Source organism: Papaver somniferum, chromosome 11 (assembly GCF_003573695.1).
Source record: "Papaver somniferum cultivar HN1 chromosome 11, ASM357369v1, whole genome shotgun sequence".
NCBI classification, from domain to species: domain Eukaryota; kingdom Viridiplantae; phylum Streptophyta; class Magnoliopsida; order Ranunculales; family Papaveraceae; genus Papaver; species Papaver somniferum.
In genome coordinates, this window is record NC_039368.1 from 9,326,250 (window position 1) to 9,398,338 (window position 72,089).

The window sequence follows — 72,089 nt, forward strand, 5'->3', positions numbered from 1 at the left end:
CCGGGTCAATCGAAACGTATGAACAACTTACATCTGCCTTTTTGAACAAGTTTTTCCCTAGGCACAAAACATCGTCTATTAGGACGCAAATCTGCACGTTTTCTCAACAGGAGGGAGAAACTTTGTATAGGTATTTGGAAAGGTTCAATGATTTATTAGCCCAATGTCCTCATCATGGTTTAGAGAAGGTTAGGTTAGTTCAGATCCTTTATGAGGGTTTAGATTATCCCACCACAACCACAGTAGAATCTATGTGTACTGGTGGATTTGAGAACCAAACAGTTGATGACGCGATGACATATTTGCATGAAGTCGCCGAAAAGACCCAACAATGGGAAAGTAGTAGGGGACCCCAGAAAACAATTCTTCTCGGCAGAGGAAACGTTAATAGGGTAGAAGGAGGCTATGAATCAGATGCCAAAATTGCTGCTATAGCGAAAAGGTTAGAAGCTTTAGAAGTGGGTAACACTAGTGGTAGATTGGAGCCTTTTTGGGAAGGCCAGAATAATGAAGAGCAAGCCAATGCTCTATATAATAACACTAGGTTTGATAATCGTCAGAAGTTTGACCCATATTCAGAAACCTATAATCCTGGTTGGAGAACCATCCGAACTTTTCATGGTCTAAGGGCCAGAGTCAGGGTCAGTCTAATAATTCTAATGCTCCCCCAGGTTTTGGCTACACTAGGAATACATCAGGCCCAGAAAATAAAAGACTAGCTTAGAGGAATCTATTAAGATGTTAGCAAAAACTCAGGAAATGTTAGCACAGAGCCATGTTAGTTTTCAACAGGAAACCAAGCAGAATTTTCAAACTAATGCTCAGAGCCTTGCTAAGTTAGAACTTCAAGTCGGCCAAATAGCTAAGACCTTAAGTGAGAGAGATAATGGTAGGTTCCCTAGTCAGACTAATCCCAATCCTAGAGGAGTTCATGAAGTAGGTACAAAACCATCGAATCAATTGAATGCTATTAGAACCCTTAGGAGTGGTAGAATAGTAGACAATCAGGTAACCATGCCCGATAGTGAACATACTGTAGTTCACCCCTCAGGACCACTAGCTAAGGAAACTGATAAAATTTCTGATGATGCCAACTCAGTTCCTGAGAGGTCTGATTCTGTGCCTAGAGCCCCATTTCCTCAGCTATTAGTACCAACAAAGAAGGAATCGAACTTTAATGACATATTGGAGGTTTTTAAGCAAGTTACCATAAACCTTCCTTTATTAGATGCAATTAGGCAAATTCCTGCTTATGCCAAGTTCCTTAAGGATATGTGTACGCGAAAGCGAAAACTTAGCGTCCATAAGAAAGCCTTTTTAGCTAGTCACGTAAGTTCAATTATTCAAAACACTACAACTCCCAAAGTACAAAGACCCAGGTTCCCCTACCATTGCTTGTACAATAGGTAAACCCGGGTAGAAAAAGCTTTACTTGACTTAGGAGCCAGTGTGAACCTACTTCCGTACCATGTGTACTTACAGCTAGGACTTGGTGAAATGAAACCTACTCAGATAACACTGCAGTTAGCTGATAGGTCTGTTAAAATTCCTCGAGGTGTTATTGAGGATGTCCTTATTGAGGTCGACAAGTTTATCTATCCAGTGGATTTCGTGGTCCTAGATACAACCTGTCCCTGACCCAGAGAACCAGATACCTGTGATTTTAGGTCGCCCGTTTTTAGCTACGTCGAATGCGATCATTAACTGTCGAAATGGTGTGATGAATTTATCTTTTGGTAATATGACTATAGAGATGAACATTTTTAATGTCAGTAAGCTACCTTATGAGCTAGATGACACATGTGTTGAAGAGGTGAACATGATAGAAGCCTTAGTTCAGAAGTCATTACCAAACATTTTATTTGAAGACCCATTAGAAAGTTGTCTATCCCATTTTGGTTTAGATTTTGATGACGATAGCACTATTGAACAAGTGAATGCTCTATTAGATTCTACCCCTGTGTTAGACACTGATAGATGGAAAGCTAGGTTCGAACCGTTACCAGTTTCTGAGACTACCCTAATTCCTTCTTTAGAAGAGCCCCCAAAGTTGGACCTTAAACCACTACCCGATACTCTAAAGTATGTGTTTTTAGGCCCATCTGAGACTTTACCTGTGATTGTAGCTTCCGATTTGGATAGTGATCAGGAAAGTAGGCTAGTAAAAGTACTTCAAGACAATAAGGAAGCTTTAGGGTGGACTATAGCAGACATTAAGGGTATAAGTCCTACTGTGTGTATGCATCAGATTCATTTAGAGGAAGACTCCAAACCTTCTAGGGAGATGCAACGTCGACTGAACCCTAACATGAAAGAGGTAGTTCGAAAAGAGGTGCTTAAGTTGTTAGATGCGGGTATTATTTACCCAATTTCAGACAGTAAGTGGGTCAGCCCTGTTCAGGTTGTCCCCAAGAAATCAGGTATCACTGTAGTCCAGAATGATAATAATGAATTAATCCCAACCCGAGTGACCACGGGATGGCGTGTGTGTATTGACTATAGGAAATTGAACAAGGTCACAAGGAAGGATCACTTTCCCTTCCTTTTATCGACCAAATGCTAGAGCGATTAGCTGGACATAGTCACTATTTTCTTAGATGGCTACTCCGGTTATAATCAGATCGTTATTGCCCCAGAAGACCAAGAGAAAACCACTTTTACCTGTCCCTTTGGTACCTTTGCGTATAGACGCATGCCTTTCGGGTTATGTAATGCCCCTGCGACTTTTCAGCGTATGATGAGCATATTTTCTGATATGGTAGAACGGTTTTTAGAGGTCTTTATGGATGATTTTTCAGTGTTTGGTTCATCTTTTGATGAGTGCTTGCATCATTTGACATTAGTGTTGACTAGGTGTAAGGAAAAGAATTTAGTGCTTAATTGGGAAAAATGCCATTTCATGGTTGAATCAGGAATTGTCTTAGGGCACATCGTTTCTTCAAAGGGTATAGAGGTAGACAAAGCCAAAATTGACCTTATTAAGACTCTACAGGTCCCAAAAACCGTAAAAGATATTAGGTCATTCTTAGGGCATGCAGGTTTTTACCGTCGATTCATTAAGGATTTTAGCTTGATTTCTAGACCTCTTTGCAATTTGCTTGCAAAAGATGTTAAGTTTGTCTTTGATGATGCTTGCTTAAAGGCTTTTGATAAGCTTAAAACTTTACTCACTACTGCCCCGATAGTCCAGGCACCTAACTGGAACCTACCCTTTGAAATTATGTGTGATGCTTCAGATTATGCTATAGGCGTTGTGCTAGGTCAGCGAGAAAAAATTACTCCATGTGATTTACTATGCTAGCAAAACTCTGAATGATGCCCAAATGAACTATACAACTACCGAGAATTGCTAGCCATCGTGTTTGCCTTGGATAAGTTTAGATCCTATTTATTAGGTTCTAAGATCGTAATCTATACTGATCATGCTGCTTTGAAATACCTTTTGTCTAAGAAGGATACCAAACCTAGATTGATTAGATGGATCCTTTTGTTACAAGAATTTTGTCCAGACATTAGAGACAAAAAGGGTGCAGAGAATGTGGTAGCAGACCACTTGTCTAGGCTAGTTGTTAGTTCCCCTAATAATTCCCTTCCTATAAGGGATAGTTTTCCTGATGAACAATTGTTCTCTGTTTCCCAATCACCTTGGTATGCAAATATAGTGAATTATCTTGTTACTGGTCGAATGCCTCAACATTGGGGTAAGCAAGATCGTTCTAGGTTTTTAGCCGAGGTTAAGCATTTCTTTTGGGACGATCCTTATCTGTTTAAGTATTGTCCGGACCAGATTATTAGGAGATGTGTATCTGAGAGTGACCAGTCTAGTATTATCTCCTTTTGTCATGAACATGCATGTGGGGGTCATTTTAGTGCTAAGAAGACTGCTGCTAAGATTTTGCAGTGTGGATTTTACTGGCCTTCGTTGTTTAAAGATTCCCATAGTCATTGTGTTTCTTGTGAGCGTTGCCAGAAGTTAGGAACCATTTCCCGTAGAAATATGATGCCTTTGAACCCTATTTTAGTGATTGAGGTCTTTGATGTGTGGGGCATTGATTTTATGGGTCCATTTCCTATTTCGTTTGGTTATCTTTACATACTTGTCGTGTAGACTATGTGTCTAAGTGGGTTGAGGCGGTTCCGTGTAAAACGAATGACCACAGGGTCGTAGTCCAGTTTTTGAAAGAGAATATACTTACACGTTTTGGTACGCCGCGAGCTATAATTAGTGATGGAGGTTCACACTTTTGTAATAGACCGTTTGCTCTTTTAATGAAACAATACGGTATTACCCATAAAGTAGCAACCCCATATCACCCTCAGACTAGTGGTCAGGTAGAGGTTTCCAATAGGGAAATTAAACGTATTCTAGAGAAAACAGTTAATCCAAATAGGAAAGACTGGTCGTCGAGGCTTACTGATGCCTTATGGGCTTACCGTACTGCGTTTAAGACACCCATTGGAATGTCACCTTATCGTTTAGTATTTGGCAAGGCATGTCACCTGCCTGTTGAGTTAGAGCATCGAGCCTATTGGGCTATTAAGAACTTAAACTTTTCACTTGACAAGGCAGGAGCTCAAAGAAAGCTCCAGCTCAATGAGTTGGACGAGATTCGTAGAGATGCATACGATAGTGCTAAGGAGTATAAGAACAAAATGAAACTTGTGCATGATAGGAATATTTTACGAAAGTCATTTTCTCCAGGTCAAAAGTTCTTCTATATGACACTCGTTGCATCTATTCCCCGGGAAGTTGCGCTCTCGATGGACCGGTCCTTTTGTGGTCCGTACTGTTTTTCCTCATGGCTGTTGAGATTGAGACACCAGATGGTAGTAGTTCTTCGAAGGTTAACGGTCAGCGATTGAAGCCCTTTTAGAGCCTTTTCCTACAGGTGATGTTGAGGAGGTCCCTCTGGAGGACCCTGTTTACCTTGATTGACCATCGAGGCGATTTTGTATGTTGTATATTATTTTTGTAGGTTTTTGGTTACACTTCACCCAGGTACTATCTTTCCGACTTCTCTCTTTACTATTTCCTCATGTTACTTATATTTTTGGTACTGTTCTTTAATTAGAAACATTGAGGACAATGTTAGATTTAAGTTTGGGGGTGGGTAGAACTTTTTGTTACCTTTTCGTTGCAATAAATAAACTCCAGAGCCTAGAAATTTATCCTATTAAGGATGGCACTACCCAATCTAAGTGGATGGAAGCATTTTGGTTGTAGGAGTTGAGGACCAATCTGATTAGATGGAAACATCTAAAGAGTCTATTCATAAAAGCACAGAGCTCAGGTGTTAGAAATAACATGGTAGTTTCGCCATATCTCATTGAGTCCTTTTCACTTCTTTTTTATTTTTTTTTTTTAAATATGTTTCTCTAAGTGATTAGGTGGGGCTCACGATTCAAGTTGTTACCATTGCTAGGGTGAAATAGAGTGATTGAGATAGCCATAAAAAAAAAAAAAAAAAAGAAAAAAAAGAGAAGAATTGAGACCAACCAACTGGAATAAATTCAATAAAGTCGACCACTGGAACCCTTGTATATGCCAGTTGTGTTGACCTAGAGTTAGGATTATCACCACTGGTACCCTTGTATATGCCAGTGTGTTGATATTAGTCAGACCGTATCTCAGTCCATTAGGATAGGTTCATTATGGCAGTGGCCTTCAGACAGATATGAGAAACACCGTTCACCTTAGTCAACATCAAAACCATCTATGTTTTTCTATATTCATCTTCTTAATCTATCCATGTGATTTGTTTGATTCTGAGTTTGGATGTGACTATCTGAGTAGAGCTCTGTCACTTTATATGAATTTTAGTATGCTTGAGTGCGAACTCGTGTACATCAATTGGAATTTCACATCAGAGTAATTCCTCCTGTAGTCAATAAGTAGGGCATACCTCTGGTAAGCCCTCCAAGGTTCTGTGTGGATAGCTAGGGTCTGGAGTATAAAGGTTTTGTGGGTATATCTCTGGTAAGCCCTCCGGAGACAACACTCCGCCACTAGAGTAGGGTTTAAAGGCTTATTGCATACGCTAAATGCAATCGACGATGCCTGCGACAGTGAGTTAGGATTTTATTTATTTTATTTTTGCTCGAGGACTAGCAAATAATAGGTTTGGGGGTATTTGATAGACACATTTTTGTGTCCGATTGTCTCGATTCTATATATTGTTAGGGCTCATTTTTGTACTTATTATGGTGTTTTATTTATTTGTAGGTATTTTTGGCCAATAAACATTTTTGGAAAAAATTGGCTCGAAAAGTTGTCGGAAAGCACCCGGAGGACACTTGCTATTCGGACCCCCGGTTGGATAAGGGGACCCCAGGACACCCCTTAAGGACTGCTAAAGGCACCCCTACTCTGGATAGGGGCGCCCCCTTTCTTCACAAATTCAAATTTCAAATTTGGCGGGAAAACAAACCAGCATGCATGTAGATTAGGGTTCGCATTCTTGGAAGATTTAAGGAGATTCAATCTCGGATTTTTGTTGGGCTGGACTTCCTAGAGCATAACAGGGTCGGTATATGTGATTGGATCGAATGAATTGGGTTAGATCGACAGAAGGAAACAGAGGTGTTGTGGTCACGGGTTGCTGTTGGAGTATTTTTCGACAATTCAGGGAGATTAAAGGCTAGAAAAGCTTCCCCAACATTCGTAGTTATCTAATAAAGAGTTTGGAAGTATTGGGAGAGGTCAAATACGCGTGAAGAGAGTTTGGCAGAAAGAAAACTCCGAAACTTGCTGTGGAGATAAACCAAGATTTTGGGGGAGATTTAATCGAGCTGTGGCCTATAAAAGGAGAGGATAAGTCATATAAGGTACGAAACCTTAGGAGAAGTTTAGAGGAGAATAGAGCTCCAGAGATCGAGTTGCAGGAAAATAAATATATGTTGCTTGCTGAAGAGGAAAACACGAAGAACATTGACGCACAAGCAACTGTCGCAAAAACTATCGTTGTTTCACAACAGTACCTATGTGTCGTTCATCACAGTGGTTGCATTAGGTCTTTAGCTACTATTTCTCCCTGTAACATTGCAACACCAACAAACTGTTGCGAATCGTCTGTATTATCACTTTTCATCTTTTTAATCATCTTTTGAGCCATAAACAATTATTTTGAGATCATGATTAATATGAGGAGCTAAACCCCATTGCTGAGGCGATAGAGGAAGCTATTTTTCCAACAAAAAGCGGTACAATCTATTTTATTTAATTTATTGCAATTATTATTATGATTATTTGCCTTGAACTATTATTGAATATGATTTTTATTTGAGTGATTGTGATCTATTTTGATGGAGTATGCTTAGTTTATAGACTCTTGATGCTTCATACTTGGTATTTACAATTATTACTTTTGAAAATCTATTAGTTGCAATATTTTAGAATCAAATTAAACGAGAAAATTGCATGAATATAAATATTGGACCAAATCACTTTGAACTTGGAAAATAGTGGAATCTTAGCCTCATGTTCTTTTAATATTGATACCAACTTTGTCAGTGTTTATTATAATTATTAGTGATTTTTATTTAGTTTTGAATTTAAGTCTAAAGTTATCCTTCACAAGTTCGAGAATGAATCACTTTTTACCACTATCTGCAATATTTTCCTGGCATTCTCTTAATGTCTTCCCTTTCGATTTTTATCCTCATATATCACCATCTCGTGCTTACCTCGCAACAATGCCACTGTTACGTGCTAAGCAGGGGACTTAATGTTGATGGTGGTTTTTAGTTCAGGGTTAAAATTGTAAAACATCGCATTTAATGTGTCGTCACTCTGCAAAGAAACAGAGCCATGTAAAGTGATGAGTGTTAAACCTCTCCACTGGTGTATTTATTGAGCAACACATATGTTCACATGAAATTTATCCAGACTGGTGCATGTAGCAACAATCCCAGACTAAGCAATTGATCCTCCATGGATTAGTAGGTGCAAAGTCCGACCCAAAATCAGAAAGAAAGGAATAAAGGAGCCGCGGAGTAGGAGCAACAATGAGAGGAAGCATGGCCATGCCTGCCGGCGCCACTTGTCCACGCCCCATGCTACCCAACCATCCCTTACTCATTTGTCGACCAATCAGGCCGCCTTAAACCTGCCACACTCCCATGAGTTGTGGCTGGGCCCATAATTTCCGGCCCTATTCCCCATCGACCAATCAGGTAGCATTAAACCTACCACGCGCACCAAAAGGGTAACCACGCCCATGCTTGTCCGGCTCCCTACTTTCATTGACCAATCACGTTGCTCTAAACCTGCCACAGCATTAAAAGAGGTGGAAATTGTGTCAAGAGGTTGCCATACTAAGTTGGCTTCCCAAAACCATGCCAACATGCTAACGGCATGCCAAACATGCCCAAAACAAACATGCCAGGTGCACATGCCAAACATGCCAAACGCGCATGCCAGGCGCACATGCCAAACACGCATGTCGGGCGCACATGCCAAAAGCATACCAAACGCACACGCCAAACCGGCATGCCAAGTGCACATGCCAAGTGCACCACTTACCGCGACAACATGCCAAAACTTGCCAACCCACTCTCCGAGCGTGACCAGCTTCACAATGGATTTCAATTTGGCTAGCCTAAACCCTAGGCACGTCCATGATCTAATGGTGGTGGATGAAACCCTAATTTCTAATTATGGCCCAAAACTATGCCATCTCCGGCCCGCAACATGCCGCAAGTCGCATGGGCTTAGTAAATCCTAAAAAAAGGCGCCACACCATGGCCACTCGTGGAAATATTTGAACCTTTGACCGTTTTTACATGGTGGCCTGCCTATGGCTCCTCCGACATGACTCTGGCATCACAGAGTCATCATTTGTATAAAATTCCATACCGCTTCCACCTACCGCATGCTACATGCCATATATGCTAAATGGGGTTTCGACATGCCAAACCCTAATTTAGGAAAAATTACCGCGCCAACCGAGCCAAAAAATGTTCCACGGAACATGGGGATCAATGTGGCCATTAAAACTGATGTTGCCACACCACGTTTGAGTCTAACACCAACGTGCCAAAATTTCATTGGCCATGGCTACGCCAGTCACTCCACCACGCCGCTGGCATGCACGAACTATGCTGGTCATGTCGCAATGCCACTGGCGTGCGCTAAAGGCGCCACTGTACCATTATCAGGCGCCAACAGAAGGTAGCCATAATCAACGGTTACCTTCCTCATCATATGCAATCTCAGCCATCCAAGTCCGCCACCGAGCTGGCAGACTGATGGTAAGTTTTAGGAGACCAGCCGCCTAAATCTAGTGGCCATGGCTACGCCAGGCGCCACTTGCACCACCGTGCCACTGGCATGCACGAGCCATGCCATCCATGCCACATTGCCACTGGCGTACACCAAAACGCCACTGCTCCATTATCATGCGCCAACACAAGGTTGCCATAATCAACGGCTACCCTTCCTCATGAGATGCGATCTCAGCCATCGAGTTCGCCACCGAACTGACAGACTTGTGGCAAGTTTTAGGCGACCAGCCAAGACGAGCCTAATAGCATCACATGCTGTTTTCTTGCGGTAAGCCTCTTGATTTTAACTTGCCACACGTAGTAAATTTCTACATTTTTTCCACGAAAACACTCGAGACATCAAACATGTCACAAACTGGGGGATGCTCATCAGGGTATTGGTCTGGCGGTTTACAGTGTGCGGCGTGCAATACGCCCGTTACAAGAAAGTGTCATAAAGTGGGGCGGTTAGTAATGGCAAGAAGTAATGGTGTAAACAGATCCACCTACTTCATTATGGAAGCATAATTCCTGACGTTACACTTTACTCTTCCAACACTCAATCGTTTTCACTTCCTACGAGACCAGGTTACGTTTTTATTACGACTTGTATAAATAGTTTTCACCTATTTATCACCAAAAAACAAGTTTCGGTTGGAGAACAATATAGTATCCAGAAATCACCTGGTAGTTTTCCATTCTGCTAGCCAGTTCTACTTTCTGATACAAGTCATAAATAAGCACACTTTCAGGATCAACGATTCTGGTCTCAATACTTTCTTCGCTTCCCTCCCTAAGACCAACCCTTCTCCTTTACTTTGTGACCGAAGCAAGCCTGGAACGGCCATTTCTTGGTTTAGTCCAGGATTGTACAGATTGATCTCTCGAATCAAAAGTACTCACGTGCAGTGCATTGTTTAGGGTATAGACTCGTTTCTCATCCACACATACAAAATTACCAAAACCGGCAGAAGCAGTTTTCACCCACAAACACTATGATGCATGGTTTAATGAATTTGTATGTTATTTATGTTAAGAAAATATTTTTATACGCCTTTGGTAACCACTCTTGGTGTAAATCCGTGCGAAAAAAATTGATCCTACCTTCAAGGGCAAAGATTGTTTTGGCAGTGTTAATCTTTATTGGTTTTATATATTGCAATTTGTTATGGGATATGTGTGTTTGCGTCCGTGAACTATGATTGTCCCATACGTGGTCAAAAGTTATCTCTTTCATACGTCGATATGCAAGTATTGATAAAAGATTGAATGAAATTTTGACAAACAAAAATTGAACTTATTATGTCATTATGCAAATAATTTATGGAGATAGGATGAATTTTTGTCTACAAAAACCATGTCTATTATATATCGTTATGCAAATAATGATGAAAATAGAATGAATCTTTGTCTATTCCGCAGTATTGATCTTCCCTGATCCATTTTTTATGTATATACTGTGCGGCTCCGTAAGTTCTCTTATGTCGGGCATGACCAATTGAATTGATCACACTCTTGTGGTAATTTAGTTGTGTATTCCGATTGAATTAATCATGGGTTTTCTTGTGGTTAATTTAATTGAGTATTTTTGGATTCAAATTCATATTCGTATGTGATTTTTTATGTCCAAAGAAATCCTTCTTTTCTTATGAAATTAAGGTTGCTCTTGTTGTTCTTTCGGGAATGACATTTTATGTGGGAGAGTTATTAATTGAACTTGTGCTTAATTGCCAAATCTTTGTGGGGAGTGCGGCTGTGGAATATTATAGGAGTTATCTTGTATATTTATAAACTTTTTGATGAAAGCATTTAGCTTCAGCTTTATGATTTCATCTAAATAAGTTGATATGTGCTTGATTTTGGTCATGAAATGTCTCTTTGGAAATTTCATTAGGATCCCGTTTTCGTACCTTTGCCAATTTTATTGACAAAAAGGGAGAGAATTAATGTGTAGTTCACACTACAAATACATATGGTTTTCGGATCATTATGTAAGGGGGAGTGGTTTCCATGTGAGGTGGAGTATTGACTAAGGGGGAGTAATACATATCACCATAGCATTGTTCTCGAAGTTGTGATACAATTGAACTTTGATATTGTATAATAATACTATGACACTGTATAACAATGATTGAGAATTCTTGTTTTCTCATTGCTATAGCTACGGATTTTCAACAATGATGATGCTAAACTTACAACCTTTGGAATCATTGGAGTACTTGGAAGTGACGAAGATTTCGAGTAATGTTGAAGATTAGGCATGTGGAGTAGGAGCTACAAAAGTTTATTTATCTATTTTTGTATTCCATATGTATTAATAGTTTTTTCACTAAAATTGACAAAGGGGGAGATTGTTAGAGCACTACTCTGTCGAACTCACATGCGTTGCTATCTCAAGCATGTTTATCAATGTTAGTGATCAAAACTCTAAGTATTGATTTCTAGTCTACTATAGCTAAGTCTCGGACTAGGATATAAAGTGTAGTTGAGCTCAAGAACTCCAGGGCGATCATCATACAAGACGAAGAACTACTCAAGGAACTGGTGGAACTTCATCGACTAAAAGGTATGTGGAGATTTGAAATTATATATCACTTAAAAGTATATCTACTCTATCACTTATGTTGAGACAAAAGTCGTTTTACTATATAGACTTTGATTATACACATTTGCTATTTCGAGTCGAGTTTATCTCGCCTATCTATTTCTCGAAATATGTGTTGGTAAGCTTTCTCTTTGGCCAAGTTCATCTTTACCTAGTGACGAAAGTCATGTTAAGTTTCAATCACTTAAAAATGGCTTTGACGAAAAATGGTTTGTGAATAACAACTATATAACGTCCTCTAAGAATGTTTCAATGATTGAAATGAGAGTTTAGAATATATAACCATTATTGGAAATAAGCATTGTGTGGTAACACATATATGTATAAGTCCTTATTCCTTGAACCAAAGTATGCGTACTTTGCTGATCAGGAAAACCAGAACAAAGTCCGCGAACCCAGTCCGTGGACCCAGTCCGCAAACTGTCGGAGGTTCTCGTCCCGAGAAAATCTGCTGCAGTTTTTGAATTGTTTACAAACTTATTCCGGGTACATAAGTCCGCAACTCAATACGCGTACTTAAGTTGGTTATTTCTAGAAACGATTATTCGTGAAATTATACTTATATAAACTAAGGAATGAAAGTTTGCAAACCGTGGATATAAAGTTCATGAATCCATTCGAGTGAATCAAATCGTTTTTGCTTTGATTGTGTCTTGTACACTTCTATAAGATCTAAGCAATTGAACACCTCTCTAACTAGTTCATTTGAGTCATTTGAACTAGTTATGGTGAAGAAGAATATGGTTGATATGAAAGTGCTCATATGGATAACCATTTGGTTAACTATTGTTGAACCAACGAATGTACATGTTTGGGTACGGTTATACAAACGTAAAATCGTGCCTTTCATTTGTGTATAACAAGCTAAGTTTTTGATCTCACGGTTGAAAGATATTAGCTTGAATCTAATCAGGTTTTCATCTAATGGTGAATATTGAATGCTTTGTTACTAAGCTAACATTGATTGCAAACTCTGATTTAAAAGACTATATAAGGGAGAACTCTAGCAACGGGGAAACCTAATCCCCACACCTCCTGAGTGATACTAGTTGTATTAGCTAGAGTCGATTCTCCTTTAACCTTAGGTTTCTTTGAGACCCTGTAGGTTAACGACTTGAAGACTTCATTGGAATTGTGAAGCCAGATCGATAATACTTTCTTGTAGTTGCGTGATCTGATATTGTTGATTCTATCGTGTTGAGTACAATCGTAACGATTGGCTTGTGATTGATATCTCTGGTAGGCAAGATATAAAAGTAATCACAAACATCTTCGTTTCATCGTTTGTGATTCCACAATATCATTTTTCGTTGCATCGATTAAGATTATTCTGAGGTGATTGATAATACTAAGCTGTTCTTCGGGAATATAAGTATGGTTTATCAATTGGTTCCTGTTACCTTGATTTACCAAAAGACGGAACAAAACTCGTAGGTATTTCTATGGGAGAAAAATTTATCTATTACCATAGACTTTTCTGTATGATACAATTTTTTTTATTAAAGTCTTCGACTTTGGGTCGTAGCAACTCTTAGTTGTGGGTGAGATCAGCTAAGGGAATCAAGTGCGTAGCATCCTGCTGGGATCAGAGACGCAAGAGAATAATTGTACCTTGGATCAATGTGAGATTAATTGGGGTTCAACTATAGCCTAGACCGAAGTTAGTTTGTAGTAGGATAGTGTATGTAGCGTCTTAATACAGTGTGTGTTCAATCTGGACTAGGTCCCGAGGTTTTTCTGCATTTGCGGTTTCCTCGTTAACAAAACTGTTGGAGTTGACAAACTACTTGCGTGAAGCTAAGTTCGTGAACTCATTCGCGAACCGGCGAAGTTCTCATTCCCGAGAATTTCTGCTGGAGTTTGTAAACTCTGCCCGGTAACTTAAGTCCGCGAACCTAGTCTGCGAATGAGAAGTTTATATATCTGAAGATGATTTCTGAACTTGAACTTAAAAATATTAAGGAATTTAGTTTGCAAACCGTGGCTATAAAAGTTCATGAACCGATTCAAGTGAATCAAATCATCTTTGCTTCAATTGTGTCTAGTGTAGTACATGAGATTTCCTTGCAATTGAACAACTCTCTAACTAGTTCATCTTGAAGTCATTTAAACTAGTTATGGTGAAGAAGAACATGGTTGATATGAAATGCTCATATGGCTAACCTTTTGGTTAACTATTGTTGAACCAACAAGTGCATACGTTTGGGTACGGTTAATAAACCTATAAGCGTGCATTGTAAAGTGTGTGTAACAAGCTAAGTTTTCGATTTAACGGTTGAGAAATATTAGCTTGAATCTAAATCATGTTTTCATCTAACGGTGGATATTGATTGCTTTGTTACCAAGGTAACTTAATTGCAAACCCTGATTTGAAAGACTATATAAAGGAGACATCTAGTATTGTGCAAAACTAATCCCCACACCTTACGTGTGATACTAGTTTGCGTGCTAGAGTCGTTTCTCCTTAACCTTTGGTTTTCTTCTTCTAAAACCAAGTTAACGACTTAAATACTTCATTGGGATTGTGAAGCCAGACTGATACTACTTTTATTGTAGTTGTGTGATCTGATCTTGCATCTTCTATCGTACGAGTACAATCAGATTGATTGGCTTGATATTGATATCTCCGATAGGCAAGAAATAAAAGGTAGTCACAAAAATCTTCGTCTCATTGTTTGTGATTCCAAAACATCTTGTCTCGCTACCATACGATTAAGATTGTTGTGAGGTGATTGATAACTCTAGGATGTTCTTCGGGAATATAAGACCGGATTATCAATTGGTTCCTATTCACCTTGATTATTATCAAAGTACGGAACAAAACCTTTAGGGTTTATCTGTGGGAGACAGATGATCCTTTGATAGACTTGTCTGTGTGAGACAGATTTGTTTATTGTCAAAGCCTGCGATTTTGGGTCGTAGCAACTCTTAGTTGTGGGTGAGATCAGCTAAGGAAATCAGGTGCGCGGTTTCCTGTTGGGATCAGAGGCGCAGGGAGTACAACTGTACCTTGGATCGGTGGGAGACTGATTGGGGTTCAACTACAGTCCAGTCCGAAGTTAGCTTGGAGTAGGCTAGTGTCTGTAGCGGCTTAATACAGTGTGTGTTCAATATGGACTAGGTCCCGGGGGTTTTTCTGCATTTTCGGTTTCCTCGTTAACAAAATTTCTAGTGTCTGTGTTATTTCAATTTCCTCATTATATTGTTTTATCTTTATAATTGAAATAATACAGGTTGTGCGTTTAGATCATTAATTAGAGTAATCCAACCTTTGGTTGTTGATTGTCATTGATTGATCCTTGGATATTGGTCTTTGGTACCATCCAAGTTATTCCTTGTGTTTGATTAAAGACTCGCTGATTTCTATTAGCTTGAGTAAATCAAAACAAGAGAGAGATATTAACTCCTTGAGATACTTTTACCTAGATTGAGTCTGACTGTCTAGTTGATTCTCTAGAAAGTATTTCGGAGTTAGTCCATACAGATTGTTAAGCGAAATATTGGGTGGTGTTGTTAGACCCCCGCTTTTTCAGTTCTTCATCTTACAAAGAATTAAAATCTCAGGTCTAGATTTTCTTACATCAACATCTTCCAAATTCATCTTCAACAAAAGTTTTTTCATCATAATTAGGTTGTTTTCTGCAATCTAATTTTTTAATCAAGATTGTTGTTCTTGATTCCTGATGCCGAGAGAGTCTGAGCGTGTTCGAATCCTCTACATCAAGGTCTAGTTAGGGCAAAAACTTAAAGTCGTTCCACTGATTTGATTCAACAGAAGATTGAGAAGTTGTTGGTCTCAATTCTTATTTCAAGGAAATCATCAACAAGGTGTTGAAGAATCTTGTGTTACTAATGATGTTTCTGAGTTGAGTTTCGTATTGGAGTTATGTTGATTCAAAAGGTTTGAGTTCTCTTTATCTCATTCTTGCTGCTTATAGAGTTTAATTTGAAGTTTTTATGGAGTTATTACGGAGTTGTGGTTACTGATGGTTCTTAGTGTGAAGTTGATATTGATCCTGATGCTAGTATTGCAACGTCGTCAAGAGGATTAAGCATGTATTTTGAAGCTAAAATTCAATTTCAGGGTTTGAGCTCTTAGTTATTTCAATTTCCAATTTGGTTGTTTTGGCTTGAAATCTCTTACCTCATCAACTACAATCTGAGTCTATGCTGGTAATCTCCAAATTTATCTTTAGATTACTTTAGTTTTAATCTCATGTGTTCAACTTCTACATCACTATCTCAACAACAGAAAATTCCATCTTCAAAAGATGTTTTCATCGTATCTAGGTTTGTGGAAACTAGTTTTTTGATCAAGTCCTACTTGTGTTGATACACGGAGCTTCTAAATCTGAGCATGCCTATCTCTGCTACACATTGTCTAGATTAGAGAGAAGCTTAATTTTGTTCCATTTGAAAGTGAGGAAAATGTCCTCTTAAATCGTGGATGGGCATTGACGAGTGTATGAAGTGAGTGTTCTCTCCACTATATGTGCTTAATTTGCTTGTTATCAGTCCACCCATTGGTGTTAGTTTTGGTGCAGTCCTCGTCATGTGTGAGATCATGAGTGAGTTAGCTTGAGAGTTTAATGATGAAACTGAAGATGCTTTGACATTTGTGAGATGTATTAAGTACAAGTTGATGTTCTCTTTGATGAGTCTGCACTTAATTCTGAGTGTAGCCTGTAATCCTTTATCCTTTACTATTTTTACTTCATTATTCAAGTTTTGCTTTTTTCAAGTGAATAATTTCTGGTACTTTCATAAGTACTAGTGTGTTGAATAAATCAAGGCATCTATCAATCTTGCTTATATGTTGATGTCCTTCAATCTGATGCCCTCAACTGCTTATAATGTCATTGATGTATGCAAGTTAGTGGTGTTGGCAATGTATTTGTATGAGAATGCATCTTACAAGCTCAAGCAATTGAAGTGCAAATAGTTTTTCTGTGGCCTGATATGGTGTTCTTTTATTCAACTATTTTTTCTACTTCATATGCTGATTCACTTCTAATTTCCTGCTACATCTATATCTCTGTGTTTGGGATTGGTACAAATCAGTTGTTGCCTGGATTTCAAACTGTGCATTTCTACAAATGGTGGTATTGTTAAATTGGTCAGTTAATGTTCATTTTTGAAGTTGTCCTGCTGTTGTTGCTTGTTATACTCTACATCTTATTGGTTCAATATTGCATTTCTATGATTGGCTTTGTTAGAGATGGGACTGACGCTGAGATGTTTATTACTTGGTAACTTCTGGTAGTGTACTTATACATCTGGTGACAAGCTCAGTTGTTATCCCTGCACTGGATTTTGTCATATACTTCTCATGGCTAGCAGCAGCTGCTTTTTTATGCTACTTCCTGCAGCTTTCTGGTACAACTATGTGCTACATCGGCTTGTGAATATCTGGACTGCAAGACTGATGGGCATTGCAGGTTCTTATCGGTTAGAAACTACAATTGTTTTACTAGTATCCGCCTACAGCTACTTCATTCAGGTATGAGTTCAGGTTCTTTATCCACTGCATGGTATATTTTTGGTTCACCAAATCTGCTTCCTATGCCTACTGCACATGCCTATTACATCAACATATACACCTACTTGTCCATTTACTCTACTGCAACATGAAAAATCCATGCCTATACTTTCCTACAACAAATTTTTTTATGAACTGCACCAAGGACTGTCTCCTACTACTGCAACAAGTACACATTATTCTTTGATGATCCCCTTGTATTTTCCTGCACTAACTTGTCATGTTATACCTTTTGGTACATCCTTTATCGCCAACAACAACTACCATCTCCCAATCTGGCTTGTCCAACAGTCCAAGTATTTGCATCTGTCTGCGAGAAGTCGTAACTGTGACTGCAGTTTTTCGTTACAAACTTGGGTGTTTCTACTGCTGGTATTTGTTGTATCTTGTGGTGCTGGAGAGTTATATTGTCTGATTTCTAGTGCTTGGTAATTATTGTTTATCTATTAGCATAAATAGTTCAGGTCAGGTCTACAAGTTCAAGGTTTCTTTGCCATCCACCTTGACCTTGAAGGGGGATAATAACATAAATAGTTCAAGTCAGGTCTGTAGAGGTCTGTAGTGAGAGCTAATCAGGTTGTGTTGGTGTGTTTCCCACACGTGAGAGTGTCGGTCTTTGTTCAATCAGTTATAGTATATAAACTCGACTGCAACTCTTTGTGAATCTATCTTTTCTCTTAATCAAATCATTGATTCAAACTGTCTCAATACAATGTAGACATTCAATTCATTTGAGTTTCATCACTGAGGCCTACAAAACGAGAAGACTTCAGTCTTGAACCAGCCAATTAAGGTCGATATAGACGAGTTTCAACTTCATCAGTTCATGGTAGTAGTCACTGGCCACCTAATGACCATTCTCCTATTTTTCCTTTCACGATACGGTTGCATAATAATAGAGAATATTGAATCTTCGATACCACATGAAAGGATTATGTTTCACAAGAAGTTGCTGCTTTACTGATCATACAACGGTTTTGAAAGGTCACGCGTTACAATTACCACATTATGTAGTTTACTAACATTGAGGGTCGAAATATACAGATCCTCCATGATCTGAAAACAATTCTAACCTATTGTTAACTGATCTAATTAATAGTAGTTCCGCCATGTTACAAAGCTAACAATTTCATCCACAACTCAAAATCAAATAAAAATCTCGGAGAAGTGATTCTAATGTTAAAGAACCTTAAAAGAGAAACAAAGTCAAGGAGAAACAAAAATCAATTTCATCCCAACCAGCATCTTTTTACAACTTGTATTGTGTTCTTGGCTGTCATTATTTCAATTATGGCTAGGGATGATGGGATGTAGAGATAAATGGGATCTATCTTTTTAACTAATTTAGGCGGCTTAGTAATTTTGAAATTTATATGTATGATAGAATGAAAATTTACTTTTGCCCTTATAAAAATTTGTAGGGGCAAATATGTATGTAGAATGAAAATCTGATTTCTGGTAGGGTCTAAATTACAAGAACTGGTACAGAATAAATAAAAGACATCAGATGTGTGACCTAAATATATAAAAAAAATGATATAAACATCATGTTTAGCTAAAGTAAAATGTTTCATAATTTGATAATCACTCAAAGTATACTAAAACATAAACTAAAATGCGGGAAAAAAAAACTCAAGTTATGCGCCGATTTCTATCATATGAATTTTGCCCCCATGAAAAGTGTCTGGCTTCGTCACTAATTGTGACATTGTGATTTGGTTAGGATTCACGCCATAGCGTATGTCAAAGTTGTACTAAAACATTAGGGAAAGCTCAACAAATCAGTGTCAAGATTTAACATTTGATTTTTTGCATGAGCATGCACAACCTTTTCTCCTTCACTGATATTATGTATTAATAGGTGTGGTATATGCCTCGTTGCTTATTCGTTTATACCTACAGCTCGACTTTAAGTTGACTCTTTAAACAGAACTTACGAAGTTTTGTTATCTACCCAACTTCAAATCAAATACCCATTGAAGTTTGTATTTTGATTAGGTTAAGTTTTGGTTCGTATTTATCCGGTCGCTGGTCGCGTGAATGAAACCCATGAGATGTTGGAGTAAATTGAAACACTTGGAGAGCCAAAATAAAACAATTAAGAAATGGATATCTCACAATTAGCTGTGGACTCATTAGCTTAGTGGCTGGATCAGAAGCGTTCAAAACATTTAAAATTCTTTGCAAAGCACCTCCCATAATGTTGGAGTTTTCTTTTAAGAGTGAACGAATCTCCCCGGCTTTTGTCCTAATAAACATCTGAAAGCTTCATCTCTTGAGGAGGGAATGAAACCTCCCATACTTTCGTACCACAAAACATATAAAAGCAAGCTTCAACGATTATTTGTCAAAATACAAATTTGATAAACAGGGTGATTATTTTGATTCTGTATGACATTGACAGTAATACATATTTTATTTTCTTGTGCAGAATTTCATTTTCAACTATTGCAAATGATTGACATACTATAATCCCATCAATAAATGATAATGCCAACTTTGTTTCGATTTCACTGGATCAACCTGAGCTAGACTGCTCATTGCTGATGGTTTTTAAAAATTATAAAAAGTACCGTAAAATAGTTTTATTTCAAAAGCGAACACTTTCAATAAGGTTTCATGAACCGCAATATCAATAATGCAGATTCGAACAGGAACATGTGCCTGCCGGCAGCTAAGGCTAGAGTTGCTAATATCAAGAGTCTTGAGGTGTGGAAAACTTCCACATACGAGTTTTTTTTTTTTTTTTGCTGGAGATACAATGAGAAGAGCTTTTACCTTCCCCATATAAAGAATCTTTGAACTAAAGATCGTTGGCTCTCCTAGATAGGTGTTGTTCATTTTTAGAGATGGCCGATTGGTTTGTGCTCCTGGGTAGATGAGAATGATAAATCAATACCTACAAAAGGAGAAGACTTAAGTCTTGAACCGGTCAATGAGGTTCGATATAGACGAATTTCAACTTCATCAGCTCATGGTAGTAGTCACTGACCACCATACAAGGTTGCATAACGGAAGCTAATATTGAATCATTAAAACCACATGAAAGGTTTATGGTTCACAAGAAGCTATTGCTTTACCGATCATTCAACAATTTTGCAATGTCACACACATTACAATTACCACATGATGTAGTTTGCTTAATGGATCGTCTATGATCTGGGTACAATTTAACCTACTGTTAACTAATCTGATAACAATTCCGGGAGGTTACAAAACTAGCAATTTCGTCCACATCTCAAAATTAAATAAAAATCTTGGAGAAGTGATATTAGTGTTAGGAACCTTAAAAGAAAAACAAAGTCAAGGACAACACATGCCTTTGTATCCCTATACTCCTCATATGTACCCATGAGTATCAGATGACAGTCTTTGATCAGGCACGGAGCGGGGCATGTGCTGACCAACAACAGGAAAAGAAGAGCAGTCAGCACTTTGCTTAGTGTTTGCGGTGTGATTACCATTGTTCTCTGTTCCTCCTAGTTGTCTTGGTTCAAGTAATGTATGCATTTCCGCGAAGTCTGCCCTAATCTCTACTTCCTCTTCCTCCTCTCCTTGGGTTTGTTCAGTTAGTGTTGGCATTGGAGTAAAACTGATTTCTTCGTCTGGCTTTGCTTGGGAAATTGGTGTTGCTGCTGTTGGCGGCATGTCTTTCCGATGACTTAAAGCGATTGAGCATTCAACATTCTGCCTCCTTTTTTGTGATTTGTGAGTGTTTGGCAGGAAACTCCCTACTATGACCTAGAGAAATAACAAAAACAAGTTTCCCTCAATGAATTGTAGAAATCATGAACTCACGGCTACATTTTATATCTAATGTAAGATTAAAAGAAACCATGTAGTATCTTACTTGGATTTTGCTGGAAGCTAATAACTGACCTGCAACTGCTCCGCCAACCACGCGACCATCAGGGCCAGCCAACGAGACACTTAACCCACCAGTTCTGCTGCGAACTCCACCCGTACTGTTGATGGTGAAGGAACCCGTCAAAGACAATATCTCGAAACTGCCCTGAACAAACAAAAGTAGCCAGACAATCAATTTAAATGAGATTGAAATTTACAAAAGCTTTCGAAACCATGAAAAGCACAAGAAAAAGGCCAAATAGTGAAAACTGGAGCACCATCTAAGAACTACTAAGGCAGACAAGAAAAAGTTTTGTTACTAGAACCAGATATAAATCCAACTTCGAGCAAACAGAAACAAGTTCAAGAACATGCCTCGTATGACAAGATACCACTGTAAGACCCCGGTTGGCGAATAGTAACATTGGAAACAGATCCATTAGCAGAAAGAATGCAGATGGCCCGAGGACCCTTGCGTGAAAATGATATTATTTTTGCAGCAATATCCTGCAAGTACCCCAACAAAATGGCACCACCTTTGAAGTCACGTTACCGTCGAAGCATAAATATTTGCAACTCGAAAAACATTTTCATTGTGTAATTGATGCATTACCTCCCCTGAATCTATTGTCACTACATGTGGTAAGAACTTTCCTCCTGCTGAATTAGATACCCATTCACCTTCAACAATCAATTTACTTCAACGTGAGACGAAACTACATTCTTCAAATAAAATTACAGCATAGCATAAGAAAATGCAATTGTTTAGCACATCTGAGTCATTTCTACCATTCTCACTAACAAATGAACCCTATCACAAATTCCTTGCTACAACTGGGATATAGTTTAAAGGGCTCTTTATACACTACATTATCAACCTTATGACCCTTAAGAAACCAACTTAATTAGCAAAAATTCATCTGAAATCATTGTAATTACTAAATAAATCTAAAACCCATTACAAATCAACCCTTAGAAACACTAAGCATAAAGAAATTTGTTGCTTAGATTAATCAGAAAAGGATATTTACCAAGAGAAGCAAGGAGTTGTCTATTGCCAGAACCTTTAGGTCTTCCTCTACTTCTTCTCTTAAAATCAGAAGAAGAAGATGAAAAAACTGGTGAGATTGACTGCACATTTTCTGACAAGGGTTTGTCTCTTTTGTTATTACTGTTAATTTCTACAGCTTTTTCTTCTTCAAGATCACCTTCTTCGGTAGTGCTTCTATCCATTTCAAACATTAATTCTTCACTCATTGTGCAGTCAGTTTTCATTTACAGACCCAGAAACTTATATACAATTGCACATCCCAAGAATCTCTAGAATATGATGTTTTTTCAGTACAAAACACAAATAGAGCAAAAAAAAACAGAGATTTTCGCAAAAATGGAAGTGAGGGTTACTTTTAGTACGAGTAGTAATGGCGGCAGAGATGAAAGAATCTGGGAATAAAAGTCAAGAGAGACAGATAACTAGACACTGTAATCTCATAAATCAATGGGATGGAGAAGGAAATCTTAAAAATGTGTTGTTTTTTAAGTTAAGATATCTTTTTCATTGATGTTAATGTTGTCTGAGACTGAGATTCAGATAAGGACAGCTTTGTCCAAAATACCCACACTTAACATGGAGTGCAAACTATAAAGATGGCTTTATTCGCTTTTTGGTTTTACTCTCCCCCGCATGCTCGGGGGGTTAGAATTGGTGGTTGTGGCATGGCATTAGATTCAACCACAGACCCTACACCCACTCGCCAAGAAAATGTCATATTAAGTGAATGAACGATTTTTTTGGACCATGGTTTTTTTTGTGGAGACCATTATTTTATTTTGGGTAAGATATTGGAAATAAATCTATGTCACCTTTTATCTAGATATCTATATTAATACCTAAATTACTCTCCTAATTAATTTTGGATAATGATTAAGTTAAAGATAATTAGTGACATTAAAAAATCAGATTGTTTTTTTGAAAGAAGTAGAATTATTGAGAGAGTAAAGTTAAAGAAGATGAAGAAGGAAAACATGAAAAACGATGGATTTTACCAACCACAATCGGAGGAAGAGTATTTGGATACCCAGGTATGCTTCAAACTTAGATAATGTTGGTTGAATTGCTCCAAATTTTCAAAAAAATGTAAAATTTTATAGTAGATTTGGGCTTGTTCGGTTACCTTATGTGAAGAACATGTAACCGAACTCATCTGAAAGTGTAGTTCGGTTACTTTTTCCAAACACTCAGGTTACCGAACTCGCTCTTTATGGAGGTTTTTAGTCGTTCGGTTAACAGACATGTTACCGAACTTTGTTTATAGGATTTACAGAGTCATGTTCGGTTGGTTCGCAAACTTTAACGTAACAACATATCTAACCGAACTCCACATGTATGCAATTAGTGAAGAGTTCGGTTTGTCAAAAAAAACTGCGAACAAACCGAACATAGTGGGACAAGTTCGGTTAAATCATAACTCAACATAGTGGGAAAAATAACACAATTCGGTTACATTGGTTTTTTTTTTTTGTATTATGGGTAGAGTTCGGTTACTAACTAGTTTTAGAATTTTTTGCGAACCAACCGAACAGAGTGGGAAAATTTCGATTGAATGAGAACTCAATATAGTGGGAAAAATAGCACAGTTCGGTTACATTGGATTTCTTTTTCTTTTTGTAATATAGGTAGAGTTCGGTTACTAGATAGTTTTACAAATTTTTGCGAACCAACCGAACTCGCAGTTAGGTAACCTAGTTTTAAATCCTATTGAACCGCATTATTCTTCGTGTACTTCCTTTCAGGAAGTTCGGTTAAGAAACTAGGATTTTTGTGAAACGCGTCCTAACCGAACAAAGCACTGTAACTTCCATATGGACCCTATTTTGATGATATCTATTCAATTAAAAGTAATGGGGAAGAAGAGAAGAACATGAGAAAAGAATAATTTTCAGTCGAACGAGGAACGTCAAGGAAAGAGAGAAGAAGAAGACAATAATTTATTTATTTTCAAAACTAAATTTTTTTGATTCCCCTCCTATTTTTGTTTTTGATTTTGGTAATAGATTCATTTAGATTAGATGTGTATGATTAGATCTATATAATTATTAGGTTAGTTTTAATTTAAATTAAAGTAAAGGGTAAATGTGTATTTACCTAACTTTAGGACACCCCTTATAAGTATATGGAGGTCAGCCTAATAAGACCATAGTCCCCCAAAAAAACCATGGTCCCTAAAAAATCATTCAAGTGAATGATATGATCCGAGGATCTAATAGCCTGTCTGAATACGAATATGTTTTTGACTTCTACTTCACAAAAAGCTGATTTTTCAGTTCCCAGAAATCGTTCTGAAATATTATTATCAAACTGACTTCTGAGATATAAGAATATAGTTTGTTTCCGAGATGTAAAGCAAGGATCTAATAGCCTGTCTGGATAAAAATATGTTTTTGACTTCTGTTTCACAAAACACTGATTTTTCATCTCCCAGAAATCGTTCTGAAATATTATTATCAAACTGACTCGTGAGATTTGTTTCCGAGATGTAAAGCAAGATGTGCTCATGTCGAGGTTGATTTAGTAAATTCGACAAATGACCAATTCGTCGTAGTCAATTCAACGCCGGTAAAAAGCAGCTTAGTCTCTTATGCATTTTCAGTAAAAAAGCAAAATTCTCAAACTTCCAGGAAAAAAAATAATACCATAATCAATGATGCTGTTTTGGAAAAGATTGATGATTGATCCTTGAATTGCATTGTACGGTCATGATGATCTTATTGAGGAAGGTTTTAAGATAATGTTAATTAATTACAAGATTAAATTAATGATTTTCTTAATTAGCTAATTGGAGAGCGTTTTAATTCGATAGAGTCAAGGACCACCATGTGCACTAATCAACTGGAAATGTTGTGTAGTAAAAAAATGTTTTAACGGTTCTTGGTTAGAGAGAGAGGATATTACAATAAATAAATTGGTAAGGGGAGAGAAAAAACAAAAAAGAAAGGAAAAGAATTCTGGCAAAGCCCAAAGCTATAGCTAAGGTTTTACAACCTGTCGGGAAGATGAAACCGTTGACTGGCATATTTCTTCTTCCAGATCAAATCATATGCATTCTCATCCAATGGAGGATAAACTCTAATATTATTTCATGCCAAAACACTGTTAGAGGCAGTCCAGTTACATATAGTCCAGTCTAATGCAGTGTATTCAGCCACTGGGAGATGTTTTTGTCCCGCGAGTTGCCTAGTCGTATTTCATGTTTAAGCCAAATATGTGTTTCCCAAAAATCATAAGCAAAATAACTAGCTTCAATTTTCTTTTTCTTTCTACAAGTCACTTTTAGCGTGTTTGGATACCGGAAGCAGAAGTTAGAAGCAAAAATATTTTGCTTCACATTTTTATTTCTAAAAGTCGTTTTGAAATTTTATACCCAAATTAATATCTTGTTTTTTGATTTCTAGAATTCAAAAAACTACTTCTGGATGTGTATCGAAACACGGTAGTTAAATTTTCGCCGAGGTCTTCTAACTTTTTTACTTTTAGAAGTGGAAAAGTTAGTTCTAGGAATGTATCCAAAAACCGTATAAATCTTATGGATAATATGTAGCGAATGACATGACACAAAACTGTAACGAAAAAAAAGGTGTATTCCCAATCTTTCTCGTCAGTTATGTGGAACGTGGTTAGAAAAAAAAAATTATGCGCGAGGTGGTGTTTTGCAGGCAGGGAGAAACTTTAATGTCTCGCTTAATCTGAGCGATCATGTCTTGCTCAGTTAAATTCTGCATCTTATGTATGTAGATAATTTTTTAATCACATATAAAGCTTCAGCGTCAAGTAGTAATTATCTCAAACATCTACCTCAATCTTACACTACTTCGGCGGGTCAGCTAACCAACACTTAAAAATCTATAATTATCCTCATTTAAGGCTTGATTAGTATGAAGTGGATCAACTACATCAGGTTTTCAACATTCCAACCACTTCAACCTCCCCCTGTATACTAGGAAGTCCACTTCAGGAAGGGCCACAAACTTTTCACCACATCTTTGCACCTCTACCTCAACGTCTGGCACGAAAAGTGAATGGTTGGATAACGAAATGTCTAACTCCCGCAAGGAGGTTAGTACTCATAATCACTTTTCTAACCCTTACATTGTCAATCACTCCATGCAAACGCAGCTTCTCCCTACCCATGTGCACAAAAATATGGATAGTATCACCATGATTTTTTTCTGCGTTACTTTTCGTTAGAAAACACCCCTAGGAAGGGATAAATTAACCAAACCCAAAAAAGAATAACGCTAGGGAAACAACTGTTGTCACAACAAAGCTTTACTAATGGAAAGATCTCGGAGGATTCATGAATAGCCTAATTCACTAGTGGAAAATAGCAGTTTCGCAACTGCCAGGACAAGTCATAGATCTGAGTTAAATGACTTGCTTTATCGGTCGCGGAAATGGTCGTTGTTTGAGCGTCTTTTTCATCTATGACGTGGCTCTGCAGGTCGCGGAACAACCTATATCAACGACCGACTTTAATAGTCAAGATGTTAAAACTGGTCCTCATCACTCATAGATATACATTTTAATATATAAAAAAATAATAGATTCAGATTGGCTGACTTGCCTGCACTGAATCTGTTTGAGCTGAAACAAATCCGACTGAGACTAAAATGAAATTCAAGTTACAATGAAATGAAACCTTGATTCATAAATTCAAATGACAATTTATTTAGTAACCAGTATTCATTGTACAATTCATACAGGTTCAAATTGCAAAATTTCAATGAAATGAAACCTGCACTTAGCTTCAAAATCAGAAGAAAAAAAAACAAATATAAAAATCCTGAATTTGCACCAATACAAGTCTTAGCTGATAGGTTCACATGTTATTTAAAGACAGGTGAAAATCTGAATACCCTAGTTTGCAATGAGTTGTTGAATCAACTTTCTTCGTGGGAACCGCCTCATAACTATCAGATAGATGTGTTTGTTCCTTTGTTGTGAACCCATCCCTGTCAAGTATAACACATCCCTGAGCACGGCGCAGGATTCCAACAAGACTTAACTGCAATATTTGAGATGAAACTAATCACAATGGTGAACTGAGACAGAGTTAACATAAGGACAAAATTGAGATGCTAAGGAAATAGTATTACCTCCCTGCTTGTCACAAAGGTAGTAATCTACTGCCATCAGCTACAAGACCTTTGAACCTAATTGAAAACTTTTGCCTTCACAGAATTATCCCCCTGTCACGGACAAAAAAAAAAACAAAAACACAAGAAAGGCGATGCATCAATATCATCAAGCTCTACTTATAGATAAGTATTATAAAGATACAACACCTTATGATGTTATATCAAACTATGAGATGCCGACCAAGAGTATCTAACAAGAAAATGTAAGCGATGAATGTTGGATCTATGAAATAGTGGACAAGTACCAAATAATCATAGTAAATTCTCAAACTTAGTAACAAATGCTTCACCAACTGAAGATGAAAATATCTCATGGGATAGTTATTCATACCCCTCCAGTGCTAGTAGTCTTTGTTGAAGTAATAAGAACATTAGGTTTCATCAGCACATCAATTGCTTGGGGACTCCAAGTTAGTTCACCTGTGAACCAAATCATAATTCACACTTATAAAAGATATGAGTACCAGTTGTATGCCTCAAGCAAACCAAACCACCAAAATTAAAATGAAGATAAAAGAAAAGAAAACATCTCATGAAAAACTAATAATTATATGATCTTGTCTGCCTAAAACAGAAAGATAGAAGTAAAAATGGCCACTCATTAAATTAAGTTCACCTATTCTCCCATATGAAGTAAGAAACAGATACTGCAGTAATAAAGTCTAAAAGTCATTTTCTATTTTGATAGAAATGCCCTTAACGGTACAGATCTGCTCCTTTCCCATGACAGATATAACCGATAACACAAGGTCTTTTCCCTCTGCAACACTGAAACAATATTATCTGAAGGTCATTTGAATCTAATAATTTTACCACAGCAAAGACTATCTACATTCTGTATGTAACCTGTTTGAAGCTAGTATCTCTCTCACTATATTGGATATTGAACCAATTTCATAAAGAAGGGGTTAGCTTTCTAATAAGTGAAAGGAAGGGGCTTGTCATTCCAATGGTAATATGCCAGAAGAAAAATTATGGCAATCATCATTATAAACCATAAGTCTTGAAGTACAAAAACCAAAATCGCCAATCCTGTTGAACACACACAAGTCTAATTAATACGTAAGCAAATAACCAAATATTAGATAAATAAATAAAACGAATAACTCTCATGCCAATTGTTGCAGCCTGCAATCTAGCGCAAGATATCATGTTTGATCCAACAGTATATTTATAAGTTCTTATAATCTTCAATGAGGTGATCACCTAGTTTGTTTAATATCCAATATAGTGAGAGAAAAAGCATACCCTCAAGTGTCATGTCTTCTTCAACTTTGGTCACCCTAACATTGGAGTCCATGGATGCAGAGACCAGCAATCTGCAGTTAGATGACAAATGCTTCACGTTCAACACTACTTGAAAAGCTTTAAATCATCTAGAAGGATATTATAAGCCCAAGTGCTACACAACATTGTTTCTGAGAACAAATTTTAAAATTACAACCACTGGTAATTTGAAGCAAGGATGCTGACCTAGAATATTCAGAAAACTTCAATGCAGTAACTATACCAAGGTGTACTTTCTTAATTATTGGTGTCACTCGTGTATTGCTGGATTTCTCCATACATCTCTTTGGATTGTTCCACTACATGTTTACAAATTTAAAAAGGAGAAAAGGCCAATCAGATTCCTTAGTAGATTAAATGTCAAGTGATAAAGTAGAATAATATCTTTATAACATAAATAAATGAACTCAATCCCTGAAGTGAGCTCTAGTTGACCATAAGTTGTAGAGCCATAAATGAACTCAAAACATAAAAATGAAACACTTTCATGTCAGTTTTTTTCGGTTTTTCTGATAGAAGACACTTTAATCCTAGTTTGCAAAAGATCCGACATGGGTTTAATAAGACAAATATTTCAGTAAAGTATTATTAGAAGAAACGCCAGAGACCTAAGGACAGGAAACTAGGGTAACTGAATGAACCATCAGAAGTAGAGTTTCTCTGAATAAAGGCAATGCAGTCGGCACCTATCAGTTCTCGCACAGAGGCACGGGACACAAAGCTATAGACAAGATCCCTGTGTTTGAAGGAACATATAATATTTTCATCCAACAATTCTATTTTGGGTAGAAAAAGAGGGTCATGACTCATGAGACTGAATACACCTTAGGATAAAGACAAGCAATAAAAAGAAAAGGAAACTTTTACATGGAAAGGTGTTCTCCGTCAGGTGATACACTGAACGCAGAAATAGGGCCGGGCACTAGTGTTTCGATGACACTCTCGTCCATGAGGATGTGTCAAATGACACGATACTGCCTCCACGATCAACACCAATAATATAAACAATAATCATCTAAGTAAATCAGAGTGAAGATAAAAAAAAAAAAAAAAAAAACTTTTGCATCCGGTGACATTTACCTCTGATCGTTGTAATGTAAAGAATCTGACTGCCATTACCATTCACGGAAAATCTGCAGGAGGTGAATGACAAATATATAAAATTAAACTCAAGTAAGCAATTAAGGAAAACTCTACACTGTAAAATAACTAAAAAAATGAAATCTCATTTTCACATCACCTTCTTATCATCATCGTCATCGTCATCATCCTAAAGTGTACTGCCACTAGCTACCAGTTATAAACAAACCAATATATACCTCAATAGTCAAAGCAACAAATCCAGAATTACATAACCCATATGCAAGATTCATCACTTACATCAATGTTTGTGTAACTATTAAGATACCACCACCACCTTTTGGTAGCACCAACACCAACACATGCACCTCCAAACAATACCATTAACAGCACCATCAGCATCACAAACACCACCAGCACACTCCTCCACCAACATTAAATCCATCAGCAATTATTCAAGCCCTAAAAATAGCATATAAACCATTAGAATTCGATCTAGAATATATAAATAAACTAGAAATTTCAATAAAAATAATGGAACCAAAAGTTGAACTCAACACACCAAATGATACCCATTTTAGAGAACATTTGAATATCAGATTCTACCAATTGGTATTTAAGTTTAAATTGGACCAAAAACAACTGAATCAAGATCAACTCCCCTCAATTCAAATTCATGAATCATTGCCTCCTTACGAGGCATATAATCTCCGCAGTCCTCTCCGATCTAATTAAGGGGCTGTAAAAAATACACAACATCTTCATCTTCAATCAAAGTACAAAGAAACTTAGTTATGTATACCCAACTAGAATGAATAGAAAATGATACTGTTACATGTTAAAAAAAAACATCAAATGTATCAACTCATGATATCAGAAAACCCATGAAACCCAAATTGAAGAAACAATTAATAACCACAAATCACAAAACAAACAAGCAGTGTAATAAGAAATCTTCTTAGCAAATTGACCATCTTCTGGTTCATCACCACCACCATACCAGGAATCACAATATGAACCAGTTTAAGTAAAACACAACCCTAATCAAGAAAAATCACACTTCAATGGAAACTATTACCAAGAAACGCAAGAGCTTCAAAATTATCCCTAACCCGAATATTAAAAATCAGATTTCTCTAATTGAACATGATGGAGAAGATTGATTCGTGGATAATTACCCAATTAATCGCAAGAAGTATTTTGTCATTGAAAGCATAGGCTGCCATTGAAATCGATTATTTTTTTGAGGTATTCACTTCTATTTCACCTTCCGGATCTGGATCTATTGTGAACGAAGATGGAAACAAAATAGTTTTTTTTTTCCTTTCCTGCAGATGTCGATCGAGAGCAATTGTAAACTTGCAGAGAGAAAAACCAAGAGAAAGAGGTGAGATGAAGAAAATTGAATAGAAAAGTTTTCCATTTGGAGATGAGAACGAGGTGATGGGTTTACTGTGAAGAGGTGGTGAGGTGAGGTGAGAGAAGAAAAAATAGTAGAGATATGAAGGGATAAGGTTTAAGGAGAGTGAGGAGAAATGGATGCCTAGAAAACCGAACCATAGAAAAAACTAGGTTCACCGGTCGTTGAGCGAGGGGTAAAATTGTAATAATACAACTACTAACTTAGGCGCTCTGGACTGTGCTCCGGATTCTTTTAAAAATCTAAAACGGTCTTGATCGGCCCACGGTCAGTTGACAGCCATTGAGGGTCGGGGAAGTGGGTCAAGAAAACCCCAATTTCCACTAGTGATTATATATGGGTCAGGCTATGCAAAGAGAAATATTTTAAACAACAACTCATTTTTACGCCAACCCCATCCTCACTCAGTCCATAATTGAGGCAGTTAGCTTCTCTTATACCAACAATTAAACAACATCTCTTCCATCGCATTTGCAATGGTTTTTCAAACTCAATTCAGGAAAACTAGATCCCGCAGTGTGCTAACTTGGACCCTGCACAATGATAACCCGTAACTGAATACATGATAAACTACGCACCACCCTCCTCTCGCAGACCAATGAGTCGTATATCCACCTGGTCTATGATAACCCCCCCCCCCCCCCCCCCCCCCCCCCCCCCCCCTCCAGGATACCACACACTAAAATCTGAAGATATACTACAGCATCGGGATACAAATACCTAACTGAACAGCGGATCAATTGCATCAAAACTCCTTACTAGCCACTAATTTCCTATAGACACTACCATGTCCCCCAAAAATACGATTTTTTTTGGAAAGTAATTAATGAAGGCCTACCAACCTTCGTTATTCTAAATCGTATACATCTCACCATCTCCAACCTCCGCCCTCAATGCAGTGTTGATCCGGAAAATGTTGTTCACACACTCCTCCAGTGTCAAGTTGCTGCAACAACATGGAAAAACCTTTTCACCCTGCCTATCAAACCACTTGAATACCACTCAAATTTCTCCCAACATTCTGACCCCCCGACGAAAATCCCACAACTTTTACAAAAAAAAGCCCATTCATTTATCATTACCTCGTTTTGTTTTCTTTTATTGTCCTTATGGATACCCATAAATGAACTAATATACCGCCAAAATTATCCAAACCCATAAAACATTATACAGATGATGCTCAAACTTTAGCTGGAATTCACTTGGGGAAAGAAAATCATACCTCATATGCTACATGGTACCCCATCATCTGCACCAGCAACCTTCTCAGTTGGTTGGATTTAACCCTAACTTAGGTTGGATCAAGATTAACACATATAGGGCGGCTAGAGGACACCCTGGAGTTGCAGGAGAAAATTTTATGCAGGGGTTCGGAGGCAAGAACTGGGGCAGCAGTAGTGCAACCATTAGACATCACTGTCGCGTTGATCGCATCAAAAACGACAACAAAATGAAATTGACCAAAAATACAATTCGAAGCAGACTATAAAAATTTGTTTCAGTTCTTAAACTCTGATATTGAACCCCCATGGTATTTAGCATGAATGATTATCAAAATCAAACAGGTAATGCGCCAAATTCCTCAAAGTGGTATACATCACAACTACAGGGAAGGAAACCAGCTAGCGGATGGTCTGGAGAATCATACAGCACATGACAGTCAGACGAAAAATCTATCAACAATAATTTGGGATTATCTGATCCCATCCTTCATTAATCAAATTGTATTAAACGTTTTTATGCGTATAATATACCCTCATGTAATCATTATTTAGTTGATTTAATAAATTTTCATGCTTCAAACAGAAAAGTACGTGGTGCAAGAACTTGCAACACGAAAAGGTGAATTCGTCCAACCTCTTAAGGATGTTAAATGAGATTCATAAAAAAAGTTGATCATTTCCGTATTTGTCATTTCTCTAGAGATCTCGTTACAACTTCAACATCAGTTTCACCCCTAATTTGAAATTATATCCTTTACTTTACAGCGGTTATTTTTTTCGAATTCAAACACACAAAGGTTTTAATTTGACCCCCCTATATGTACTCACCCATCCCCATTTCAAAATCACAAATTCCATACCAATAATACCCACAAAAATCTTTAATATCACTCAAACTATTTGAAAAATGGCTGAACATTTTATTAATCTTGTGGAGTTTATAGTATATGAAGATTTATGTCTTCATAGAAACTATGTATTATATACTATTTGGATAGGGGTGAAGAAGAAACGTCAAAGTGGTTCAATGAATACGAGTTATTGAAAGACCATTCATGAAAACTTCTGCGCTGACACTGGTAACTCGAATAACCGTAATGTAGCTGGGTGGTTTTGTAAATATGTATAACAATAAGCAATGAAGTTAACAAATTTAAACTCGATGTAGTAGAGCATTTGCAAACTGAAAGGAGTTTACTTAATCATCCTCAGTGGAGTCTGCCAGGGGTAATCAAATTAAATTTTGATGGAGCTGTACATGGGTGCGGATCTGGTACAGCGGTTGTAGATAGAGATTCTTCATCAGCAATACCCGTATCTACCTCATCGCTTCAACTCCAAAACAGTCTAGTTGCGGCAGAAATATATGGTATTCTTTATCCGCTTTAACTATCCAAGACAAAAGGATTTGACAGAGTTCTCATTGAGGACGACTGCAAGCAGATCATCTGCATCTTAAACAGTGAAAGTTCAGTTATTCCTTAGATTGTTACTCGTATTATTGATGATATCAAAGGTCTCATGAAAGATTAAACCTCAGTTACATTCTCTTACATATAATGACATGGCTCATGATCTCACACAACACGCGGTACTGAATATATAATATCCACACCTGGGGCAGAGCAAAGATTTTTATTTTGGGGGCGCAAAAATTTGGTTTGTAGTGCAAATAAGAAAAATTAAGCTTGTAAATAGCGTAATATTTGTTATTGGGCCTAATTTGAGCTTTAGAGCCAGCTGGGCAGGAGGTACAAGTGCACATCCTTACAATGGGCTGGCTCCATCCCTGATCCACACTGTGTGGTCTCCTCCCCATCTCCCTTCCTATGTTACTTATACCAGAGGGGCTTAACTTTAGTTCTTTCTCATTTTCTTTGTGATTGTTTTTTTGCATTCTTTTTATTTTGGCTGTCAAAAAAAAAAATGAAAAATGAAGGCTTTAACCGTTAATATCAATCAATCATAAAAGATATACTAAAACAACAACAACAACAACAAAAGTTTTGAAGACAATACCAACAGGAGATCAACTAAGAATATCTGAATGTTACAATACCAATAGGCTGTGGCACTTCAAGTTTTGCAGACAATCAAAGTTAAGTTTTTGTGGATGCTATAATCTCTTCATTCAAGTAAATTATGGCTAGTGATATCTATATTTTAGCGTGGAATTGTCAAGGCATCAACCAAGACCCCACGATCCAACAGTTGCGTGGAATCATGTCATCACATAGACCTGATATTGTGTTCCTTTCAGAAACTCTGGCGACTGAACAACATATGACCTTAGTGCAGCGGACCTTAAGGTTTGACAACAGCTTTACTATCCCGTGAATAGGACACAGAGGTGGCCTCTGCCTAATATGGCAGAATATAATTCAAGTACATATACTACTCCACGCTCAAATCTACATTCATGTGCTTGTTACACCGCAACCTCCAGCTCTTCCTTGGTTATGTAGAAAAATGTATGGTCCACCTCACCCAGATGCCAGATGGGATTTATGGAATAAATTCTCTAATGTGTTCCAACCTTCGTTATTTTCGTAGGTATTGATTGGAGATTTCAATGAATTTATCCTATAATTGGAAAAGAAAGGAGGTAGGACGGTAACATATGTTCAAACTCAACCATTCTTAAATATGATCGAAAAAGCGGGATTGAATGATCTCGGCTTCCATGGAGACCCATTTACATGGAAAAATCATCAACTAGGCGACTGTTTCATCTTGGAACGGCTAGACAGAGCCATGGTAAACCAAAGATGGCGAACGACTAACCCTCATGCAGTTATCGCTCACCTGCCATGTATTGCTTCGGATCATGCTCCTATACTGCTTAGAACCAAACATTTAAACCGGAGAAGTGAGAGGAAATATAAAATTGAACACCTATGGTTATCTCACCCTAATGTCCACCACATTGTTAATGGAGCCTGGGCAAGAGCGTCGCCGACGACCGATCTTCTGATCAAACTCATCGCAACTGCAAACATACTTACACAATGGAATAAGGAAACTTTTGGTCACCTCCCCACCATGATCAAAATGTCTAGTGCACATATAAAATTTGCACAACATCAATGTGCAATCGAGACAGGTTCGATACTAACTCATTGGATACAACGGGAAAAAGAATTTCGTGCAGCCCATCTATCCCTACTGTAGTGTCACGCAACATACTGGCAACAACGGGCAAGAATCCAATGGCTCCAATCTGGTGACAAAAACACATTTTTCTTCCACACCACGGCAACTATACATCGAATCTGCAACAACATTCAACAACTGAGAGACTAGAATGACAATTGGGTTCCCGAAAAAAGACAGATCATTGGCCTTTTGCTACAACATTTCACAAATCAATATAGAACTCCTAGTAACATACTGGATGACCAATTATTCTCCACGATCACCCCTCGGTTAACATCAAACCAGTGTACTACCCTGACTCAAGCTGTAATTGAAGATGAAATAAAGGAGACACTTTGGGCGATTGGATCAGAAAAGGTTCTCGGACCGGACGGCTTCACAAGTATTATTTTTTTAAAAGTTTTTTGTGATACCACCAAACTCCAACTCATTGCAATAATTTGATATTCTTTGATAATTTTAATATGCATAATCTGATGAATCACACAAACCTCACACTCATACCAAAAGGGGAACACCCAACAACTGCATCCCAATTCAGACATATTGGTTTATGCAATGTGACCTACAAAATCATTGCCAAAATCCTAGTAAATCGATTACGGCCAATAATACCTTTCCTTATAAGCCCTTACCAAAGTGCATTTGTACCTCAGAGATCGATTCAAGATAATATAGCGATAGCGGGAAAAAAATTTCACTATATCAGAACCCCCACCCACCCTAACTAAAGACCCAAAAATTGGGCTTAAATTAGATAAACTTGGCTTCCCAGAAAAGTTTATACAATATATCATGTTATGTATTTCCACAGTCACATACTACATCAACGTCAATGGAACCCCACATGGCTATATTTCACCTTCTCGGGGAATAAGACAAGGAGACCCGCTATCACCTTATGTCTTTATTATCTGTGCGAAGATCCTTTCAACAAACTTGGCACACCTGGAACACACAACATTACAGGACTGAGCATCTCCAAGAAAGCACCACCAATACTTCACTTAATGTATGATGATGACCTGCTACTAATGTTCAATGCTTCCCGACAGAGTTTTACTCAACTCAAATAGCTACTCGATGCTTATTCCGACTCAGCTGGCAGCATATCAACCCCAGCAAATCTAATATAATTCATCATCTACGACTTGATTCAACTGTCATCGGTGAAATACAAAGCGCTTTCGACATGTCGGTGACATCAACATCACCATTGTACTTGGGAATTCAATTCAACAGTGAAAGAACGTCAGCTCATATTTCCTGGCCACTCCTACAACGAATGGCTCGCAAAGCGAAAGGTTGGAAGATGAAATGCCTCAATCAAAAAGGAAGGTTAATACTCATTAAAACCTCTCTATTACCTACTGCAAACCATATTATGCAGACAAACCTTTTACCGATGCAAGTTCATAAGGAAATAGACAAAATCACTATGAATTTTTTCTGGGGCCATGCTGCATCTATCAAAAAACTGCATCCTATGGGATAGGATAAATTGTCGAAACCGATAGATGAAGGGGGGTTGGGAATTAGGAAAATTTCATACCACAACAAAGCACTATTACTCAAACGAGTTTGGAAAATTCACGATCAACCTGACTCGATTAATACATCAATGTGCAGAGAAAAATATTTCAAAAATGAACCTTTTCTCCAATCAAACCTGTAGCGCCCCCTAAGCTAGCAGCTGACTAATCCAAGAGATTAATTAAATAAAGAGGCACTACGAATCTAATTCAAATAGTTAAATATTCAATTAAGAAATCTGCTACAAAACTTATCCCAAAACTAACCCTGCTCAGAATATATATACATGAACTTCTCTCAAATGATACATATACAATAGTCAATTGGTTTACAGATACAATAGACAACATAATAAACATAGAAGAAGTTAACTAATTAACCGAGTCAACACTTGTGGCTTTCGCTGCGCAACTCTGGTCTGTCTCTGAAAACTGAAAGTGGGAATAATTAACATTTAACTTCTAAATAATCATAAATAAGATTAAGAATAACAATAATGTTTTTCCTAGACATTAAATAGTGACCAAGTCACTGAGATACACAAACATGAATATGGACAAGCTATTTCTTCAAACAATGTATATTATGATTGTACAATTCCGAACTCGCAAATCCACACCTAATCGTAAATATGGATGTTGACAATTCCGAACTTGCAAATTGTAGACTGATATAAGCAAAAAAGCTGAATTCATGTAGATATAAATGTGAAAGAGCATATCCTCAAAGAAGTAAACAAACATGTATATGGACAAACTCCTTCTTCAAACAATGTATACTATGGTTGTGCAATTCCGAACTCGCAAATCCACACCTAATCGTAAATATGAATGTCGACAATTCCGGACTCGCAAACTGTCGACCAATATATCATAAAATCTCTAGGTATAAATGTGAAGGAGAGTATCCTATATACCACACGTGGAAATTATTACTTCCCATAACAATTCATATTGACCACAACACATTACAGGTCCTTTCCAAACCATAGAAAGATTAACAGAATCAACAGAATTATCGTAAAACAAGTTAAACAATGCATAGAATGCAAAAACAGAAATACATGAGTTTGTTAAACATAAAATGTTGTAAAGGAAAACAATAATGGTTACCCAAAAGTCAAATGTATTCTTACCTCTTTTGATGACAAGCCACGCCTACCTCGAGATCCGCGATCCACTGGTTCATCCTTTGAATCGATCGTTGTTAATAAACTAACTGTTAATCATACAAGAACTCTAAGAGTTTAGACAAAAAGGCTCACACAAGAATCATACAATTCTATTTAATGGTTCTAAGCCCATTAAGGTATCTTATTCTTTATCTTTAACATAACTAAGAGTTTACTATTCCAATTAGATTGATTCTAGAGTCCATAGCTAAGTATTATGAATATCTACAACTTTGTAGAAGAAACCAAAGGCTAAATCAGACCATACGGGTCCAATACATCAAAATGGGAACATTAAACCTAAACCCAAGTCCAACTAACCAAGCCTATTACACAAGGCCTGGTCCACTAGGGTCAACTAACGGTCTCTAACAGTCAACAGGGTCAATTAACGGTAAACGTCCAGTCAAGGTCAAGTCTTGGTCCGATGGTCAAGTCTAAATCGGTCAATTGTGTCAACTCGGGTCAAGACAGGTAACCCAGTGGGTCAATACGATTCAACTCAGTCAGATTAACTGAGTCAGCTAAGTCAGACACTGACTGGGATGACTAATACGCAAATCAATGGCACCAGCCACTGATACAAATACAACTCTAAAAATAATCCAATCTGATTCTATTCAATTGATCTATACACAAACAATTCATTCTAAAAGAATTATACAATTTCATTACAACTGTAATTCAAGCCTACCTGCAATAGCAGTAGCAAGTCTTCCGCTGGAGAGTCAATTAACACAATTCAAGACAACCTCCACTTCGCAATTCAACTTGTTACAACTGTAACTCAACTCATTCTATCAGCATTACCAGCAATCCATTCCACCTGCACACTATCACTTTACAATTCTAATTCTAAAGACTGATTGCAATTCTTATCAACTTAACCCATTCTTCAATTCAAAACACAGACTTCAACTTATCACTTGCACTTACAACAACTACCAAAACAGCAACAACAACACCATATCATCTCCAACTCCAACTGCAGTTTACCAGACTGCAATGGAAACACCAAACTACCAAATCCATTACAACACTTACACAATCTAGTTTAACTTCAGATCCTTTATCATTTCCAATTCAGTAATCTTCATCACCGCAACAACATCAACATGGACTCAATTCCATCTTCATCTCACTTAACTTACCAGAACCAGTTCTCATTTTAACTCAACCTTCATTTGTAATTCTACCACCATATTTCAAATCACTGTTCCATATCCAAATTCCACAGACATCAATCACATCCCAGAAATATATCATTCTCAATTACCATTCAACATACAGACCTAATCTACATCTGCAGATTCACATATCTCATAAACAATCTTCCAAATGAAAGCGCATAAACATTATCTTTATTAGCTTTTCATTGAAAGACAATTACCTCAAGATGCTTATTCAAGCGAATGAATTAAATTCTTCTTTCAAATCATCTTCCCAAGAACCCTAATCTTTCTATTCATCGCCAAAACTACTCTACTGCATCAATCTAACAGCAACCCTTTAATTCTTTATCTATCAATTTCATGCAAGTCTAAAATCGAATCCAGAACCCCGATTTTAATCCTCTCTGATTAACCATCTCACATAGAATCTTAACAATACCTTAATTGGTCTTCATCACGATTCACGTCTTCATATCCCCTTCATCATCTAAACATCATCACTAACTGTTCTTGATTTCTTCATCTGAGAAACGTAAACCCTAACCCCGGTTAACAGTAGCAACTCAATCTTCTTCTTCTCAGATTCAAACTCAAACATCAATTAAACTCTTCAATTAAGCAAACCTATCTTGTAATTCTGTATAACTCTCCTTAATATTTACTCAAATCGAACTCCAACGAATTCACAGAAACCCTAACTAACTGATTTACTTCCTCCTTCGATTCTGAATCAACAACAAACCACAACACCGTCACTACGTAATCCATCTCATCATTATTCATCTCCTAATGACTGATTTAATCTCTCAACCATCACTCGGCTGAAGAACAGGGGAAGACAGAGAAGAGATGAAGGTAGAAGAAGAAAGAAAATGAAAAAGAGAAATGAGTTCCTCTTTCGATTTCGTGAAGATAAGGCCGACGTGGTTGTTAGATGCACCCAAGAATCTAATAAGGGAAAGGCACAACGTGTCCTTGTTACATCAAAAGCGTTTTTCCAGAAATGACGATTTTACCCTTCATAACAATCTGATGATATCTTCTTCGTCCGGTGTCCGAATGACACGTTCGAGTAGTCCATTTCGCATAGATTTTCAAGATATTTCCAGCTGTACTAGTTTCGTATCTAGGTCGTTGTTAGATTAATTCCTATTAATTAACATTCGTGTTACACTAATCGAGTAATTAGCGACTAAGACGTCCTTTGACTAGTCTAATAGCGTTGACGTCCTTGAGGGTCCTTACAAAACCTATCATCCCCCCACCCCCACCCCCCACCCCAAAACTCGGGTAGCCCACTTTGGAAACAACTCAATTCCCTTCTTCCTTGTATCTCACCCCATATTTTCCACCAAATAGGCACAAGAAATTCAATCCGGACAAACTCAAATTAGATTCCGGACCACCCACCTTTAACCAAAACCAGTGCCAAAATTTTCCTTTAGTATCTGATCTTTTAGACTCAAGTTCAAACTCTTGGATCCATGACTGATTGTCACAATTACCACAATCGGCTACGCTCAGGATCGTTAACATTCATCTTCCGCAATATGGTCCACCAGACAAAATTATTTGGGCTTACATAAAATTTGGGAAATACAAAGTTTGCTCCGGGTATCGTATGCTCACTCAACAGTCCACTGCAACCCCTCTCATAAATCAGCTACAACCCTCAACTCACATATAGATACTAAAATTCCCCAAAAAAATACAGTTTTTCTTGTGGAAAGCTATCAATGAAGGCTTACCTACCTTCACTCTATTATATATAAAATTCACCTTACTACCTCCGACCTATGTCTTAGATGTAATTTATCTCAAGAAACAGCTGAACATATCCTTCTCACCTGCCAATTCGCCAGAGAATCTTGGAACCTTCTCTTCAACTATCATGAAGCAGAGCCTGCCTTTCAACACCAAAGACCTCAACCGTTCACTCCATCAACCAACTACTACAGCCCAAAAAGTCTACAGCCGCAACAACCTCCTTTTGCTTCATCTTATGGGCACTTTGGTTGGCCAGGAATGAGCTGATTTATGGAAGAAAACATAAACCGCCTTCTGATATAGTCAAACTAGAAAACCACATGCACCAAGAATACAATTGGGAAAATTCAGTGTTACCTCCACCCCTGCCAGGCATGAATGCTATAGCACCTGCCACTTCATCACTCCGGATGACAAGAAGTATTCAGGTTGGATGGAAACTGCCAGAACTGCGTTGGATCAAAATCAACACTGATGGAACTGCAGAGACTCGACAACCTCAATTATTGTTGCAATGGCACAACCGTTAGGGATCACAATAGCGGAACTAGCAAAGACATGGACACTCCTAATGGCTCTAAGAAAGGTCACACTCTACCAATGGACTAAAATCTACATAGAATCATATTTGCAAACATTAGTTCATTTCATCATGAAACTGGCTGATCCTCCATGGTACCTGAGATCACGAAAAGACTGGAAGAAACTCCCCATTACAAAAAATTTCACAATTACAGGGAAGCAAGCGGACTCTCTTGCTAATCATGCGGCAGATAATAATCAACAGGGAGTATTGCACATTAAAATATGGCAATACATGGTTCCCGGTTTTTTGCAACAAACTGTGTTAAATGACACCAGGGGAGCAACATTCCCACCTATTATTTCCACTTTAATTCTATTAACCCAAGTCCTTGCTTTTAAAAAAAACAAAAAAAAAATGTTACAAACTAAACTATTAAGGTTAAACAAGCAACATAAAAAGAAATTGAAAATTAATAACAGCTAAAACAAGGGCAATTAGTCTGCCATCACAACCCAGACGGAGCAAGATGTTTTAGAGTTTTTTAATCCTTTTTCCTCCATTCAGGCGAGTCTACGTCAGCTCTCAAAATACTCAAGTAGTTGGCTTTCATTTTTTTAATATCCAAATATTCACGAATCAAGCCTGCAGCTTCATCACGCTTCCTCAATTGTGCAGCAGTGTCTTCTCTAATCAGTTCTACCAGGTTAATATCAGTAAATAGTTCAGCTACAGGATTATGAATCCAGACAGACTCCAGGCTTTGTTAGCCAGAAAGTCAGCCAGAAAGTTGGCTTCACGAACCTTATGCGAAAAGTGGATAGCAACAAAATAACGCAAGTACCAAGGACTCGCACATACGTTGCAGAGTTGAAGCTTATAAGAGAAATCACTCTTAACTTCAACAAAGAGTATCCAAACCTGTCTAATTAATTGCCCATACTTCTGCAATGTTGTTACCGTTCTGAGTTCTTCAGCAGCTTATAAGCTTTTGTTGAGAGTTAAAAACTGAATTCCAGTACTTGAACACTCACGGAACACCTCATAACATATTAAATGTATATCCCAACAATATGCCATGGTTCGTAAAAAATTAATTAATAAGTCCATTTCCTCATCCATAAGCTTATGTGTTCTGCGAATCTGTATTTTTCATTCTTTACCAAAATTTACATTGTCGACACTGTATAGCTAGTACAACTAAAACCATACCCTGTCTCAGCTACCTAGGCCTCTGTCCCAGGGTAGCCGAGACACCACAAAGAACCATCCAACATTGTTGCAAACTAAGTCACACATTCTAAAGAGATTTTAGGTCATCAATCACTCCTTCACTCGACTTTTTTCAACTGAGACGCTCCCCATAGAAGCATACACACTAACTTAAAGTCTATAGTAATATCTAGGGGTGCACATACCCTATCCATACCCGTCAATCCTACCCTACCCGCCAGTATTGTAACCTTATCCTATCCTACCCATTATTTGGCGGGTAGGATGACGGTTAGAAATTTTTTTACCCGCCGTTAAATGGGTAGGATGACGGGTAAAGCACGAAATTACCCTACCCTACCCGCCTACCCGTCTAATACTGAAAAGAAAAAGTAACCCTTGTATTGTTTTCTCTTCCTGCCTATTTTTTTGTTATTTTAAAACATATTAGGGGTAAAAGACAAAGTAACCCTTGAATGGATTTTACTTTCTATCGAACCATTTCATCTATTTTTCATTCGAACCATTTCTCTCTTTTCATTCGAACCATTTCATCTCCTCATCTTTGCAGTAGCGAAGTAAAGTCTGGGTTTCGATCTGAAGCTGAAGATGTAAGTGATTTGTGTGTTCGATTTGTGTATTGTTATGTGTTTGAATCTATTTTTTGCTCATCTCAATCCACTTTCTTATCTCTGCAGAAGAGAATTTAGGGTTTCAGGCTGCAAGTGCAGTTTGAGGTTTTGGGGTTTCGATCTGAAGATGTAAGTGTTTAAAGCTTTCAATTTGTGTTTTGATTTGGGTTTCGATTTGTTCTTTTGGATTAGGCTTTCATTAAGGTGTTGATGTGTTAATTAGATTTTCTATTTTATATTAGTAACTGATTTTGAAATTTTTATGAAAAACCCTATACTACTGAAATAGAACGTGGGAATTAGGATTTCTCTGTATTCTTTTGCTTGGGTTTGTTTGATTTGTTATATAAAACCCTCTTTGCTTCATCTATTTGATTATACTTGGTTTTCCATAATGTAAGTGTTTTGAATTAGATTGCTATGTGGCTGCCCTGATTCATTGTGTATTAACTCTTTGCTTCATCTATTTGATTATGCATACATATATTTCTTAAGAGAAACGATGTTGGTGACCATTTTCCCTTACTTGCAATCTGCTTAGGTTTGAACTATTAAGTACCGTTATCAGGTTTGGTTCCCTCCCTTATAGACACATTTCTTGATCTGTATCTTTGATAATTTTAGATGAATTTTCGTGTCTTTGCTTCTAGTTGTCCGTTGTTTAACATGTATGATATATGGTCAACTGTTGTTCAAGTAAATCAACTGACTTAAGTGTAGCTTATGGAACCTTTTGTCTTATAAACAATTCTTAACATAGCTCAATAAATGAATTTAGAGAACAAAAAGTAGGTTCGTTCTATTACAGATTGTTTCAGGGAGCAGAGCTTATACCTTGTTACAAAACCTATACATCCCACATATGATGAGCATGATTAGACACTCATACCCCTTAAGAGTTCTTATTCTCATCCAGGGAGAGATGAGAGTCAATGAAAGAGATTACTGCTTGTGACATGTCCTTCCACATTGTGGAGAATCTGGTGGTTTTTTGAAAACATATATGTTTTTTAAAGAACCTTTTCCATGTATAGATTTTCTACTTTGTGAATCCAAATTTTTAGAGAAGAAATATGAAGTAGATACCTTTGTATTTCGCAATTAATGACTGCATTGGTAGGAACTGCATTGGTTGATAACTTTCACCTTAGGTGTTGTTGATATACTGGTGTTACTGTCAGTTAGTATTTTCCAGTTTGGGTGTAGTTATCATGAATGAACTCAAATGGATTAAGTTTTGTGTTGAAGTTTTCTAGTAGAAAGTATTACGAGCGTAAAAGAGTACTTTTATGTAGTCTTTGAAGGTTATGTTACGAGTGATGTTTCTATTTCATTGTTGGAATGTGGAGATCTTTGTTATGTTATATTAGTGTGGTTAGAAGCCATAGTGTATCAAGCACCCTGTGTAAAAATCTAGAAATCCCAATATAGACATCAAATATTTCTCATGTACAAAGTAGTATGTTATAGTTAGCAACTGGTACTTATACCTGACTTAGCTTCTTTGTGACTGTTTTACAGGGAATGTCGTAAAGCTTTATCACCCTGATTGTGTTAGAAAGGTTCCTCAATTTGCGAAACTGTGGAGCCCTAGATTTGTAGTAAGCATATCACCACCTCTCTTCTGTTATGTTTTTGTTCATGTTCTGTACATACACATACAGATATGTAGCATGGTACTTACAATGTTTATGTTATATGTACACAAGCATTTAACATATTGTATTGTATAAATATGTAACCCGGATTCTTCTACAGTAGAAGTTCTACTTTGTTCTCAGGCTTAGTAATTGTTGCAGTAGCATTACTGGTTGCAGTATTCTTTACTGGTTGCATAAGTGACTAGTGAGGAAGCATGGTTGAGATTACAGAATTGATGTCAACGAGACCTCCTATTCCCTCTCAAGATTCATATCAATCTGTGCAACAAAGGGTCAGTGTTGTTATATCTCCGCCACCTCCACCATCTTCTCAACCTGAGGTCAGGGAAAGTATGAAGCGGAACAGAACATCTTCGGTGTGGGAGCATTTCCAAAAGAGTGTTGATGAAGCTGGTATTAAATGGGGGAAATGTAACTACTGTGAAGGTGGTAAATATAGGGCTGGTGGTAAGAAGTATGGCACATCAAATTTGAACTGGCATTTGACCAAGTGTCGGAAGTATATGGAGTCACTAGAAGCTATGCAGTTGGACTCTCTCGGTCAGCCTAGCAATCTGGGAGATCAGCAGCAAACAGTTGGGGTTACGTTCTGTCAAGATGGATGTAGGAGAGCCTTGATAAAGTTCATTATCACAGATGAACAGTCTTTCCGAATGGTTGAAGGAGAAGGATTTATAGCATTTCCTAACCTCTTATTTTGTCTTTCAAATATTAACAGATACAGAATTTGTTGTGATATTACTTGATGTTGGTATTATGACTGAACTTTGCATCTGATCAGAGGTTGAATCAATCATCAGAAGAAGAATTAGGCCAAAAATTAGGATACATTCTGGGAAAATAAAATTTCCAAAATCATTCACTATTATGACTGAATCTAACAAGAGATAACTTGTATGCAGATTTATTTGGTGATCTTAGTATTTATTCCATCATCGTAGATGATGATTGAAGAAGAAGGTCAATATGAAGAGCTTTTGGTGATGATATTGTTATATGAAGAACAAGGTCACGTGAAGAACATGGAATTGGGTTGGGATTCATCGTCTATTCAAAAAGAATACAACTCTTTTCTTGAGAATACTTTTGTTTGTACATTTTTTATGGTTATGCTTTTGTTTCTAAATTCATCGTTGGTCTACTAGCACAACATGCACGGTCCCTTTTCTTGTTCAGAGTCTGAAATTCAGACTTCAGAAAGTCATGGAGAAGGGGGAAAAACGGTTATACCCGCCACCCTACCCTACCCGACACGCCAGAGAATGGGTTGGATAGGATCTTACCCGTTTAATGGCGGGTAGGGTGGCGGGTAAAATTTTTCTTAACCGCCAGTAAACGGATAGGGTGACGGGTATAGGCCATATCCTACCCACCCTACCCGTTGTGCAGCCCTAGCGACATCTCTCAAGATCCTGTCCAAGTTAGCTATAAGCTTCTTAATTAACCTAGCAAACCATTTGAGCATCATTCATACTCTATCCTGCCATTATTGTTGTTATCGTTTAATCCGGCCAGGCAACATAACCCTATTTTTCTCCTACGAATGAGCTAACCTAGCAAGGAATGCTCCAACTCAACTATAAAAATCTCTTTATTTTCTAGAAAGGAATAATGAATCTAAAACACTACATATTTTTTAACACTTGTTGCAAGATGTTCCATGGCATGTCAAATAGAACCTTCAATCAGTTCTGAAATAGTTGGAAATAAATTAATCAACTAACAAAGATCTAAGAGAACAACCTATATGCAATACACTTGGCGTGCTTAAAGTACATCAATTTTTAAGAATTAAATGTGGGATGCCCGGTAAGGCAACACAGCAACCCATAACAAATTATATTCCAATAAATTACGTGAAACAGCTAAAGAAACAATACATAATAATAAACTAAAGATCCATGATCACTTAACGTAAATATATATTGCAAAGTTAGGTTTCTTAACAGAAACCGAAAACTAGTAACACACACTAACTACATGGATAGATAATGGATTCATTCAACTTTTTGTTTAGGAGTCTTAATTAAGAGATGGATCACAACAACAAAAATCTAAAAGCACCACCTTTCAAGCTTCATTGCGTATGAGGAGCCCTCCAAGAAACAAAAATCAACCCACTAGTAGACCGATTGACATGTTGCGAACTATATCATTCTTGTAACTTTCTTTAACCTTCTGACAACATTGTTAATTAGGAACCTGGTCGGCTCCAGCCTTACTGAAATTCCTTGCTGAAATGACCTTCGTACCTAAACGAATAAATTGGCGACCCATTTTTCTGGAGGAATATTAAACCGTCATTGATCAAACAGATCAAGAGAGAAACAGTTATAAGATCTTAAGTAGTAGATAGAGAGATAGAGGGATAATTACCTCAAGGTCCTCTCTAACAAGTTTCTTTCTCTTCTTCTGAAAAAATTTACCCTAACTTCGTAAAAGATAATTAACGGAGAAGAGAGAGAAAGAGAATTTACCATCGAATATGTGGCCCGACCAGCACCGTCCAAAATTTGCTGGAAACTTGTTTTAACAGGGTTCAAGGCCTGTGTGGACTTTTCTCTGTCAAAACTGCTTATAGAGCCATTTTGAATGAAAATCAGGAAGTTGCTGCCATTAGACCACCAATATACTGGAAAACCCTGTGGAGAACTAAATTGCCTGTTAAAATACAACATTTCCTTTGGAAATTGATCCATAAATGCTTGCCTGTTAGAGACAATTGCTAGGCATAACAGCTTATTGATAAATCTTGTCCCTTGTGTGCAAACTCTTGTGAATCAATTCAGCATTTATTCTTGGATTGCCCTGTGACTTCTACTGTTTTGAATGGAATTGATATTAGTCTGTTTCATATAATTCAAGGTAAAAATATCTATGACTGGATTTCATCTTGGTTCAATGATGATATGCAAGCTAGACCTAATAACACTAATCAGCTTTATACTTGCTGCTTTGTTATATGGAAGATGCTCTGTGGTGTTTGATAATGTGCAGGTAAATTCTGATGCTATTATGAGAAATGCGAGAAATCACATGTCTGAATGGCAAAGAGTTCAGGCAAGTTTACAACAGATAGTAAGAACTGTGAATATATCACACTCACCAGTCTGGAAAAAGCTTTTTAAATTAAATTTTGATGCTGCATATTGTAAATTCAATAAAAAAGCAGGACTGGGTCTAATATCTAGAAATGTGGCAGGTATCTCCAATGGAGCTAGAAGGTGCTCCAAAAAAAGCACTAGGACCTGAGCAAGCAGAGGTGTTAGCAGCTCTAGAGGCAATCAGATGGGCAGATGCAAAAGGATTACATAAAATCCAGTTAGAAGGAGATAGTCAAATGGGAAGGAGCAGTTCATTGGTTAAATAATAATATCATCAAAGACTGTCAGTATTATTTAAATAAATTTGAACAATGGTCTTGTAATTATGCTCATAGAGAAGCAAACACAGTAGCCGGCTCTATAGCTAAACATGCTTTATCTCTGTCTACCACTGAAGAATGGCAAGATACAATGCCTTCTTGGCTGGAATCAGCAATAGCTGATGATATGGCAACTATGTAAGTTTTTGATTCTTAAATAAAATCCTCTTTTCGTATTAAAAAAAACAAAAAAGTTCAAATGCCTGTGCACGGGCCTTGATGCGATGGCATATAAAAGGACATATTCGGTATTTTTAAATTGTCACATTATTCAATATTATCTAATGCAAAAAAGCAAAATATATTTGGGATTACTCTCTAGTGCATTGCACAAAACTAAGGCATGCTTAAAGTCATGTGACCAAGAGAAAGGGAGAGTTGAGTTCAAATACTGAAAGAGTTTAAAAGAAGAGCCCAGAGATTATGAGAAGAGTTGATTTCAATTTTCTTTTCTCTCTTTTGATCTTATTAAATAAATTTTATATATAATGGATGATCACAAACGCAAACTGTTACAAATTGACTACTATACTCCATACACTGCCCTAACACATTCCCAAATTATCAGAAGAAAAATGAATAACAATTACAAAGAGAAATGGAGACGATAAAGAAAACCTCGAACTAGGACCCCAATCACCCAACAATAAATTTCCCAAGCAACCCTATATATATTCCCTACAAAGAACATAGGCCGGCCCCCAAAACCAAACCTCGGAAAAGGACAAATGAAATAACCAAATCAGATAGCCGATAGACGAATGAGCTCACCATTAATCCGACAGCCCTAGCATCGTACCATCCTCCTTACCCCACATCTCTGCAAATTTGAGGTACCGACATGGGAGAATAAGGATGAATTACTCGGGTACAATCTTAGTAAACAAATCTGCACATTATGTAGGTCTGACCCCAGCTCCCTCAAAGCAGACCAGCAAGTAAAGCACCAGGATCTGTTGATGATGCGACTGGAATAGTTGGTTGTAACTGTGGTTGTGCAGGTGCTACTCCTAACGATGGGGGAGGAACAGGGGAAGACAATGGAATGCTAACTAACTGTTCCTTGATGAATTCTTTCAACCTGTGGATTGTTGGATGCTCATCAGATGATTTGAATAGCTTAAACCAATACTTTCTTTGCCCAAATAACTTTAAAGAAAACAAACTTACTCAAACGTAAGTGCTGGATCCCCTGAAGCAACTGTCATTCGAAGTTGAGTCCGATCTGAAGGGTCGGTTTCAACTCTAACCTAAAATAACATAACAAACTTTGTTAGGGCTTACAGAACCCTGAGAGAGAGAGACAAGAAGATGATACTACTAAAAGTCGAGCATTTCAAATTGTCATTTTGACACCCCTTTTTCTTGTACCCGTTATGACAAGTTTATCATGTATTTATAACATACGGTCAATGCAAATAAGAGAAGTAAAGACTTTTTACCAAGCAAAGCATGGCTCGCGGATTTTCTGAGTAGAAAGTTGTACTTGCAACCAGATTATTTGGATTTGGGTCCTGAAACATAAAAATAAACTTTAAGCACCTTTAAACGATATGGAGAAGCATAGGTTTAAAGAAAAAAATGAGCTTACCAGTCCCGGAGAAACCATCAACTGAAAACTATTGAATAAGTTTGCCATTTCCGGAAGAGATAGTGGTTTTACGCCTCTAACCTGCTCATATTTCCCAAATTTAAGTATTAGTTGATTAAAAGCTATGACCATGGTAACATGTGCTGTGCCAATGAGTGTTCACCCACTGATCAATAGTGGTCATGCGTAAATATCCAATCCATCACTACCTAAAAGGACGAACTAATTTGTACGATGAGGTTGCGAGTCCTCTATGTCCATTTAAATTGTCTGAGACTGAGAACTTTCTAATTTATCTAAATTTACCAACTTCTTATGACAAGCTAGGTGAAGTCACATAAATGCTTAGTAACAAATTCGAATTCTTTTGTTAAGACTGACAAGCAGAACAAATACCACTTCTTGAAGCTTCAAAGGAGGTCCTGAAAGTGATCTCCATTGGGGAAAGAATTCTTCACCAGATACTGATATATGCTGCATAAATTTATTCATGACGGCAGGAATGCGAAGGTTGACCTTGACCTATCAACAAAATACCCAAATTGAGATGTTTTAAATGCTTGATACCTCAGAAGTATGAATATTTCTAAATATCAGGCCCTATAACCCACCATTGAAGATCCGGATTTATAAGAGAAATCAAGAACAGCTACATCCCTGCTTGGTCGAAGATTTACAATTTCAAGGGGACACTGCACCTGAAAACCAGAAAAGGAAAAGCCAACATGAGTTAGAGTGTGTGAAGCAGAGAGAGATGAGTTGACCATTAAATATGAATATTTACCTGTGCCCTTGGGGGAATGGTATCAGGTACTGCAGCAATTTCTGTCCTTAAATGTGCTGGTGGCAATATAATAGCCTGAACAGAAACAAGAGCAGTCGTGTTCTTGTTTCCCAAGAAAAGAACAAGCCTTCCTTGATGAGCCCGCCACTCAGCTTTCACCCCAATCTGCTTACACAGAAGAAAACAACTAAGAAACCCACTATGTAGACTGTAGCAAACCCTCTGGTTCATGAATTTCTCTTTAAGTCACAAACACCCATTATAAGGTAAGATGGTTGGATGTCAATTAGAAAAAGAAAGTGGAAGCAGACCTGAATGTTAGGGTCTTCATAGAGCACACCACTGTCTTTCAGACACAACGCATTAAACCTTTCAGTAATGTTTCCAATAGGCTGCAAACATGTGATATAATTAGCTGTTACAATCTCAATTATTTTGCAAAAAAAAAGTTCTACCCTTGAAAATATATAAGTTTACCTGAATTGAGCTTGGCTGTTCTTCAAGAGGGGCAAGTGCCAAGGCATCTGCTGCACTTGTAACACCCTGAGAGGTGGAAACTGGATTTTGTTCAGTTGTGGTCGCAACAGTGGGAGGGCCTTCAATAGCCAGTGGGCCCAAAAGATCACCAAGGAGATCAGCAGACGGCGCGGCTAGTTGAGAATCTACTTTGGTCAAGGTCCCGTTCGTGTGGACCATTCCTTCGTCTGCCAAATTTTCCTGCAAGATTCTACAGTCTTAGGATATGCTAATAGAAATAAATTAATATATTATCTGCTTAGTTTATGGAGAACTTACCGCACTACTGTTAATGCTAGGCATCTTCACAAGGCTAAGCTGACCAACTCCAACAGGCGTGGGCGCATTAGTAGGACGTTGGTCAGTTACCACCAACACATTTGAATTCTGCTGCTGGGCACGCAACTTAATGGCACTTTGTTCCGCAGTGTCAACCTCTGTGTCTTCAGCCTTTTTGATTAATGCAGACTAGTTTTCATATGAAAGATAAAGTTAGTGTTGAGTCAGTCGACAGCCTTTACATGCTACTACAACATGGAGTTTTCTACCTTCAGTTTACTTCTTTATTTTAACAAACATTTGTATTACAATACTGAATTGGATTTAAAAGTACGCACAGGAAATGAAGGAAATGAGCTAGTTTCTAGGTAACATGCAAGACTATATATACCTCACGTTCAGGAAATTTGGGCATTTCAGCCAATATATCTGCTAAAGCTGCGCCTTTTTTACATAATGCAAAATATTCAACAGCTCTCTGCTGTATTTCAACATCTATGCAACTCTCATACCTGCAGAGAAAATAGAACATAAGAAGGATTCAGAACACATAATCATGTCATGAGAACCAACGTAACAGGACCACTTTTTGACTATACAAAAAGAAACAACTACAAAAATTTACTATGAAATAGGATCAAGTGAACAGGTCTCACTTGTTGAATACCGCCCAGATGTGATCCTTCAACTCCGGATCCCATGGTTGAGTATGCATCAAGATTTTAGCATAAGATGAAAGAAGAATAGACACAGTAGGGGTCCTGGAAACAAGACACTATTAGATATTGGAATGCACGAACTAGAAATGACGCACAGACAAAAATTCACAGGTTAAGCCCTTCTTACGATACAGTTGGAAGCTTTTCATGAATGATGCTAAAGAGTTCCTTAGGGCTGCAACCGGGTCTTCTAGCCAAAAGGTGACCATACTCTCCAAGAAGATAGGCACTAACCTGTTGCAATTATAGTAAAAAATTTGCATAATTAATAACCAAAGGATTGGTAGCTTGATATTTTTTGTTCCCAACTCGTTGGTAATTGTTCCTTGAGGCCATTTGACACCTGTTTCTCTGGGCCACTTATGCAAGGTCTATCGAGCTGAGGTTTCATACCCCTACTGTTTTTTCCACCAAGGTTTCTAGTCCCCAATTAAGATACCCAGTAGGTACACACTAGCAACAACCGAAGTCAACCACATACAAAACACAATAAAGACATTCTATTTGACAAACTTTAAGCTTGAACAAAGAAGGTTCATATGCTAACCTTGACCATTGTTTCATGTATAGCGGGCTTGTCGAGATACTCTCTAGCTTTTGCTGCTGCATAAGGCTGAAAAGATAAAATGTCAGACAAATAAAGAATGTAACAACAGAAAAACATCACAATTCAGTATCTGATAGAACACCTGTAGATCTTCGTTGTTTGTGACAAACTGCACAACACGATACCAAATGTCATCACTGACAAAATCCCCTGCCTTGTCAATCAACTGAAGAATCACATCTATATACCTGTCACCAGAGATGCATCAGAGACCACAATGCTGAACAGAAACTTCAAGGGTGAAATATCAGCGCAGAAGGGTGCAATGTGAGTATCATGACATGCTGCTAATGTAAACCACCTCTAGCATATAATCTATCCTTACCAAGATAGATCAGGAGCAAACTTCTCTGCAAGGATAGCAGCCTTTAATGCCAACTCCTCGCGCATTGCAAAGTCAGCGGAGCTGAGATACTGAAAAAACATCATATAGTCAGAAGTTGAACGCCAGACTCACAAATCGAATTTCTGAATACTTTTAAACAAGTTGATTCCTTGCATGCTCGCATGAAGAAATACCATCAAATATTAGCTAAAATATGCTGACCTGCAATAACTCCTCGACTATGTCTTTTGCATTGGAAACGTCGCACATGCCATAGAGCAAATCAAGAGCACGCCTTCTAATACTGTAAATGTATATCCGAAAAATGTTAAGATCATGCTATATTTGTTATTATAACACCACATCGCGATGCTATCTAGTTCATAAAGAAGAAGCTAAATTTCTTTTTTATAAATGCAGATTAACTCAAATATGCCACCGAGCAAAGAGCCTATCGCAGCTTACAATAAATGCACCCAGGAAATTGTGCTTCACAACTAAGTTGTTTCTAAAAGAAAATACTTTTCTTCTGCAGATTCATCCATAATGATTGGTCTCATTAAAAGTCAAAAGTTCAATATGAAGTGCTACCCTCATCCCTGTCCCTTAGACTTCACATATTATGAGTGGGAGAGAGAAGTACATAAGTACTCGTAAACAGTGGCTGTTTAAAAGTTTACCTAATGTCAGGGTCTTTCAATGAGGTGATGACCTGGGCTTGGTGTTTCTTGATAATATCCTGCATATCTGTTACCATCAGCATCCTAGTCATATTCTCCTGCACATGAGCAAAAAAATACACATAAATCCATGAACCGTAGCTAAGTGTACCCACAGCAGCAACAAAGCCATGTTCAGCTGTTAGACCTTAAAGATATAAGTAGCATCAACTCTTTTTCCGTAATTCAGAGGTCTAACTTAGTCCTAATCCAAAAGTGAGCTGTTAAAAATGAAGCATATGAAAATAATGAATTTTCTCAGCAGAGAGATATCTCTAGGATATTGGCAGTTCAAAATACTTACAAGTCCCAAATATCGAATGTTTGGCTCCCGGACTGCAATGAATTTCCCAAGCAACGCTACACACTGAGACATCATTTCTTTTTCCGCATCGAGATGCATGACCTGTATTTTACCAGATATGAGATTAGCAGAATGACAATGTATACTACTAAGTCGATTATATGCTTCAGATCTCAAATTGCAGCAACGTATTTAAGATTCTAGTCTAGTTAACCAATTACCAAACCAAGGGCTTCAAACAGAACAGCATGTGAAGCATTATTTTTATTCACATTTTTTACAACATCTGTTCCCATCAGAATTCGTTGTAACACCTACAATCATCGACAGAATTTTTCAGTATAAACAAAATGACAACTTGAAAATATTAATAAAAAATATATGACATCATAGATAACCTCGAATAATGATCTTCTAGTATTGGGATCTTCAACAGTTGGAAAATACTGAAGAGCCCTCATTGTCTTAACCTGAACAAAGCAAACCATGTAAGTCCAATACATACGGTAGTTCTAGTAAACCCATCATATTATCAGTAAACATACATAATGTCTTATCTACTTAAATAGTTATATTTGATACTTCAACTGGATGTTAATATACTGAGTAATTGGGTGGAAGAAAAACTCAAATAAAATTATCCAAGTAACAGAGAAAATTACTTGACAAGCATTTCCTAAGAGATAGCTCAACAAATATTCCCAAAGGGGAAAACATGATTTATGTGCCACACTAAATATTGAGGAAAGGCATACAATGCTTACATATCAGTATGACAGTGGTAAAGAGTAGAGATGTATGTCTTGTTCTGGTATATTATTGCTACTAAGGCACCACAGTAATAGATTAAGAAAACAAAAATATGAACAAATCAAACCTGAAGCCATGGAGACGGGATGCCATAGTAGGTGTACTCTTGTGGGACATCTTGGTTCCTAGCAAGCCTCTCCAAGATCTTTACACATTTGGGAAGACAACTCCAGTATCCGTCATGGTTATTTGAGACTAATGAAACAAGAAGGCTCATAACAGACGTCAAGACACCCATATCACGTTCATCAAGAAGTTGAGTCATGCGGTCTGACCTGGATATTTTTTACCCGTTGAATTAATGGAGAAGCTCATAGCTAAAACGATGACAACAACAACCTATCAATGAGCATAGCAGAAGTGTCTTACCACCCATCTACATTGACGACATCGGGATTCTTCCTGTACAACCTTAGAAGGCATAGTGCAGCCTTCTTTCTAACCAGTGGTCTGCAGCTACTGGAAATCTGATAATGATAATGCAAATTTTGTTACTTGTAAATACATTAAATCTAAACTCAGTTTAGAAAAACATATCAGTTATTTATCTTACAAGCAACTTTTGGACATCAGGTGCCAAAGATTCAGCAAACTCTCTTCCACCTATATTTCCAACCTGCAAAGACAAATCAAAACATCCAGCAAATGAGGTTTGGCGGGAATACAAATAAGAGAGGAATCACATGGGATACAAATATAAAACAGTAGTGGAGTAGAAAAGAGAACATAGAATTAGTTAATAACTGCACACTTTTACTTCAGCATGATTGGTATCCAAACAACTGAAGTAACAAGACACAACAAACTACCAAGGTGGCGAAAAGCAATTTGATTTAAGTCTTCTTTTATTCACAAATTACTGTAAGCTTAAATGCTGTAACAGTTCGTACCATTGTCAATGCCAAGCATTGGAACGTTTCATTGCGGCCAATGATATCACTGCGCACAGAATTAATAACCAGTCTCAGAAAGTCGTGGTTCTCATTTAGTAGACACGCTGTCACTATGTACCCAACCTGCAGCAAACAAGTCACAGAGTAAAATAATTAGGCTGTAAAGATATCATTCCTCAAGCTGTATGTTTACTGATCAAAGCAAGATCAAAAAAGATAATTACGCATAAGATGTGATTAAGGAGGGAGGGTCTACATAAGATGTGTGTAGCTGTATAGAGCGTACCATGTAATAAGAACACCCTAGAGAAGGATGGATCATGGACGAGTAGGGAAGGACAACATAATATACAACAATGAATTGAAGTTTTACCTGCTTTTCTGGATATTTTGGTGCAGATATCAAGGAAAGGGCCTCCATGTGCCCAAAATCCACATCATACCCCAGCATGTATATGTAAAGCATTTTCCATACATATTTTTTCTTTTCATAAGGTGACAAACCCTGTGACAGCAAACAAGATCCCAGTTATAAAGGATTCTTCACAGCCAACTGAAATCATGCATAGGCTTTTTCCAAAAGCAAGTGTCAGAAACACGTGTCTCTATTGGATCAAAGATGCACACTTCTACTAATTCATGTGGCCACAATCAGATTAATTACTTGGTCTCTTAACACAAAAAGATTAAAAAAGAAAATAGCGTCAAAAAGCTAGTAATTTAACACCAGGCAGCACGTGAAGAATGGAAATTGATGAACTGGTTTTTGCGCTATGAAGTGTAGAACGGTAGCAAAGTATAACACTTGCACTGTGTGTATAACAATCAAATAATCATGGGCTCTAGTGATTCAGACAAATTTTTTGACTGTTGTTATGTTTTGGTGATGAGCTAGCATGTAGTACAATGTATATATAAACAGAACACCAACCAAATCAATGTTTGGCATGCTAAACTACCCATATTGAGTACCACCATATAAACGTTTGCCGTGTGGAATCATCCAAAAGGAAAAATGGTTAAGAGATATATTACATAATTCAAAATTTTCTGATTTATTAGTCTTTGTGAGTACTGTACAAGACCAAATAACCTATATCCTTTCGAGACTGATTCATTCCTAGTGTTTACGTTTCAAAAACAAACAACAACACAGAGAGAGAGAAAACGCAAAGGAAAAACCAGACGAAATGCAACCTACCAAAATATAAGCATCGATATTCCTCTGAGTTGTAAAACCTAATAATGTAAAATCTTGTATTTTTCTAAGTTGCAACACCTATCTGCTGCCCAATTTAAAACAGCTCTTCTGTTATCATCCTATTGACCTTTGCCATTACAAATGTCTAAAACACTCGAACTTGGTATCAATAATTTATTCTCGTAATGCTGCTAATGAGCTCATCACACAGGTATTTTCAACTAGTGGCAACACACATCAATCAAACAGACCAATTTTTTAAACAGGTACTAACCAACACTACCCAAATCAGTATCATCCACCATTGGTTTAAATAATTCACTATTTTCTACGATTAATCATCCCCATTCACGTTAATTCATTTCTGACGACATAAACTGGAGCTATTAGGTTTTCAGCTACTAATTATATATCAAATTCCTGAGTTTAATCAAAAAGAGAAAGCATTTAGATTATGGAAAAATGATAAATTGAGATAAGAAGACACACACCTTTTCATTTTTGAAGCGAGTACGAATATTCCCAAGTTCTTTATCAACCCTAAGTCTTTCAGCTTCTTTGTTTTGACAGTTTCTTACATCGCTTATAAAAACGGAGAGACCTCTCATACCAGATAAGGCCATCTCCTCTTTTCAGATCCAATTCAACAACACACGATCCCAACCAACAATAACAAAAGAAGAAATCTCTCTCTGTATGAAATCCGAACCTTGTAAAATCTATCACACTCACTTCCCTTATTCCAGATCTAAGATCTTACAAAAATGTGGTGTTGAATTGGGGGAAAATGTTTGCCCTAATTTTGACTGTCTTGTTTTTGTTGAACGAGCGAGGAGGAGAGGGGGCGAGGGTGGGGATAGAAATGACGACGGGAGAGAGAAGGGGGTGGAGGAGGAGACTGAGAAAATTTTGAAGAGGAGAGAGAAAGAGAAGGCTTTTACTACGACGACATCAGGTCGGTCTGGCCATCTGGCCATCAGCATCATTCCACCCACCTACGTTTTTTTTTTTACTTTTTTTTTTTTTTTGTGTGTTAGACAAAAATTTTAATCCGTTTTTTTACCAAATTAATTGACAGTTCGGTGTTTCTGTTAAGACGAAAATTTTCCATTTCAAGTATAGTTGTTTGTCCCGAGTGCAATGATGCCAAGTGTGACGGATGGAAAAATTAAGTTCAGTGTTTTAGGGTTCGCAAGCCATAATTTTTCCATCGTTTAGTGTGTTACGGATGGAAAATTTACGTTTAGGTCTTAATACTTCTAACAGGATGTCCCTTTATCGTATTCGTCTAACTTGATGCATAATTCATATGTCTTATATTATGGGTCAGTTAATTTTTGAGGTGAACGTTATGATTCGAGAATCATCCATTAAGTAGTATCTTGACATTTTTCTTTTTGTCAACTTTAAAAATTGTGGTTATAATTTTGCAAGTCATACGTAATCAATCATGGTTTTTTATATTCGGTTTCAATATAAAATGTCTGATTTTAGAGGAAATTAATTGATACAAGTAGAAGAAGAGTGTCGAAAAACAAGAGAGGCAACACTCCCGGAATTTGATTGCTATGACCTACCTGTACCATGTGTGTTTGGATTGGTCACGCTAATATTATTTGTTTAACAATGTTTTTTCATTGGGCAAGTGGGTACGGGTTCTTTAGTGGTTTTATTGCCCTACTTACTGGCGAATCCACATACTCTTTGCACTTTCCTGTCTTTTGACTAGAAATTAACCAGAAAATAAGATCACTCATGGTTCTTAGTTGAGATTTTTTTCCGAGTAGAGGCACTGTTAGGGTTGGATAATAATGCCTGCTGGGGGTGGGGTTAATAAAAATGTTTCTCTGCGTTAGAGAGTTTTTTTTTTTTGGCTTGGACGTTTGTTTGTTAGTTTCATGTTGATGAGTAGTTGGATACATCTCTAGAAATTCTTTTTCTTTTTACTTAATAAGTCGGTAAATCATAATGCATGTTTGGCGATAGAATATCAGGATGATTTTTAAAATAAAAAGATTTATTCTTAAGAATGTTTGGGTACCAGAAGTAGGAGTCAATCCCAGAAATTAAAAGGAACCGTTTATGTTTTGTTTCTTAAAAAGTATATATTTTTGCTTTTAAAAAGTAACCTGTTATAGGGGCTGATGAAACTATTAGACGGGCTGATACAACATGACAAAAAAGGGTCATTAGTTAGTAATTTCAAAATCCTCTTATCTATATAATTTTCATAATGGTTAAAAAGTCCTTATTTAGTTAGTATTGTTAATTTAATTAGTTAATCATACGTTAATGAACTTCTTTTTACATATACCCCACGATGGAGATCCTATTATGGTTGATCTCTTAGCTCCAATGTCCATTTCATGGCAATTTACGGTTGGAATTAACTATAGAAGCCAACCGTAGGAACCATTTACGATTGAAATTAACCACAAAAGCCAACCGTAGGGGTTATTTACGATTAGTATCTGATGAACATCCAACCGTAACTGGTTAAAAACCTAATCCTAAACCAGTTACGGTTGGATTGTTATCTTACCAGGTGAACCGTAAATAAGTTAAGGTTCGTTTGTCGGTGGCTAGTATCCAACCGTAACTAATTACGGTTGATAAGATTTAAGTCAAAGCCAACCGTAATTAAACTCAAAAACTTAAATTATTTTCGCTCAGGATCTTTATGGTTAGTATTGTTAAAATCGAAACTAATCGTAAATAGTTTTACGGATACAAAATGAACCGTAACTGGATATTCCAAATAGTTTTTTAAGATTTACGGTTAGTAGTTCTTCAATTACCAACCGTAACACCTTCAGAAATCATAGTTACGGTTGGTTAATTAAGAATAACCAACTGTAACTCCATTTGCAACTCTAACATAAGTCATACCACTTGATTTTTCCGATGGTCTAGGGTGAAATTGAAATTGGTGTTCTTCGACAATTAGTGGATGTTGATTATCGTCAGTGCAATCATCTTTTTCTTTCGGGTTTTTTTTTGCAATCATCTTGTTGAAGGATTGAAGGATTTTGTTGATTATCGTCATTGTAATCATCTTTTTTTTTAAGGTTTAAATATATTTGATGATGATTATCAAAGAAAAACTGTTTTTGATTTCGTTTTTTTTTAATGATTAGATTTGAATAGATAGGATGGTAATTTAGTCCTTTTAAAAATGGAAGGGTAATTTAGACCTTTAAAATGACACTAGGACACCCCCTAACCAATTTGATAGACATTATTATCATAGTTCAGCCCCTCAAGTGGAATCATCAGCCCCTATAATAGGTTACTTTAAAAACCATTCTTAAATTTTGTTCTCAACTTACTTTTGACTTTTTTGCTTTTAGAATTCGAAAACAACTTTTCCAGAAGCATAAGTTAATCCCACACTTGTTTGGATACCATAAGCAGAAGTCGGTCCCAAAAAGTAGAAGCAAAAACATTTTGCTTCACAAAAAAATTTACTTTTTTTCTTCTAAAAATCAATCATTTTCAAATGAGAACCCAAACTAACTTTTGATTTTTTTGATTCAAGAAGTCGAAAAGTAACTTCTTAAACAGTATTCAAACATGCTAAACTAACTTATGATTTTTTGCATACAAAAGCTGAAAAAATAACTTCTTTAGTGGTACACGGACGCCCTCACCTTTTTCTCTTGACTTCTATATTGTATTTCACTAGTCCAAAAACATAAACACTTCTACTACGATATCCAAACAAGCGATTAACAATTGGAAACAAATAGATACAAGAAATTATCATGTTAAAAGAAGAATTCTAAATGTGTGGAATTTTTTAACATTAGGTTAAAATTAGCATTCAACTTTGTCGCGCTTCAAACAGAAACGTATTGCCTTTACTGTTAGTTATCATGACTATTTTACAACAACATGATTCAGTGGACTATAACATGCGATACATAGGATGTAAATATCATTGTTAGAGTTGCATATAAACAATATACAACAATTATGCAGTAATACAACTTAGCCAATTCACTTGAATATTTCCTGAAGCATAAAAGCCTACAATCCCCCAGTGTCTCCCAAGACCCGAAACAGAAATCAACGATCACAAATGGGCATGATAGTGAATAAAACACTTTTTTTTTCCGATTTCCACCTTGATCTGCATTTATATGTACATCAATAGTGATATTGGTTTTGAAATTGTTCTAAGCCAGTGATCTTTCCATACGACAAATCATACCCGAACCTGGAATATATACCCATCGTAAATAAATATTTACAAAAATTCAGGAAGATTACACAAATTTTATGTTTGTGAATTAATACAAAGTAGAAAGAACGCTCGATTCCATGGATAACACCAACAACATTTTTGACATATAATTTATATTGTAAATGCATAAAAACACAAAACAGAGTAGTTCAGATCATTCGTGTCATAAATGAGCTAAAAATTACAAAAATAAAATAAAAATGAATTTCAAAGTAAATTCGATTTACCTGTCAGTTTGTTATTATTTAACTATTTATCTATTTTTATTTGGAAAAAGTGATTACAACTGGTGAGGATTATTAATTCCTTGTTCTTGGAAACTTGTAAAAGTTTGAATTTTATTTGTTGGTAACCTAACCATTATCTACCATATATGTAACTACTATTTTTTTGGTAAATCTACGTAATGTTTACATCTCAGGAAATCATGTACTGAGTAATACAAATACGTCAGTTGAGCTGATAATGCTAAGTAAATATAGTATGTTTGTAAATGTGTTAAACAATGAATATACTTAAACAAGTAAATCAATTAGCAAGTTAATAAAGAAAGTGTGGCTAAGTTAACAAGCAACACAAGAGATTACGTGATTCGGCTTTCTCCTACGTACATGGGGTAATGAGTGGTGATTATATTAAGTTTATGAGTGGGATTATAAGGTATTAAATCAAGCTCACACGAAATAATAGTACTATTCTCTCTTAGTATTCAATACCAATATAAGCTCTGGTTGGTTTTCTCATTGTAAATGCTTGTCTTTTCTTTGGAAGTGAAGTTGGGCATTTATAACGCATTTCGCATATGAGGTATACTTGTTGTCTCTGGATCCATAGAGCTCTAATGTTTCTCTGCAGATCTTGTACCTTCGTTGACCGCTCACCTTCGCCAACCAAATTATGCCATGTAGTCCCAATCCACGTACTCAGAGACCATGGTTTAGGTAGGTGCATGTTGCATTTAATGATGAGTAGACGCCTCAGCTGTCTCTAACTCACGACAATATCCGCGTCCCTAGGGGTCATGCCATTTCCTTCATCACCACCGTTGATTATGGTTTCCTCGTGATAAGATAAAGTGGGCAGAGAAGGGATCCCCTACTGCGCGGGCAACCAACCGTCTCTGGGACTACACTGTTATCATACCCTCGACTGCTCAAATCTCGACACGTGTACTCCAGATATTTGGTATTCACGGTATCAAACTTTTTATTATCAAAGATTTTGTGCTTATATCCAATCCCAAGTTTTCCTTTACTAATTTTTGGTGAAGTTTCATCAGTCTATGCACTATCTAGATGGGAATTGCTTCACCCTACATTCGCAAAATCTTGGATAGTCAGTTTTTTTCTTCAGTATTAATTATTTCTACAAACAATGATATTAATCAATTTAGTCCAAATAACACAACTGCAAATTTTTTGAAACCTGAGTATGGTCATCATTCATAAGCACGTGCTTCTATAGGATTTACAGATGAACTAAGCCAAGGAGTCTACGTCCAGTTGTTTATAAAAGGAAGTGAATTTCATTGAAGATTTTTTATAACAATACATGTTTTTTGTATAGGGATCAATAGCGAGCATAATGCTTGGTGCTACCAACTTGGAAACGCCATAGCACACCGTTGGTTTTTTTGTTGGTGTATTTATTTTTTGTTTCTCATTATTACTCAAGTAAATTGGTATCTTTTCAAACTACAAGGATTAATTAAGAAGAATAAAAATTCCAAGTCTGCTAGTATTTGAACATGTGTTAAACTTTTATTACTTAATGTTTAAGTATTTTCCTCGATACTCAAGGTGAGATCCTAAAACCAAAATATTATAAATATCTTTACGATGTTCGAAATTTATATGTTTTTCATATCTCAGTGGATAACCATACCTCTGGTTTCTATATTAGAAAAGTATATTCACCATGCTAGATAATATTAATTGTCATCCAAGAGAAATTTCGGTACATGAGTTGCCACATCTGCCATTTCCTAAGCGAAAGATCTCATCTTCTTTACAACCTCGAAGACCAAATCCATAGCAGAAACCAGGTATTCCTTTCTTGATGGACGCATCACTCTCTCCTTTGGTCCACGTTTCCTCAAGACTCTCTCATTCCACTTCGGATTCAATAAGCCCAACATGAGGTACAAATGAGGTGAATTCTTAGAAATTGTCAATCAATTTCTTAGGAGTACCCGTTGTAAGAAACTTCTGGCTTATAACTCTTTGGAATCCCACGGTTCCTTCATGGTATCATCATCTGATATCTTACTTCGGTCTTTAACTATAAAAGATTCAGAAAAATGATTCAATTTTGATTGAAAATAACTAAAGTAACATCAAAATTTGCCATTCCCCTTGACTGATATCTACATCGGTGGTGGGATCCATCCCGTTTTAATAAGAAAGTCTAATAAGTAGTAGGAAAGTCTAATAAGATTTGTTTTCGTTAAATACGATTAATATATACACATTGTGTTTTAATTTTGTTATCATTATAATATTAGGGCTTGACTTGTGATCAAGTTATTGTAATATCCGCTCTGAAAATTTTGATTGGTTGTTCCAGAATTAAAAAAATAAGTAATTGAAATTTAATTTCAGTTTTTGTGTTTGATTTATTCTAGTCTCCATATTATGTCTAATATTTCTGCGTAATTAAGATTTTGTTGAATGAACTTGTTTGCTTTGTCTTTTCTTATAAGATGATTAGGGTTTCATAACAAAAATTATCAATGCATTCGTAATCTGAAAATAATTCCTCTTTTTTTTGTTTTTTTCTTTTCTTAATTAGCATTAATCAGAATATAAGGGTTTGATTAGAACGTATTGATAATTGTGTTTGTATGGTCTTATTTACACGTTTTGTTTCATATACTACTACTGTCTATTGTTGAAATGCCGACCAGGCCCAAATCTAGTGGTATACCAAGTGATTTTTGTCGCAAATTTATTCATGACAAGGCGTTCAGAAAATACCTTAGGAAACGATTCTGGTACTGTAATTCTAGAACCGTGCAACAAAAGAAGTGTTAGATTGACCTTAATTGGGAAAAGGAGAAGCAACATGGAAGTCGACAGCTCATTCAAGAAAGGTAAATTCGGTGGCTATGTATATGTGTTTCAGAATGAAAATAGGGTCGTATTCAGATGGTATATGCAAAGCCCAGGAACATCATTAGTCTGATTTATCACGAAGTTGAAGGTATCAAGTCAGTAGTAAATCTAGCTCATAAAATGAAGTTATTTCACATCACTTTTTTAAGTTTTTTGCATTTTTAATATCATGGTATAACAATAAAGACCTTTGCTTCAAATTTCCCGGCAAGATGATAATTGGGCTTTCCGTTCTCTAGCTTCAACGTCGGTGACCTTTGATGCCAAAGTTTATATAGTATTAGGGTAGGTATACGTATAAATGGTATGATCATGATATATTTATGTATGTTTGTTTTTTTTTTCTTTTAAGCTTGTTTGCATGTTTGTTATTTCTGGTGGTTCTTGAAATGTTTCAGTCAACATATGGTTCCAAAAGATTGGTTTATACGAAATTTTAAAATAATATTATAGTTAAAGTGCAGTCCACGTGATAGACCAAAAAGTTTATTGTTTTCTTTTTGTAATGTATATGAAGTTAAGTGTATATAACAACAATGTCAGTCAAGTGTAGTGTGTTATTTTGAAGAAAAAAAATAACAACAAAAAGTGTGTTGTAAGCCTTTTCTTTTCTTTCAGTTGTTTTTGGTGTGTTTTAACAGACTGTCGACAAGCTAGTAATTATTTTATTGCTAATTTTTAAAGTTAATCATCATTGTTCTTTAATTTTACTACTAGTTCTTACATTTCAACTTCGTCATTCATTAAATTAATCATAACCAATCTTTATCTATGAGATTTCCATCTCTAACAAATTTTAATTTAATATCTTGGTTTACGAGCAACATATAGTCATGAAGAAAAACCTATTTTACAAAATATTATGAGAAACATATAGTCAACAATCCAAAATACAAAACTATGTGAATCATTTTTCATTTATATATTTATCATGTTTTCAACATCTGAGAAATATTATCATAATTAAATTATTTTTAATGAACATATAGAATACGTTATTGAGTTTCGATCATGTTTTGTTCAAAATGATTCAAAAGTAGCATATTAATTTTTTCCCTTAACCATTTTTTTTTGTACACCAACCTTTCGATTTCAAATTTTTCTACTTGTCATATGGAGAACTTTCAAAGACATTTTGACTCCTTCAACATGGACCAAAGTTTGTACAGGGGTTTCTCTACTAGAAATTTCCTTATGTCATCGGAATTAACTTGAAACAAAAAAATATAAGGAACAACCCAATTTAAAATTATAATTTTGGATAAATAAAGTTGATAAAAAAATCAAACAATATGCTTGTAGTACCATATATTTTTCATATGGCTCATACTCTGAATGAATACCAAAGATGTGTGGAGGAATAAGAATCACAAACCCACACAATGCGGATTTATCTTTACTTATCAAACTGGCGTGGAGGTTGATTAATAATCCAAATGATCTTTGGGTAAGAATTCTGGAAGGAAAATATTTTCCGAGAAATAATCCTTTGCATAAGAATAGAGATTATGAAATCTCTTGGATTTGGCACAATATTAGGAGAGGATTAGAAATTTTTAAAGAAAACTGTGTTTGGGAGTAGAGGATGGTATATGGTTGGATAATTGGATACCTGGTGTTGGAAAATTAACAGATTGGCGTCATGATGATCTAAAATTTGTGTTTGACCTTATTGATGAAAATGGTTGTTGGGATGTTAATAGTATTGATCTAGCTTTTGCTCCTGATGTTGCTGATAGAGTTAAGTCTATTTACTTAAATGGTGTTAGTCAGGATAAGATTAGATGGAAGGGAACAAAAATTGGTGAATTTTCCACAAAGTCTGCATATAGAATCTTGTCTAATGATATGGAAAATGTGGATAACTTATGGGTTAAAATGTGGCACATGAATGTTTTGCCTAGAACTCGTCTTTTTGTGTGGAAAATGTCTGCTGAAATTTTGAATTTGAAAGCAAAAATGCATGAAAAATTTAGAAAAACGGGATCCTTTTGTGTTTTATGTAATAGAGATAAATTGGAAACATCACACCATGTTTTTATTGAGTGCAGTTTCACAATGGCAGTGTGGTTTGGGTTAGGTATTCAGTTTCCATTGTCTAATACTAGTATTTAGAATTGGGTTAAGTCTTGGTTTGCTGGCTCTTTAACTGATTGGAAGGAATTTTTTAGTATAATATGTTGGCAGATTTGGGAATATAGGAATTATGTGGTTTTCCAAAATGTCAAACCAAATCCGATTGAGTGCATCACTTCAATAAGAAAAGTTATAATGATTGGGAGTTGACATTGGGAAAAAAGGACTTGCAAAATAAGGAGGCAGTTAAAAAGAAACCTTAGTTTCTAAGAACACAATGGAATATAAAGACAATGTTTTCTATGTTGATGCGGCTTTTGAAGAAACGGATGGTTCTTATGGGTTAGGAATAACTCTTTGGAAAAATAATGTTATTGATGACATCAAAGTTTTTGAAGGTAGAACAACAAGCACAACAACAACAGAAGCATTAGATGTCAAGAAGGCAGTGGAATGGGCATGGGAGCTAAATGAAAGGCATATCAAAGTTAGATCAGACAACAGGGATGTTGTAAACTTTTTGAATGGAAAGCAAGTTAACTGTGATTGGAGGACAAAGAAGATTTTAATTGATGTGCTTGCTCTTTTGGGTTCAAATTTTTTTGTAGATATCAATATATAGATAGTGAAGCAGATAGACTTGTTGAATGAAATCGTGTGAAAAAAGGTTTTTCTGTGGAAACAAACACCCAACATAGTATTTTGAAAAGTAAAGTGTTAAATGGAATTGTAAAGGGGCAAAAAATTATGTTGTATGGTTTCTAGTTCTTTAATATAATGTCTTCTTATTAAAAAAAAAAAAAAACCTTGAAAACTGCCAGAAAGCTAAGGATATGATGAATCCATTTCGGTTGTCAGTCCAGATTATTCATGCTTGCATTCTTTATCAAAAAGGTTATGTCGATGTCGAGGAATGTCCTAAATATGGTGAAATAAAAAACCGTAAGAAGGGAGTAGTTTAATTATTAAAGAGATGTCGGGTGAAGAAACTATTTCTATTTACGAAAAGGTTTGCAACGTGTATATGGTACACCGTGGATAGTTGAGCAGATGATGTGGCATTCTAAGGTTGAAAAAAGTGTTACACATACGACATGCGTTGGATTCTTCACAATGGAGATCAGCTGATATGAAGTGGCATGGGTTTGTTTAAGAGAAACAAGACGTGCCTTTGAGACTAGCAACTGATAACTTTAACCCTTCGATGAGCTCACTCAGTATTTGGGTCGTCATGCTTGTCACTTATAACCTTCTACCATCAATATGCATACGAAAGATTTCACGATGTTAATACCGTTGATTCTTGGTCCACATGGTCCCAACCATAAAACAAATGTAATATGTAGTCCTTGACCGACGATTTTATTTAGTTATGGTCAGACGGTAAAGTAACGTACAATGCGCATACACAGATTTCTATTACAATAAAATCAATGTTATTGTGGTGCATAAAGGACTTTTTCGCATATGCCCATGTTCTTGGGTTGTAAATTCTGGAATGTTTGGTTGTCCTGTGTATAAAGAAAATACATATACATATTAAGGCTAAAATGGGATCAAAGTATGCTTATATGGGTCATAAAAAGTTTTTAAGAGATCGCGCTTATCCTTAAAGAAAGCGAAAATCTCAGTTCAATACAAAACAACTGCATATTAAGAATTTAGGAAGTTGGTAAAGCGACTGACGATTCAATCTCCTTGGTTGAAGGGATCGATCTTATTTTGCCTCTCGTGTTGAAAGGTAAATTTTGACTAAATTATTGTATTCTTCAGTTACTTTAGTTCAATAAATGTTTTAGATCATTACTCGGTCGAACTCGCAAGCATTGCTATCTCAAGCTTGTGTGTCAAGTTTAGTTGTCAAAATTATAAGTCTTGATTTCTAGTCTACTTATAGATAAGTCTCGGATTATGATAGTAATTGTAGTTGAGCTTTAGACTCCATGGCGTTCATCAAATGAAGACGAAGAACTACTTGAGGAACTTGTGGAACTTCATTGACAAAAGGTATGTGGAGACTTGAACTTATCTATCACTCAAAAGTCCATCTATTCTATCTCCTATTTTGAGATAAAAGTGGTATTGCTATATAAACTTCGATTATACACATTTTCTATTTCGATCCGAGTTTATCTCGCTTATCTATTTCTCGAAATATGTGTTGGTAAGCTTTCGCTTTGGCCAAGTTCATCTTTACTCGTGACGAAAGTCATGTTGATTATTTCAATAACTGAAAATCGTTTTGATGAAAATAGGTTGTGGATAACGACAATTTTAACATCCTCTAATAAAGTTTCAATGATTCAAATGAGAATTTAGAACAATTAACCATGTTTGGATATAAACATATCGTGTTCTCACATTTGTGTAAAAGTCCAAAACCGGGAACCTGAAGTATGCGTACCCGTACGTGTACTGGCGGTTGTTGGGAATCCAGGAATGTATGCATACCCGTACGCATACTGGCGGAAGTTTCACGTCAGTGAATTTCTGCTGGAGTTTGGAAGTGTGAATTGGTATGCGCACCTGTATGCGTACTGGCGCAACCAAACTCGGTCCGGCTACTTAGGTATGCGTACCCATTTGCATTCTTAAGTATGTTACTTTCTAAAATCGGTTTGTTCATGAACTAAAACATATATATATATATATATATTATAAGGAATGAAATCTTTGAAAACCGTGGATAATGTTCATGAATTAATCAAGTGAATCAAAATCAATTTTGCTTCGATTGTGTCTTGTATACTTCTATAAGATCTAAGAAATTGAACAACTCTCTAGCTAGTTCATTTGAGTCATTTGAACTAGTTATGGTGAAGATGAATAAGGTTGATATAAAAGTGTTCACATGACTAACCATTGGTTAACTATTGTTGAACCTACTAAGTGTACACGTTTAGGTACGGTTACTCAAACCTAAATGATGGTGCATCTCATTTGTGTATAACAAGCTAAGTTCGATCTAACAGTTGAAAGATATTAGCTTGAATCTAATCAGATTTCCATATAACGGTAAATATTGAATGCTTTGTTACCAAGGTAACTTAGACTTCAAACCCTGATTTGAAATTTATATAAAGGATAACTCCAGCAACTGGGAAACCTAATACCCACACCTCCTGTGTGATACTAGTTATATAAGCTAGAGTCGATTCTCCTTTAACCTTAGGTTTTTCACGAAATCCTGTAGGTTGACGACTTAAAGACTTCATTGGGATTGTGAAGCCAGAGCCAACTATTTTCTCTGTAGTTGCGTGATCTGATCTTGCTATTTTCTATCGTGATTGAGTATAATCGTAAGATTGGCTTGAGATTTATATATCCGATAGGCAAGATATAAAAGTAGTCACCAACACCTTCATCTCATCATTTGTGATTCCATAATATCTTGTTTTGTTAATCGATTAAGATTATTATGAGGTGATTGATAATACTAGGCTGTTCTTCGAAAATATAAGTCCGGGTCATCAATTGGTTCATGTTCACCTTGATTTATCAAAAGACGGAACAAAACTCGTAGGTGTATCTGTGGAAGACAGATTTATCTATTCAATATACTTTTTTGTGTGATACAGATTTGTTTATCAAGTCTTCGACTTTGGGTCGTAGAAATTCTTAGTTGTGGGTGAGATCAGCTAAGAGAATCAAGTGCGCAGTATCCTGCTGGGATCAGAGACGTAAGGAGCACGAATGTACCTTAAATCAATGTGAGATTGATTAGGGTTCCACTATATTCCAAACCGAAGTTAGCTTTGTAGTAGGCTAGTGTCTGTAGCGCTTAATACATTATGGTGTTCAAATCTGGACTAGGTCCCGGGGTTTTTCTGTAGTGGTTTTTCTCGTTAACAAAATTCTGGTGTCTGTGTTGTTTCTTTTTCGCATTATGTTTTGTTATATAATTGAAATATCACAGGTTGTGCGTTGAATCGATCAATTGGTTAATCCAACTTTGGTTGTTGATTGAAATTGATTGATCCTTGAATATTGGTCTTTGGTACCGTTCAAGTTATTTCTCTTATATTCAATCAGGTTCGCAAATTTTTATTTGTTTGATTGCGGATTGAATTGAGAGATTGAGATATAACTCTTTGATATGCTTTTTATTAAGATTGAGTCTGATTGTCTAGTTGATTCTCTTGAAAGTATATATTGGAGTTAGTCCATACAAATTGCTAAGATAAATATTGGGTGAGGTTGTTAGACCCCCATTTTTTCAATTGGTATCAGAGAAGGAAAACTCGTTTAAGACCTCATAAGTTTGTGTTTGTAGCGATCTGACTCTATGGACAGAAATGCTATCTCAATAAACGTACCACCAGTCTTCGATGGCTCGAATTATTTATGGTGGAAAATTGTGATGCGTTCCTTTCTTCAAGCGCGTGATTTTCAATCATGGGTTTATGTGGTTAATGGCTATAGGCACTGTAATGGTTCCAAAGGATATTGGTGATTATGATGCAGCCGAGATTCTTGATGCGAAGAAAAATTCTGACGGATTGAATGCAATCATCCATGCCATTACCCCAGATCTTGAGCATCATATGACTACGTGCACAAAGTCTAAAGATGCTTGGGATATCTTAGAAACCGTATTTGAAGGGAATACCTGTGAAAAAGAAGTTATGCTTCAAAATCTAAATTCTTATTGGGAAAACCTACGTGTGGCAGATGAAGATTCATTTGATGAGTTTAATCACAAAGTGTCTGAAATTGTTAATGCATCTTTTTCATTGGGTAAGACTATTCCTGAAAAGGACATTGTGATGAAGATTCTCAGATCTCTGCATCTAGATACGATTCTAAGAAACATGCAATCGTTGAAGGAAATAACCTTGATGTACTTTCCAGAAATACTCTTGTTGGGAAGTTAAAAATCTTTGATCATGAGCATATATCCAAATCATGAAAGGATATTGCTTTCAAGGAACAAAAGAACACTAAACTGCTTGATAAAAGTGAAAAAGCGGGGGTCTAACAACTACACCCAATATTTCGATCAACAATCTGTATGGACTAACTCCAATATACTTTTAAGAGAATCAACTATACAGTCAGACTCAATCTTAATAAAAGTATATCAAAGAGTTATATCTCACTTTATCGATTCAATACTTACTCATGCAAATAGAAATCTGCGAGTCTAATTGAATACAAGATAAATCACTTGAACGATACCAAAGACCAATGTTCAAGGAT

General features: G+C 36.7%; 2 protein-coding genes and 1 pseudogene across 3 annotated transcripts; all 3 read right to left on the minus strand.

The window, feature by feature from the left end:
• Positions 1 to 81: 81 nt before the first annotated feature.
• LOC113325470 lies at positions 82 to 181 on the minus strand (annotated as a pseudogene).
• Positions 182 to 20,467: 20,286 nt separating this feature from the next.
• LOC113325440 (AT-hook motif nuclear-localized protein 1-like) lies at positions 20,468 to 22,844 on the minus strand. Of its 2 annotated transcripts, none has more exons than XM_026573646.1 (5): positions 22,283 to 22,844; positions 21,865 to 21,932; positions 21,627 to 21,758; positions 21,256 to 21,417; positions 20,468 to 21,146 (listed from the first exon to the last, which is right to left on the minus strand). In XM_026573646.1, the coding sequence occupies exons 1-5, from the start codon at positions 22,524 to 22,526 to the stop codon at positions 20,745 to 20,747; spliced, it is 1,008 nt and encodes a 335-aa protein (XP_026429431.1). In that variant the 5' UTR covers positions 22,527 to 22,844; the 3' UTR covers positions 20,468 to 20,744. The 2 variants fall into 2 exon arrangements, with proteins under 2 accessions (XP_026429431.1, XP_026429432.1); XM_026573647.1 differs by having other exon boundaries at positions 20,935 to 21,146; positions 21,285 to 21,417.
• Positions 22,845 to 49,140: 26,296 nt separating this feature from the next.
• Positions 49,141 to 58,395, minus strand: LOC113321341 (AP-2 complex subunit alpha-1-like). The gene is made up of 27 exons (XM_026569232.1): positions 57,947 to 58,395; positions 56,628 to 56,759; positions 56,252 to 56,377; positions 55,915 to 55,977; positions 55,731 to 55,828; positions 55,429 to 55,636; positions 54,950 to 55,021; positions 54,773 to 54,865; positions 54,552 to 54,653; positions 54,209 to 54,306; positions 53,751 to 53,832; positions 53,529 to 53,617; positions 53,286 to 53,391; positions 53,144 to 53,209; positions 52,724 to 52,830; positions 52,534 to 52,638; positions 52,269 to 52,389; positions 51,878 to 52,066; positions 51,560 to 51,799; positions 51,394 to 51,474; positions 51,083 to 51,247; positions 50,910 to 50,996; positions 50,695 to 50,820; positions 50,299 to 50,379; positions 50,150 to 50,221; positions 49,878 to 49,957; positions 49,141 to 49,788 (listed from the first exon to the last, which is right to left on the minus strand). Exons 1-27 carry the CDS (start codon positions 58,076 to 58,078, stop codon positions 49,629 to 49,631), a joined length of 3,081 nt encoding a protein of 1,026 aa, XP_026425017.1. The 5' UTR covers positions 58,079 to 58,395; the 3' UTR covers positions 49,141 to 49,628.
• Between the last annotated feature and the right edge of the window lie 13,694 nt (positions 58,396 to 72,089).

Excerpts from the sequence above, each read along its gene's own strand:
- LOC113325440 (XM_026573646.1), bottom strand. The coding sequence starts at position 22,526 with ATGAAAACTGACTGCACAATGAGTGAAGAATTAATGTTTGAAATGGAT. Across the intron at positions 21,759-21,864 it reads TGACAATAGATTCAGGGGAG|GATATTGCTGCAAAAATAAT; the intron begins GTAATGCATCAA and ends GGGTACTTGCAG. Across the intron at positions 21,147-21,255 it reads TAGCTTCCAGCAAAATCCAA|GTCATAGTAGGGAGTTTCCT; the intron begins GTAAGATACTAC and ends TTATTTCTCTAG.
- LOC113321341 (XM_026569232.1), bottom strand. The coding sequence starts at position 58,078 with ATGGCCTTATCTGGTATGAGAGGTCTCTCCGTTTTTATAAGCGATGTA. Across the intron at positions 51,248-51,393 it reads ATGAAGACCCTAACATTCAG|ATTGGGGTGAAAGCTGAGTG; the intron begins GTCTGCTTCCAC and ends CTGTGTAAGCAG. Across the intron at positions 50,380-50,694 it reads CTTTGAAGCTTCAAGAAGTG|GTTAGAGGCGTAAAACCACT; the intron begins GTATTTGTTCTG and ends AAATATGAGCAG.